Source organism: Thermobia domestica, unplaced genomic scaffold, assembly GCF_964235325.1.
Source record: "Thermobia domestica unplaced genomic scaffold, izTheDome1.hap1.1 HAP1_SCAFFOLD_1198, whole genome shotgun sequence".
In the NCBI taxonomy this organism is placed as follows: domain Eukaryota; kingdom Metazoa; phylum Arthropoda; class Insecta; order Zygentoma; family Lepismatidae; genus Thermobia; species Thermobia domestica.
In genome coordinates this window covers 1-53,057 of record NW_027656908.1, presented here as the reverse complement: position 1 = coordinate 53,057, position 53,057 = coordinate 1, and the positions used below count along the sequence as shown (strand labels likewise).

At 36.8% G+C, this 53,057-nt stretch overlaps 1 protein-coding gene across 1 annotated transcript; it reads right to left on the bottom strand.

Moving 5' to 3' along the window:
* Nucleotides 1–38,004: 38,004 nt before the first annotated feature.
* On the bottom strand, nucleotides 38,005–46,259 carry Adat1 (Adenosine deaminase, tRNA-specific 1). Its single transcript, XM_081748097.1, has one exon. The coding sequence runs from the start codon at nucleotides 46,100–46,102 to the stop codon at nucleotides 44,630–44,632; it is 1,473 nt and encodes a 490-aa protein (XP_081604223.1). The 5' UTR covers nucleotides 46,103–46,259; the 3' UTR covers nucleotides 38,005–44,629.
* Nucleotides 46,260–53,057: the final 6,798 nt, after the last annotated feature.

The following is a 53,057-nucleotide window of genomic DNA, read 5'->3' as shown; positions in this document are numbered from 1 at the left end:
CGATTATTTCTGTTGTAACTGTGTAAGTGTGTGTGTTGTTGTTGTTGTATAGGTGATAGGAATCACCCAGTATGAAGCCGGGCTAGGGAACTTCATACTATTCCGCTTAGAACAAGGATGAATAAGTAACCTTCCTCTAGACGGGTGTTGACTTTTCAGCGACAACTTGCTTTTCTCCTCTCTCCAGTAATTCAAGTACTAACTTGCATTCAAGCTTGGGTAGTTAGACTCCGTCATCGGCCCTAATGGTTCGGAGATAATGAGAAAATTGCAAGCAGTCTCACTTAGGCCTACCGCTCACTGGCGACAAAACAGTTGCGCAACTATCTCGTCGCTGTCGCCTGCAGTCAGCAACTTTACGGAGACAAAACAGTTTTGTTGCCATACCCTCGCTCACTGGCGACGGCAACAGAAAAGTTGCCGAGCATTTCATATCACAATTTACATAATCGGCAACCGGAACAGTTCATATAATCGCTGGTTTCGGGCATTTAAAAAAAACTATAGCCCATTCCAATGGTTAAATAAATAAATTTAAATAAATAAAATAAGATCTGCTTGGATAAATTTCAAAGTCCTCCTTTTCTACTAATTTCAAGACGCTCAATCCAATAGAACTATTTTCTTAACATGTCTCTCTCTCTGGGGTGTCGAGAAGAATAATCTCAAAATTGGGTGGATTGAGCGTCCTCAAATTAGTACGAAAGGTCTATTAGACATGTACCCTATCGTGGGCACCTTTACCATTTGCATGAGGTTTTTTTTTTTATTTTATTTATTTATTATTTTTTTTATCAATTCACACTCGGAATTAGCGTGCACAGGTTTTCGAGCGTGTTAAAGGTCTAAAAGTTTTAAAAAAAAGTCATGAGTGGAACTAACAATGCGGAACTAAATAATTTGAAAAGATTAACAATGAGGACGGGGGATAGACTCAGACGACATATATAACATTATTATAACAAGATCTTCTACAATGTTCTTGCAATTTTTAGAAGTAAGGGGCCATGGCTCCCCAGCAAATTATCCTAATTACACCAATGCTATCAAATTTTGGAAGGTACCATCAACAGGGGCGTTATTTCAAACTTCGCTTGAGGGGGGCAAGAGCACTATACCGACATTAGACTTTCACGTTTTGTACTAGTATATTAATAGACAATAGATTAGAATGTTTATATAGGCCCTTTATATTTTCAAACTCTTGGGGGCAATTGCCCACTCCTGCCCCCCTAAATGACGACCCTGAGCGTCAATGAGTGACAAAATAACAACATTATGTAAGCTAATATGAACGGGAACAATTATTCGAATCAAAAGATAACAATAATAACGAAAATATAAAACGACTGGAAGTAACTAACAGAGCGAAACTAACAAAAGCGGCAATCCGACAACACTGTACCGTAAGTGTACTCTCAGATGTTCTACGTATAGCCATAAAATAAAAATTGGCTTTCTTCGTTCTTCCTGGGTATTCTTCATGTTTTAAAATCGGCTACTTTATACTGTACAGTTTTTTTCTTTTTTATATTTGAAATGGAAAGAAAATTGATAATAGTAATTTTATCTCTATTTTTCTAGTTGTGGAAAATTAATGAAAGTAGTAGTGTGTAGTATGACAGCGATATGTCATTATCGATTAATGTACGCTCATGTCCAAAATGATTGTCGCATATCTATAACTGTCTTCTTATAAGAATATAATTTGATAATGATTTTGCGGGGTACTTTTAATACTGATACTATGTGTATAATCGGGAAATGTATATTTGTGGTAAATTTTATACGAAAAGAATTATAAATACGAAAATTAGAATGAGTAAAACAAAATGTTGCTAAATGGACAATAAAGTTTTATTTTCGTTTTATTGTTCTTACTCTTTAGACATGAAATTTTCCACATACATATCTTTGCTAATTATACACATACTAACATTATGAGAAATACCGGGCAAATTCGTTATCAAATTATATTCCTACAAAAAACATATTTATAGACATGCGACAATAATTTTGGACATGAGTGTACTTATTTGTGTTGTTTTTTCTTGGATGGAATGCTCATTCTAGTTTCTTACAACAGCAAAAACACACTTCCTTCAATAATTTCTTCTTTATATATATTTCTTCTTTAACGCTGGGCGTTTCTCTATTTCCTCAATTAATTTTTCATAATCTTTATCACTAATTAAAGACATGCTAGTCACTAATCAAAGAATGTGTTAGTTTCCATTGCGAACACTTCTTTTCACGCGCTACACACGGAACGAACTGTTACGTGAAAAAACTTGTAGAAAACATTTATTTTTTACATTTCTATTTGGAGGATACCTCGGCAACTTTTCTGTCGCCGTCGCCTCAGTGAGCGGACCCCCATAAGACTCAATGCATTTTTAGATGTTGCGCAACTGTTCCGTCGCCGAGCTGTTGCCCTGCTTGGCGACACCTCGACAACTTTTCTGTCGCTGTCGCCTCAGTGAGCGGACTCCCATAAGACTCAATGCATTTAGCCAGAGCAACAAGATAGTTGCCCGACAAAATGTTGCCAGTGAGCGGTAGGCCTTAGAGACGGTGGGCCTTATGCAGAGTCGTTTTGAAACGTGATTAGTGATATAGTAAAGAGTTCAACTAACATAAGTCTCCTGCAGTAGTCGGTTGTTTAGTATGACGCTAATCGTACGTCGAAACGACTCTGCATAAGGCGGGGTAAGCCTCAGAAGAGAACGAACACCAAGAAAAGTACCCAGATAACTTTGTACTACGTCCTTGAAATATTAGATAATCTAACCTAGAGCAGAGGATAGCATATTGTTTAAAGCAAAGAAACAAATTCTATTGGTTAGATTTATTACAATTTAAGAAAAATTATAAAACAAAGGAAAAGTATATAAATAAATTACAAGCTTTACATATTATGAATTCAAACTGCAATTCATAATTTCATATAAGATCAACCCCAACTTAACTGATCAAGAACAAATTCTGCTAGAACGCGAAGGCTAAGCCACATAATATCAATATTTAAGATACTCGAAAGTTTCTTTGTGTCAAACTCGAAGTTGAAAAGTGTAACCGAGAACTGAAAGAAAAATAACTATCTCCGAATGTAGACGGATAGCCTCTTTGCAGTAATCATGCTGTTAAGTCTCACGCGAACAACTCTCTCATGTCCAGCGCATCACAGAGTTAAGTTCAATTTTTAAAAGAACATACCTGACACTATGCTTGAAAGAGCAACCTCAGAGATAACGGCATATCCAACGTCGACACTCGCAGTGGCATCCAGCGAAGAACAACCAACCCGATCCTGAAGTTGACTCTTGTTTATATACTCAGCGTCGCCTATAGTCTCTGCCCACACTTTGACGTCTTCTCTCGTTCTTTCGTCAACTTCAACCTTGCCGCATGCTGAGAGGATAGCCATGCACGCGCTGTTGTGTCCCACAGAATTCTTCCTGTTGATTTGCTCAATCAATTCATTTTATTTTTTATTTTATTTATTTTAATCTGGCTCATGTTACATTGAGTAACGCCTGTTATTACACAGCATTGACCTGGCATGTGATTTGAGAAAATCAGAAAGCCAGGGCTAAGGCAACAACACGTGCCGATGACTCAGCGTCCCGAGGTGGCTGGTTGTTGGTTCAATTAGTACCCCGTGTGACTATATATATAATATGGGTTGGACAAAAAATCTAAAACGTTTGCAAAAGTGTGAAAATTATACCTAGTATGGTGTGGGGCCTCCTTTTGCGTCCAAAACAGCTTGGATCCGACGTGGAATGGACGTATACAGCTCCTAAATCGTGTTGTGTGGAATTTTGTACCATTGTTCCTCCAAAACATGCTCCAGTTCATTAAGGGATGCTGGTGGAGGGTAATGAGACCGAACACGCCTTTCTAACTCAGTCCACAATGGCTCAATGATGTTCAGATCTGTTGATTGTGGGACGCAGGGGAGGTGTGATAGCTCCTGGTCATGCTCATCAAACCATGATTTCACTGTTTTTGCAGCGTGACAGGGTGCCAAATCATCTTGGTAGATGCCATCACCATCAGGGAACAATATTTGGGTCTGGGTGGAACCTGGTCTCCCAAAATGGCCTGATACGCCTTAGCATTCATCATTCCATGCAGGGCTATGATGGGACCTGCAGAAAACCACGATATCATTGCCCATACTGTAACAGAACCACCCCCATGCTTTACAGTTGGGAGCAGACAGTCTGTATCATAGGCCTGCGACGGTGTTCTCCATACGTAAACACGACCGGTTGTTGGAAACAAGGTGAAGGTCGATTCATCGGGCCACATTACGTATTTCCACTGCTCATGAGTCCACGCCTTGTAGTGCTTGCACCACTGGATACGCCTCTTCGCATTTACTGCTGTGACCAGGGATTTGGCGATAGCGGCTCTGCCATGAATTTTCATTCTATGAAGTTCCCGTCTCACTGTTTTCGATGAAACCGGGTTCCGTACGCCGGAATTGAGTTCAGACGTAATTTTCATTGCAGTAGTCTTCTTTTTAGCTGCTACAATCCGTTTTAATGTCCTCCGGTCCCTATCTGACAGGATTGTCTCTGGACCACTATTGTGCTTTGCAGACGTCGTTTGCCCATGAATTGTGTATGCCCTCGTGACATTGGACACAGTGCCTTTCGATATCCCCACAATGTTCGCCACTGTTGCCACTGAAGCTCCAACCAGACGGGCACCAACGATCATGCCTCTTTGGAAGTCTATCAGGTCGCCCATTTTACCGCACCACTTTCAGACCACGACACTCTCAGGTGAACTGGTTACTGCTGACGGAAGAGGAAGGTCGACATGGCACATTGAAAACAAACAAACAAAAAAAAAAAAAGATCGGCAACCGCAACACGTTTTAGGATTGCGGTAATTCCTTTGTTTCAGGATTGCTATTACAGAACATATTATGAAAGGGATGGATATATTTTCCTCTCTTTCACAATATTTGTATCAAATGTGTTATGAAACACAGTGTCACTGCTCACAATCACTTCACACACTTTCAGCACAAACAATTAATAAATAAATTCATTTTCCTATTTCAATTATCCACTTCCACTTATCTGTGACAGCAATCCTGAAACAAAGGAATGAAAATAACATGTATCAATGTAGCCAATATAAATTTAGAAACATCCATACTGACTAACAAGAATAATGATTTGTATTGAATACTGTTCGGAAACGTAATACCTCTCTAAATAACTCTAAAGGTGGATAATTGTGTAAATTCAAATGAATACATCAAGAAACAAATGAAATTGAATATAAATTCCTTTAATGCTGCAGGTAAATGGTTATCGATCTGAACCAAGATATTCACATGGTCAATATCGTACAATACTTGGTTTATGTTCAATTTTGAATCCGATCCCATTGAGTGCCCAAAATAAAACTTTGTGGTGGTTTAGTACACATACGAGACTACAATCTGAACAATTTTGAACAAATTCAGAGGGACATTGCTATGCCAAATTCAAAATTCAAATCTTAATTTGAATATTTGAAGTTTATTTTTTATTTTACAGTTTTTTTTAATATAGTACAACTTGTAGAGCAATGTTTTAATATAGTACAACTTGTATATTGTTCAACAATACTTCCGAACAGTATCATATGCTGGGTAAGAGAAGCATTTAGCGTATAGGTCCCAATGTCTCCTTTGCCACAGAAGTAAACCATTTTTTCCCTAGTTCAAAGGTTTCGCGAGACTGGATCAGTAGCAGACAGGTTATGTTCAGGACGCCCCTCTGTTTTGGTGGCTGATGTTATGCAGCGTGTGGAACAAAGAATTGTGGCATCACCAAAAAATCAGTTAGGAAGCTCGCCTCAGAATGTGATTTACGCAAGTCTGCTCACAGGGATGTACGGAAATTGAAATTTTATCCATATAGAGTTCATGTTGTGCATGAATCGAAAGAAGTGGATTTTGCATCATGGTTGCGTTACTGTCGTTGGTTCCAATCTTTAATCAGACGAAGTGGTGTCAATGTTCTTAATGTATATTTTTAACCGACGAAGCGTGGTTTCAATTAGACGGCTATGTAAACAGCCATAATTCGAGATTCTGGGCCACAGAAAACCCACACCAGTTGTAAGAACAATTCTTGGACTCTGAAAAATTGGGATGTGGTGCTCAATATTGAGGCGTCGTATTGTCGGACCGTTATTCTTTGAGACAACAGTGGATACTGCTGTGTACGGGGATCTCAAATGCAATTCGTTACTCTCCTGGAGGAAGATGAAAGTGATACTTGTCTGCAACAAGGAGAGCAACTTGCTACACATCCAATGATTCACTTTGTACGCTGCGCGAATTTTTTGACGATCGTCTGATTTCCAAAGATTTATGACACAGTCCCTCTCCCGATGTAACGTCTGCTGACTATTTCCTGTGGGGTTACTTAAAAGGGAAAGTAACCAAAATAAACCCAGGACCTTGGAGGATCTTAAAAGAAACATTACACAGGAAATTGGGAATATCTGTGCAGTAACCAACAAAAAGGTGTCCGAAAATATCATAAAACGTACAAATTTATGTATCCAAGAAAATTGTGGACATTTTGGACACTTATTTTGAACATTTTGACTACATGTGATTTGTAGTCATTTGTCTATTTCAGGGTTGCAAGGTGTATGTACGTTATCAGATTTTCCCTTAAAAAATCAACTTTCTCCTTTTTCATTAAAAGTGCCTTAGTGTGCTAGCTAGAGGTCACCCATCTGTCAGTGACACTTGACAGCAGTACTGTTGCCAGCGTGGTTCGTATTATTGTAAAAACATGGATTTTGCGAATAGCTCAATAATACATATGTGCAATGTTTGTAAGACTTCATCAACGTACTTTTTCTGTGCAATTCAATATATGGGCGTCCAGATTGTTCGGTAGTATTGAGAAATGTTGAAAAAAATTACGGATATGGCTTCTGTGATTCAGTATAATCGATTTGCAAAAAAATATTTTTCCGACTCTGGCAACATTTTTAAGATTTATTATTAAATTATGCATGGCAAGAAACATATTTGTGTCTGAAAATTTTCTCAATATATAGGGCTTTCTGTTGTAAAGAGCGTTTCTTCTCATTCCATTTAGTTTTTTAGTTATATGGTCTTAAACATCGGGTTCGGTGACTTTGGGACACACTGTATAATACTCTGGTTCAGGATCGGCAGTCATTGTGTGCTCACATTAAACATAATGAACGCTGGACCCCAAGCTCATCCCTTGTATCATTAGAAAATTTGCTGTAATAAAAAATACACTTAGCATTGTTGTCATCATAAATGAATGTTTAATTGCCCAATGCCGATAGATATTTTTGTAATCGGAATACCATACGGAATACCATGCTTTTCTTGCGGGTATTCCATATTGCCCTCCACGCCACCTTGGAAACGAAAGAGCTGTTGAACGGATTCGAAGGCGTATAGAATAATGACGCTTATCAAACTACCACTCTGTATATTCAAAGTCATAGTAAACAAAGAATTGTTGTTCTATTACATTTCAATAGGAAAATACAGGTTGTAAAACACCTGTAAAAGTTTTCACGAACAAGAAATCAGATTTTCACGTCTACCAACACAAGGAGACTGACTGTAGAGGATCTTGGGGACGTGAGGTAGTGGCTTCTTTCCTCTCTGCTTGGAAGCAACACATCACAAGCGAGATAATGAGGTATTCCGGGTTATTTCTTGTCGCCCCATATATATATATATATATATATATATATATATATATATATATATATATATATATATATATATATATATATATATATATATATATGTGTGTGTGTGTGTGTGTGTGTGTGAAGTAATTACAATTAAAAATAATTAAGTCAAAATTAGAAAGAATAAATGCATCTATAAATATATATATACAATCGACACAGCCAAGGAATATACAGGGTGCGGCATAAGTAACACCCTTTCTAGCTTTCGTTGCTTACCGTTACATATTATTATCACTACTATATTTTAACTTTTTGTTTTACTTTTATATTTTGTTTGTTTAGGTCTACTATGTTTTACAGTATTTTTACAATAAATCTTAATTTTCATTGTAAGAGTTTGAGATAAGTATGGCCTTGCGATCAATAAAGAAGCAAGGAGTGAGAGCGGTTCAACACAAGAACACAAGCTACGAAAAAAAAAAAGGTGGTGGTAAAACCGCTCGATGGTCAGCTGCAGAATTCAATATTCGACAGGTGCTGAGTCGAAACATCACAAGTTTAATAAGGAAATTTGAAAGAACATGCATTGTAAATGATGCCCCACGATCCGGTAGCCTAATTTCAGCAACAGGTGTAGAAAAGTATGCAGAAGTAAGAGAATCGTTATTGAACGCTTCCCAAAAATCCAATAGACGTCTTTCTCAAGAGTTAGGTATTAGTGATAAAAGTGTTCGTAGGGTCTTAAAGAATCTTAAGATCACTCTTACATACCTCGTGTGCTACAAAGTTTGCATGATGGAGATGAAGACAGAAAGAAATGAAATGAAATCTTTAAGTTTAACGTCCCACGGTATAGAGAGAGATGAAGACAGGCGATTAGAGTTGTGTACAATTTCATGAACAAAGTTAATGCAGGTGAGACTTTTCTTGATAAGATATGGTGGTCAAATGAAGCAACCTTCAAGTTAAATTCACATATCAATCGCCATAATTATGTATACTGAAGCAATGCAAACCCCATGCCATTTTGCGGGAAAAGGTGTTAACTTACCGGGAGTTACAGTCCGGCTGCAATTTCTACAATGGAAATGATAGGGCCGATATTCTTTAATGGCACTGTTTATCAAGATAATTATTTACCGATGCTACAAACTGAATTCTGACCCCGAATTCAAAATCAGTATGATATTTACTTTCAACAGGATGGTGCACCGCCCCACCATGTGTTAAACGTTCAGGAGTGGTTAAATGTTCATTGTGAGGACAAGTGGATAGAACGACATGGATCAATTGGACATGACCATCAAGGTAATCAGATCTAACATCACCTGACTTTTTCTTATGGGGTGTTTTGAAAGATCTTGTTTACAACCTGAAACCAAACACAATTCCTAGTTAAAATAAGCAATTTCAGACAAATTTTCTGAAATTAACATGGAAATGTGACAAAAGGTTTGTAGAACGATTGCTACTAGATTCCAACATTGTGTTGAACAAAAAGATGGGCATTTTGAACATGTTATTTCATCTCAATGAGTGACGTTGTTTTGTTGGTTTCATGGAGCAATATTTAATTCCTTAGAAACTACTGTACTTGATTTTATACATTTAACTAGTTTAATAAATTTGAATAATTAAAAAAATGGGCGTTACTTATGACGCAGTCTATTTTAAAAATTTACATTACAAAGCTTAAATAATGCGATTTTTTTAATTAAAACTAAAATTTGTACTGTTATTTGAAACTGAATAAAAACAACATTAATTCGACAGTAAGTTTTAAAATTCATGAGTTCGAATTAGAACTCCGAATTTTCGGGTAAACATGTACATTCATGTCCAAAATGATTGTCGCATATCTATAACTGTCTTCTTGTAAGAATATAATTTGATAATGATGTTGCAGGGCACTTTTAATACTGATACTATGTGTATAATCGGATAATGTATATTTGTGATAAATTTCATAGGAAAAATATTTGGAAAACAGTAATAAAAGGTGCTCAAAATCAAGGAAAAGCTGGGTTTATTTTTTAAAATTTTCTTACGTTTTGCGCCAGACATGATGGCACTTCGAGGCTGGTCTGTCCCGTATCTACGGGGGCGCCGTTTTATACTCTCGCCCCGGGCGCTGATTTTCCACGGCACGGTACTGATTAGATGCGTGTGTGCAAACTTCCAATCACTTTCCCACTTTCCGTTTAGACTGTAATCTACTCCCAACAAAGCGAGTTTCGTTTCACAGTGTGTAACTGTGGTACGTTTTCAAACTATGCAATTTCTTTTTACACTGATTGCCATTAAGAATGCAACGCCAAGAAGGAGAAAAGAGAGCACAGCCAAATTCGCGTGTAAGGACCTACTGCTACAGGTAGCAAATGATAAAACATGCCACTCTGTGCGACGCGTGATAAAGAAGTACTGAGTTCGCAGGTGTGAAATGCAACATAGACCGAACGTGTTCAATTGGAAGAACGGCCAGGAACGAAGAGGAAAAGTGTGTCCAGCTTGGAAGTGTATGACAGTACGTGAAACGTGAGGAGGCGCATTATCCTACTGGAATGTAGTCTCAGGCAGGACATACACTAAAGCGACAACAATCGGATCCTACATCTCGAAATTCTACTGTTGGTTGGTCAAATGTCCCTCAATGAGTAAGGGCACGAACGGTCACGAAATTCAGGGACACTCCACGCCACAACATCCGGTGTCGGTCAACATGGCAATGCAAAATGCATACTTTACCCAGTGTAGTGCCACGATAGGAATGTGGCCATTATGATGGTGCAGACAAGCGGGATTCGTCTGAAAACGAGATGTCTTTCCATTCATCCCTCCAAGCGTGATATCACCATTGTAATCTCTCAGACCTACGGTATGCACTCAGCAGAAACAGCAGCAATAGACGCCATGCAAATATGCCTCACTCTACCAGACGACTCAGAACTGTGTGCGGGACACTGAGCGCTGTCCAGCAGCCTGCAGTGCTTGCGCCAGTGTGCAGGATATGGCTGTCCCATCCGCCAGAGAAATACCAAAAGGCCACCTTTTCTCACAGCCCGTGGGTATGGTGCATTCGTTGAGATTTACGTGTTTCTGCGTAGTGCCTGCGTGAAATCATCGAGTTCATATGCGCTGCACTGTGGATGCATTCCATCTAAATGGGCACTATTGTCGCGGAATTATAAGCCAGATTCGTAATATACCCCTATTCGTCCGCGATTAAAGGCTGGAACGCACTGCAAGGATCGCCGCATTGAACGACTAGGCATCTATCGACTGTATATGCACACACACACACGTCACATCCACCTTCTTCTATCCCTGAACTCTGCCCTCTGCTTAATGCTAATGAATTGTATTGATGCATATTTGAAATTCCTACAATATACCGCTGACTCTATACCAAAAAGTTTCTCTGTATCTCTTATAAAAGTAAAATGAAATTAGCTGTACTTGCGCTCTCTATACAACGCATCACATATGAGCATGAATCTCCTTGTCATTCCTCACAACATCTGTGCATGTCCCTTTACAGACACAAGTGAAAGACGTCTTGATAAAAATCGGCAAGGGATACCATAAAGACGTGATTTTCATGTATGATCAGTGTTTTCTTTCTTCTTGCATGCAGTATGTAATAAAGAAATACACACAATTAATTATAATGTCAGTGATATATGGTGTTCATTGGGGAAAACACTCCAAACAATTAAGATTCATCTTAGCCTGGAGAAATGGTTATCCTTCGTTTTTCATTATCATTTAGGCATGAAACAAACGCCTGAGAGGCATACTGTACAACCCCTGTATACAACTGTTTTGTTGGAATGTATAACTCATAGGGTATAATGCTTTGCTTTTTTAAATTTGAACACTTCCAGTGTACCCCTAAAAATGTAATAAAGAAACAATAGCCGTTCTTTTAGTATTCAATTAGAACTGGACAATCTGCACAAAATTGGAATCGACCAGCGAAAACGAAACGTTTCTAACACTTGTGGTTTTCGAGATCTCATTGTCGAAAGGACTGGAGACAAAGATATATTAATATTTAGATGAAATTTCTAGCTTGATGTGTTTGAATTACGCTTCAAGGGTAAGGGAAACGGTGATAATGGTGATAATTAAAGAAATGGTGGAGTAAAGGAAGTAAGAGAAAACGGGAAAACCTATTCACAGGATATTTGTTCACCACAAAGTTAACTTTGCAAGTGCTGCGATCGAGCAGAGAACCCACTCACTACGAGAACCGGAGGTGAGAACTGTAAAACTGAGTCAACCCGCCCCTCTATCTCTTACAGCTATTCATACATAGAACCACTATTATATTGTATTAGTTGTAAACTATTGGGTTCAGGCATAATTCCAACCAATTCTCTTTGTAATTCCGTTCATGTAATTATTATTGGTTACATGCCGTTACAAAATAGCGGATGTTCTGTGTTATAATTATTTCTAGTTATGTATTGAATGTTTATGTTCAGCTAGGGATCTAGAAGACTAGCTCGGGAGAGTAATACTATTGGAAACAGGAACTAAATATACGGTTCTGATTGGTGGGCGTTATCCGTTTCTTGTCAAATAGCATTCATATAGCAGAAATCCAACTCCTGCTGCTGTCGGTTCCCGTGACCAAGCGTGCTAGCACTACGGGCTAGTAACGGAATTCGCTTTTGGCGTGGGTTCAAACCCGGCTCAAGGATTTTTTTTAATTTTGATAACACTTTTTTTCATTAAAATAAGATGAAAATAACACTCTAAAATGGAATTTACTTACTTTTCTGCAGATAAGTAGTAATAGTAGTAGTAGTAGGAGGAGGAGGAGGAGGAGGAGGAGAAGGAGGAACGGGTTAGAAGTCCCGTAGGCATTTTCACCGATCCCAAGAGTTTCAGTATTCGCGCGCTACCCTGTATTTTTTTTTCGCGATCTACCTTAGCCAGTTTTCAGTTGGTCATGTAAAATGTATAGAAACATTTGACGTCTTCAATTTGTCCATTTGATGTCGAGAACAGAACCCAACCAACCCCTGTGGGACTTCTAACCCGTTCCTCCTCCTCCTCCTCCTCCTCCTACTACTACTACTATAAGTAGAAAAACTTTAAAAATTGAAAAACTTTCCTTGGGCCGGGTTTGAACCCACGCCAAAAGTGATTCTTATTATTAGCCCGCTCACTAGCACACTTGGTTACGAGAAGTCATAGCAGCTTGTGGTTGCTCTCTGCTACTTCATGTTCTATCTGTATCGGCCAATAAGATTAGAGGATACTTGAAACTCTTGGGATACGCGAATATACGCCCCGCAGGGTTCGTTTCGTTCCTCCTTGACCCCCATGATATAAATTGTGACCAACTTCAAACAGCTGGCTAGGGTAGCGCGTAAAACAGCCGGCTAGGGTAACGCGTGAAACAGTCGGCTAGGATAGCGCGTAAAACAGCCGGCTAGGGTAGCGCGCGAATAAAACGTACTTCCTGGAGTATCTCTCCTGAGTGGGTCGTGGATCTAAAGATATATCTTTATTTTCTTCTATCAAATTATTATAACTATATCTGCATTTTGCTAATTTTCTACTTTTCTAACTTTTATGCAGAGAAGAAAGGTTGTGCTGTATTTTGTTTTTAAAAAGTTGATAAGCGAACTCAAATATCGCCAGTAATTTCGTCATGATCATTCATTTAAGAATTTAATTTAGCAAGTCATCATTATTGGCAGGTCCTTACTGCAACTGAGAAGCTTCCATGCTACACGGTCTTCCGCTAGCCTCTTCGTCTTCACGTATGATTTCTTTGTTGTGATATCGTCCATTAATTGTTCTCTCTTTCGCCCTCTCCCTCTCTTTCCTGCCATCATGCCCTCTAGCACATCCCTCATGATACAGTTCGTTTTTAGACAATGTCCCAACCAGTTTCTCTTCCACTTCTTAACAATATCTAAAATTGTTCTTTTCTCCCCCACCATTTCTAACGTCCTCTCATTCGTTTTCCACTCAACTCAGCTAATTCTTTCCATTCTTCTCCATACCCACATTTTGAAAGCGTCTAGTCATTTTTTAAATCATTTTTGGTAATGTCATGTTTCTGACCCATACAGCACAATACTCCTCGCGAAGCATTTAATAAGTCTTTTTCTCAGCTCTTTATTCAAGGTCCCACAAAATAGTCATTTCTTTCTCCTTAAGCCTTCTTTCGCCATTCCTATCCTTGCTTTTATTTCATGTTTACACTTCATGTCATTACTAATAATATTACCCAGGTATCGAAAACTAGTCACCTGTCCTATTTTCTCTCCTTCTACTTCTATATTTGACACAGACCTCTTCTTTCAATCACCGTGGCTTTTGTCTTTCTAACATTTATTTTCATCCCTTATTTTTCACAGCCCTTCCTTGCGTATCCTAACATCTTATTGATTTTTTCTTCAGATTCCGCAACAAGCGCTGTATCATCTGCAAACCGTATACACCTAATCATTCTACCTCCTGAAATGCCGTCTTCATTTTGAAGCCTCTTTTTCATTATTTTTTCTAGACAGATATTAAATAATGTAGGCGAGAGACAGCATCCCTGTCGAACTCCCCTTCTAATTGCATTCCCCCTTTCATTCCATCCCCTAGTCTAAAACTTACTTATTGGTTCATACATAAGTTTCTCATAATGTCTTCGATCTGTAAATTCTAACCCAACTTTCGTTAGAACTTCCAACAACAATTCACAAGGCGGTCAAAAGCCTTTTCTAGATCAGTAAATACCGCATACACCTCTTTCCCTTTTTCTATAATCCTTTCACCGATCACGCCTAATAATCCAATTGCATCTCTTCTGCCCTTGCCTCTCTTTAATCCGAACTGTTCCTCCTCAATTTCTTCATTTGCTCTTCCATACAACCTTCTGTTCAAAATTCGAAGCAAAATTTTTGCTGCATGAGATAGGAGACTAATAGCTCTATAATCCTGACATATCTTTGGGTTCGATTTCTTAGCCATCGTTATCATGTTGTCTTCAGGAAGTTTTTAGGCCATTCTCCTGTTTCATATACTTTATTGCACAGTCGGAATAATTCTTTCTTAAACTTGTTCCCCATATTCTCAATTAAATCGACTGGTATATTATCTATCCCGATTGCCTTTCCTTTCCTAATCTCGAATGAAGCTTTTCCAAACTCATCCTGAAGAATACTAAACCTTTTATCACCCTCGCCTACTTCATTTTCTACTTCAACATCTAGGCTACATGGTCTATTCCAACTCTCATGTAAGTCCTCAATATATTCTTTCCATCTTCCTAAGACTTCACTTCTCTCGCTGACTACCTTAACATTCTTATTTTCTACTGCCATTTTAATACCCCCTTTTTCCTCCGAAGTTTTACAGATTTCACGTCCCTGTACATTTCCTCATATTTCCCTTATGAGGATTCTTCTTTCTAATTCTTCAATGTTCTCGCATTTTCTTCTGTAAAACTCTTTCCTTGCTCTGTGTTTCCCTTCGCAACTTGTTTAACTTCATCTGTCTTCCCTTTTCTGTATCAATCTGTTTCCACGTCTTCCTCTCCCTCATTTTCTATAACATCTGTTCTGTAACCCAAATTTCTTAGCAATTTTGTGTTCGCGGTAACCTACTACTTCTGCAGCCTGCTGTATACAAAGTTTAATATGTTCCCACCGTCTGTTACTACCTGCACTTATCCTTCCCTCGTTCGAGTATTTTTCTTCGGATTTCTCAACGAAAAGATTTCGTACTTCCTCGGTCTTCAACTTTTCAGTATTCAGCATCTTGTTGCCTACTTTTCTTCTGCCAACATTTTTCAGGTGAATATTCACTACGGCTAGCACAAGGTTATGATCAGAGAAAATGTCAGCCCCGGAAAGCGTTTTCGCGTTATTCAAGCTATTCCGATATCTATCTTAAATCATAACATAGTATATGTGATATATTCCATCTCTATTGAGAATTTCCATGTATATATCCGTCTCTTGTCCTGATTGAACCACGTGTTCCCAATTACTAGTGAATTCTGTCTACAGAAATTGACCACTCATTTTTTCCCTTTGATTTCTTTCGCCTAAACCATACTGTATTTTCCTACGACACTGCCTTCCTGTTTTTCTCCCACAAGTGCATTGAAAGCAGGTGGGCTGATAAGGGCTATTTTTCGCCCATCAGGCCCGAGATGTGAAATGCATGGTTTTCAATAGTATACCTCATAAAAATAAGAAAAATATATTTTGATGGAAAGCGCTATAAGTGAGAGGTTAAAAAAATAAACAAAGACGTAAGTTGTGTGTTAATGAAGGAACGTAAACACTAATGTCATGAGTTGGAATCCGAGAAAGCAATAGTAAATAGAACACTAACGGCAAGAATAAGAATAATGAAGTCTACTACGACTATGAGATCAATATATTACATCGGAAATAATCAAGCATAGATAATAATCAGACAGCTGGAGACACTTGTAGCTAGTTTGCAGATTAGGCATCGTACTTGCTGTCGTCATCCGAATCGCCACTGGACCATCGTGCAGCGGCGGCATCTTGCATTGTATGAGTATATTCTAGACTTAATTTCTTAATTGCGGTGGAATTGTGGCGCCAGTAAGCCAGAAACCATAGTACGGAAGCAACATGCGCACAACATCCGACGACTCGTGCGCCTACTTTACATTGACAGTACCACTGTATGTGTGCGATGTTGCATTGCTCTGTTTTGATCCAAATATTAAAGGTTTTGGATCTTATGTGTCGTGATCCTAAATGAACTCGGAGAACAGAAGCATTGTCATGATGTATGATGTAACGGGTGAACGACACATTTATAACTTTTAAATAGCCCCCACTACCCACAGTCCTGCGAGAACGGACGTCACCCCACCTCCCCCTTTAGAATATAAAATTTTAAAAGGAGAGATTAAAGGAGAATTCCACTCCCCCACGGCTGAGAATAATGACGACGTGGAGTGAGAGGTTCAATACTGGAAAAGGCTTATATTGTATGCAAAATATCACTATTAAGATTATCAGGAGAATTTCTACAACTACTTGTAAATGTAAAAAGTTTTCTAACAAATGGAAAATTTTATTATAACAAATCCGAAAAGCGATATATAAATGTAAATATAGAAAACATTTAACGATTTTAACAAGCAATAATAGCATTAAATAGAAATCTCCGTTAGAAACCATTTTTTTTCAAAAAGGATTTTTTTTCAAGTAACAAACTGTTTCTGAAGTAAATATTATAACCAATAGTAAATCCAAATATAGAACTTAGGAACCTATACAATAATTTCATCAAAATGTATGGAACTCAAAGTTACTGCCAAGTGGCTTTCATAGGAAATGAAAATGTGGGAGGAAAAGATTCTTAAATGGGTCAATATGCATGAATTACGAGCAATAGCTCAACTGTAATTCCATAGATTCCTTTTTTTCTTTTCAACGGATCCAAGACATATATCATTCATTTAATGTCTCCACTAGCCTGAAAATTTTCCGTAATAACAAGATATTCAACTTCCTGACTAGCGACTTTATACTAATTTTTGCAAGGAAAACCAGAATCAACAAGTTTTAACCTAAGGCATAAATCTGCCTACACAAAACCATTTACATTAACAGTTTGGTTAACTATTTTTACTTTTCTTTCTTTTTTCTTCCGCAATATTTTTAGAAAATAATGCTTCTATATATACTAAGTAATAATGATAACTTCTGAATAATAACCATAGTCAGGATCAGTTATAGTTTTCTAAAGAAGTTAACCAAAAAATGCAATTATACGGAAAGAATATATTTTAAAGACCCATTCTAATTCTCAAAGGACCTATCCCACTCACCTCATTTTATACACTGCGAAGAGCTCTAGTCTTAGAGCGAGAACCTCGGTTGCAACGTGCGTCATCCCGAATGACACGACTCGCGCAAACTACCGAAGGTTATGCAGTGCTTCCAACTCCGAGAGAAATAACCAACTTAACAGTAAGCCGGAGTTTCATCTCACAAATTTTCCTTTACAAAATTTTCCTTTACAAAATTTTTATATTTATTATGAAACTTGGCTAAGTTACAAATTATCCGAGGGTCGGTCAAAAAAAATTCCTATCCATAACAATCCCAAGTTGAATAATAAAATTATTTCAATACATTACCAATATCTTCCATAAATAATGTAATGCTAACGCCTTCTTTACAAACTTCTACATTAATTTTCCAATTCCTTACAACAAAGATACAGAAAGGATGAAGATGAGGTATTTACAGAATGAAAAGGGTTGACCTCTCAATTTCTCGGACGAGGCATTCCTGCAGGAATAAAAAATATATACAACACAAAATTTTGTTCGAACAAACAAACAATATATATATATATATATATATATATATATATATATATATATATATATATATATATATATATATATATATATATAAGTACAATATTGATAATTTACTTAACCTCAATTCTCACATCAAATCAGTTTTTTTTCGTGTTACCTTATGGGTTACTTTGATTAACTTGTCTCGGTGGAAAATACTTCTTACAAAAACGAACATGGCGTTTTATATGTACATATGGTCTTTCAATATTTTCCAGCCAAACAGTATTTGGTGTAGGTTTAGAAATAAGGCGGTACGGGCCTTCCCATTGAGGGGCGATCTTCGGATTGAAGTGTTTTTCTGCTGACATTTTCATGAACCTTTTAACCAATACCAAATCATCAATGTTTAAATTAACAGGACTATGTTTTTGAGTATAAACCTTCGCACTATGTTTCCAAGCGCGTTCAATGTTATTATTTATATTGACTAATTTTTGCTCTTTATCCTGGTCATCGTCTAGAAGATCTAAATCCATCAACCATTTGACATCTAATGGATGGTAAAATTTTCGTCCCATATAAAGTTCACACGAACTAGTCCCAGTAGTTTCATTCATACTTATGTTAATAGTAAAAGCAATTTTAGATAGTAATTGGGCCCAATTCTGTTGAGACGTATCAACATAAATAGGAATTAAATTTTTAACCGATCTCACTGTACGTTCGGCTCTGTTCGATTGAGAGTTATATGGGGAGAATTTTACACTCTGTATACCATAGCTATACAAAAATTTCAAGAAGTAATCACACAAAATAAGAAGCTCCGCCATTTAGGACTTTACCAGGAAAGCCGTATCGAAGAAATAATTCTTGTAACTTATTACAGATGATTTTTGAGGTTAGTCGTCTTACAGGTTCTAAAAAGACAAAACGACTGTAGGCATCAGTGAGAATTATAATATATTCAAATCCAGAACTACTAGGCAATTTCCCCGCAATATCAATAAACCAGGTATAATTTGGGTGCATTACCTTTTTTGTAAAATATTGACCCATAGGTTTTCGATTAGAATCTTTGCAGATTTGGCACAAATGACATGATTGTATAAAATTCTTAATATCAGAATATAAAGTAGGCCAGGTATATTTTTCCGCGACTTTAGCAATGGTTTTACGATATCCCATATGCCCACCATGAATTATTGGACAATGAGAATACTCAATAATCGACTGAACTAAAGAATTAGGTATAACTATTCTAAATCCATTGTTTCCTTTCCTTTTAGTCTTTTTAAACAAGGTCTTATTTCGTAATACATACGGAGGAACTTCTTCCTTTCTCTCTAACTTATTGATAATCTCTCTTAACTCAGGATCCTTCCTCTGGTGTTCTGTAGGAGGCACATTAAACACAGGATTTTGCCAAAAATTAATGAAAGACAAATTTACTGTTTTATTATGATCTTTTATGACTTCAATTGTATTATCGTCTTTTGTATAGAATTCTAGATGGTTTCCAACCCTTGAAAGGAAATCGGCTATACTATTTATTTTTGATCTTACATGTACTATACGAAATTTAAACCTAGAGATTTTCTCTAACATTGTTCCATATCTCCTTTGTCTTTTATGGTTATTAAGTAACCAAGTTAAACTCTTACTGTCAGTATATACTACTTTCTCTAACATTGTTCCATATCTCCTTTGTCTTTTATGGTTATTAAGTAACCAAGTTAAACTCTTACTGTCAGTATATACTACAAAGGGATTTGCCAAATAATACTCAAATTTTTCCAAAGATAAATCAAGAGCCTTAAGTTCTAATTCGTATATGTTTTTACTCCAATCAGATTGTGGAATTGCCCGACTAAACATATATACAGGTCTAAGATTCCCTTCCGAATCATAGTGGCTGAGAACCCCAGAAAAATGACGCAAGGAGCTATCACAATGAATAACGAAGTTGGAATTCATATCTGGGACTTTCAAAATGACCTGACTACAAAAGGCATCTTTTAATTTTTGTAGGGCTTCATCATGACCTTTAGTCCATTTAAAAGGCTTCTTTACAGATCTTAATTCTTGAAGGGGGGCAATTAACTCTGAATACCCATAAATAAATTTTGAATAGAACGAGAAAAATGAACATATTCTGTTCACCCCTTTTCTGTTCTTGGGTTTTGGTATCTTGAAAGAAAAAAAATAAATAGTAGTAAACGAAGAAAAGAGCAATGTAGAGGAGAGGAGTCGCTAAAATTAATTCTCTTTGAACGAGGGCGATTACTAAACAACACCTACTAATTGAAATCTTGATTATTTTCCAATAAAGTAAATTTCAATAAACTTTCTTGTTATTGTTCGTCCCTCAATGCATACTCATCTCATTGTTAATTATCCCATATCGGACTCCCGAAGAAGACTCATCGAAACAACTTACTAACCGTGTCAATAGCGACTACTCTCAGTCATGACTCCGTTTTCTTTCATTCAGAAATAGGAAAGAAAGAGAAGAAAGTAGAAGGGTAAAAGAAGGAGGTAGGAAAAGAAGAAAGAAAAAGAAATAGGGTATTTTAATAAGAAACAGATTACTGGGCACGCTATGTGATTGTATACCTCCATGTAAGGAGGGAGCACTCACGCTAGTGACCGTAGTCGTCACAACACTCGACTGATTCGGCACACTATTGGAATTAAACCATGACTTTAGTTCTGACCGATGCATGGGGTAGTGCGTCGCAATATCCCGTGCATCAACTGACATTAAATTTTCTTTTCCTGCGCTACAGGTAGTTGTTATAGCAGGTAATATTTCTGAGGAATCGCTACCGGGGAAAGGATAGGTTACCTCTGATTTTTCGCGACTAGGTTTCGTTATTTCTTTTTGAATATTTACTATTTCGTTCTGAATTTTCGAAATTTTTTGGTCAGTTACTTCCAGTTTGGTTTCCAGTGATAAATCTGACAAGGTTGACTTTAAACTATCAATTTCGGCCTGCTGTGTTTCTAGTTTATTGTTGATCTTATGCAATTTGGTATCTATTTGTTCAAATTCAGAATTTACATGATCAAATTTACCCTCAGTCTCCTGCTGAAGTTGCTTTAGGGATTGCTGAGCCTCGCATCTGACCAAATCAATTTCAGTAGACATTTGCTCTCTCAATGTGGTTATTGAGGAAGCAAAGTCCGAACATATGTTGTCGATTTTCTGGGTTAGTACCTCGAATCGAGATTCGGTTTCTCGTTTCGAGGTGTCAAATTTCTCATTTATTTCGCGTCTCATTTCCCGGCTATTCTCATCTATTTTTTCATTTATTTCGCGTCTCATTTCCAGGCTATTTTCATTTATTTCGCGCCTCATCTCCAGGCTATTATTATCTACTAGCAGCGTTCACCCCGCTTCGCTGCGGTCACCCCGGAACGCAATAAACTTTGTTACTTAGATAATTTTTACTTTTTCGCTTTCAAATTGCAGTAAATGTTAACATTATAGCGCCTGTTATTTATGTTAACCCGCCGAGTGACACGGTCATGCGGGTTGCATATAAATACGTTTATTTTTACCTATGATGAACTAACAAAGGATTTGTACGTTATGGACACTTGAATGGTCAATTATCTCAAGACACTGGTAATTAAAAATTAAAGTGATAAAAACCATCTAGGGTCCAAATCCTAATAACCCCCCAAAAATAAAAGAAATTGGTTCAGCCGTATTAGCGTGATGAGGGAACAAAGGATTTGTACGTTCTCTTTTATAATATAGATTTTCTCATCTATTTTTTGTAGCATTTGTTGCAATGAGAGGAGGAGAGCGTCATTATTAGATGACACAGTCTTCCTTTGCTCTTCTTTGGTTTTATCACCAATTGAATCCCCATTTCTTTCATCATCATCGAGGTCAGATATCTCCACTGGAGATATTTGGCCTCGGTTCTTCGGGGTACTATACCCTCGCTCACCGTCTGAATCGGGATGTTCATTTTCTTTCTCAGAGGATAAACTCATGGGTTCACGCGACTGGTGGAGCTTCCCCTCACATTCTTTACAGTATTCAACTATCTCACCAGCCCGGACCTTTTCTGCATTTTCAGCAGTATCCTCTAAATTGATACAACTGAACCGTGAACTGTGTCCCACATTACTTTGTAAATTCACGTTAAAACTTTGATCTTGAAATGGTCTACTTTGACCACCTTGCAAAGGTTCGTGAGGATTCACTTGAATATGGGCAGAAGGTCTTGAATTATCAAACATAGGATTACAAAATTCATAAGAATATCCAAGAAATTCATCCCCACTAGAACTTGAAGAATCCGAAAATCCATACTTTACATGCGTCTCCTTTGATAGTGCCATCCTTACAAGCACACCGCAAAATATTGAGCTCAAGGAAACCAAAAGGATAATTATTATTAATTTTACAACCTTATCAATAATTATTTGCTTATTACACAATGACCTACTAAACCATAAATTTTGTATCCGACCCCGGCAACACTGTATTAAGTATTTTATATCATCATTCATATACAACATTTATAGTAACTTAACAAGAAAGGCCTGGAATAAAGCAGGTATGTTATCAAATTTTAGAGGTTAATTCGACCAAATAAATACACATTTAGAATATAAAGGGAAACACTTTGGCTGGACCTCCCCGAACCGGACCCCGAAGCCAGCATAAATTGCCTTTCCAGGGCAGTGTATAAAATTTATATTTAAAATTATATATGTAACGGGTGAACGACACATATATAACTTTTAAATAGCCCTCACTACCCACAGTCCTGCGAGAACGGACGTCACCCCACCTCCCCCTTTAGAATATAAAATTTTAAAAGGAGAGAGAAAAGGAGAATTCCACTCCCCCACGGCTGAGAATAATGACGACGTGGAGTGAGAGGTTCAATACTGGAAAAGGCTTATATTGTATGCAAAATATCACTATTAAGATTATCAGGAGAATTTCTACAACTACTTGTAAATGTAAAAAGTTTTCTAACAAATGGAAAATTTTATTATAACAAATCCAAAAAGCGATATATAAATGTAAATATAGAAAACATTTAACGATTTTAACAAGCAATAATAGCATTAAATAGAAATCTCCGTTAGAAACCATTTTTTTTCGAAAAGGATTTTTTTTCAAGTAACAAACTGTTTCTGAAGTAAATATTATAACCAATAGTAAATCCAAATATAGAACTTAGGAACCTATACAATAATTTCATCAAAATGTATGGAACTCAAAGTTACTGCCAAGTGGCTTTCATAGGAAATGAAAATGTGGGAGGAAAAGATTCTTAAATGGGTCAATATGCATGAATTACGAGCAATAGCTCAACTGTAATTCTATAGATTCCTTTTTTTTTCTTTTCAACGGATCATTCATTTAATGTCTCCACTAGCCTGAAAATTTTCCGTAATAACAAGATATTCAACTTCCTGACTAGCGACTTTATACTAATTTTTGCAAGGAAAACAAGAATCAACATGTTTTAACCTAAGACATAAATCTGCCTACACAAAACCATTTACATTAACAGTTTGGTTAACTATTTTTACTTTTCTTTCTTTTTTCTTCCGCAATATTTTTAGAAAATAATGCTTCTATATATACTAAGTAATAATGATAACTTCTGAATAATAACCATAGTCAGGATCAGTTATAGTTTTCTAAAGAAGTTAACCAAAAAATGCAATTATACGGAAAGAATATATTTTAAAGACCCATTCTAATTCTCAAAGGACCTATCCCACTCACCTCATTTTATACACTGCGAAGAGCTCTAGTCTTAGAGCGAGAACCTCGGTTGCAACGCACTAGCGGATCCAGAAGAATCATTTGGAGGGGGCGGTTCGCTTCCTGGAAGATGAGCATAGCCTCAAAGTGACCAGAATTTCAATTTGGAAAAATGGGACACACATGAATCCGGGGCTGGAGGAGGGGGGTGTAAACTTGATTCCCACATTACATTTTATGACCCGAATTTGTATTTTTTTTTAAAAAATGAAATTATATTCTTTCTCTAGATTTAAATTAAATACTCACTTCCGTTTCGGAGGCGTGGCGGTATCATGATTTACTTCACACTTAGTCACCGCGATTTATCAGATGCGCTGTATTGGACAGTACTTACACAAAAGAAAGTGCTATATTGACGATGGTATTTATCCTGTCATCTGTTATCTGCCACGAAGCCTGTCTCATTTCTCCTCTGTGTATATAAATATAGCTTCCCTTTGTTTCACTAAAGTGATCGCAAGAAAACATGAAGCTTGACATAAATCTGTCAATTTCATTATCCAATAGAATGCGAGGATATGTTCCGGTCGTCGATCCGTATCCATGACATTTTTTCAGTGCCTCTTTGAGAGGGACATTATCTTTGATCTCTGGCGCTATGCGAATAACATTTCCTGAGGGCAAGATGCTGAATTTCAGTTACGTTTCGTTTTTCACCATGATTTCAGTTTGTCAACATTGTTGGCATTTTCTTAAGAGCGCGTTAAGATTGCGGGTATATAAATCGTACCAAAATCTTCTGATGTATAAAAGGTGAAAAAAACTGGTATAGAACCCATGATTCACGAGGAGTTGGGGAGTCACTGACTGATAAACTTTGACACCCATGGAATTGTTCATTTCTCAAGAAAAGCTCCCAACTGTACTCAATTGATGTATTTAAAGATAAATGTGTAAGGAATTCAATTTCTGGTACATCCAGGAATTTTCCAATTAAACAGGAGAGAGCAAGAAGACAAAGATAGGACATTATTACAAAAGTATAGACCTCTGTACATAGTGTATTTTGATTTGTTGCTTGAGTTTAACGTTCCACAGTAATGACATGACGGCTAAAGAAGACGTGCACTTACTGATTATAGTGGAATACGAACCACCTTTTTCGTTAAAATGTAGGCCTACCCTTACCGGGACTCGAACCCGGGGCCATGAGCACCGTATAGGGTATTTTTGTCCGAATGTTCCGCTTTTGCAGTGATATAATTGAGTATGTAAAGGAAAAAACGCATTAGACCAGATTAGGAACAGGGGGTTGGAAATTGGCTCTATTAGGTAATTTCTTAAAAGCAGCATTTAGAAACATGTATAATTATAGTCATGCTTACAACAACAATAAAAGTATATTATAGTAGCCTTCGCTTAGGTGGGATTTCGCTCCCAGACCTCCAATTTGTTCGGAATACGGCTTCGCACAATATAGTAAATGCTTCTACGTGGTACTGTGACACAATATTTCGCGTTCTCCCTTATGTGTCTTTCATATAGAATTGGATTGAGCTAAAACGCTGTCACGAAATTCAAACACCTCACAAACATTTTAGTGAACCCTCACCTCTGTTTTTGCCCTTCTACGTTAAGTGGCAAAAAATGCTCAAATCCATGTTTCATTATTTTAAATGAATAATCAAACTAGCAACTTTCATATATCTAGCCGTAAGTGATCCCGAGATATAGGCATCTTATAATAATAATAATAATAATAAGAAGAAGAAGAATACAAAAACGCTGAAATATGTATTGAATTGTTTTAAGTGAGAAGTCCATATACCAAATTCCATGTCTCTAACCTTTAAAGATTCTTAGATATCTTATTATAATAATTGCAGTCCCAGTCCCCTTTTCTTTCCACCTCTTTTCCCCATTTTACTCAAGTATCAAAAAATGTTAGAACGCGTGTCAAATTACTTTAAATGAGAAATCCAAATCCAAATTTCAAGTCTCTAACCTTAAGGGATTTGGAAAGATGACCATCTTATTAAAATAATTTCCACCCCTTTCCCCCTTCCTTTCTTTGAATTTCCCAAAAATCCTTCCTTAGTGGTATCCTAGATCACAAATCCTATCTACTATCCGAATTTCAAGTTTTTAGCTTAAGTGGTTTGGCCTGTGCGAAGATCAGGACCACAACAGCTTGTAGCTTGTATTATTTCCCAATAAGAGATGAAATGCCATTAAAAGTCACAATGAATGTTTCCGTGTTGAACCTCAAAAATCACAATTCTTTGTTGATGTAGTATCTAGCGAGAGTATCTTTGATCTTTGATGCATGAGGTTCTGTGGTTTGATACCCGGTGAGTGAACATCGAACGCACTACAGTGGTTCAGATCCAACTTTAAACTCTGGTTCTCGTTCTGTAAAGTATCACTTTTGACGAACGACGTAAATACATATCAATCAATCCACCAACCTAAAAGTCTTTTCTCAGATTTAGAAAGCTTTACAGTAAGGAGCGCTGAATATTCTATATTTCTCTTTATTCAAGGTAAAGGTAATAAAGTTTCAGGTTTTGAATTTCATTCCCACATTTTTTTTCTAGGACAATTTTAAAATACAATTTTTAGTTCACAGAGTGAGCCGTCTTTCCTTCTTCCTACAGCTGTTCGTTCAACGTATCAATCATTTTCTCTAGTTTGCGGCTTATGGCAACCGTCCCAAGGAACTAGGGACAGAAGTATTCACAATTCAAATATGTCTGTATTAAGTACCATTAAGTACCACACATTTTCATTAGACTACTAGGCTTGTTACACAGATTGGATCGGCCGGGAAAAGACCATATTTGTATTTCCGAACGATACATGCTGGAAGTAGAAGACCTTTGGGGGGGGCGGTCGCCCCCTCCGCCCCCCACGTGGATCCGCCAGTGTTGCAACGTGACGTCATCCCGAACGACACGACTCGCGCAAACTACCGAAGGTTATGCAGTGCTTCCAACTCCGAGAGAAATAATCAACTTTACAGTAAGCCGGAGTTTCATCTCACAAATTTTCCTTTACAATTTTTTTTATTTTTATTATGAAACTTGGGTAGGTTACAATGTACACAGAGTACATACCTTCGTCACTTAAGTGCTCGTGAGTGCAAGTTTGGCTTTGTTTAAGTTGATATATGCCACGAAATAATTACCGTAGCTTATCCCAAGTTAGCCGTGGAAAATCTTTAAGATCTGTATCGGTTAACTTAGCCCAAATTGCCTTTTTTCGCGCCCAGCCTTGTTCGTCGACCATCTGTTTTAAGTAATTAGATTTTTTTAACTAAAGCCAGCATCCGCTGAGCGATTATTTCGTCATCTTCGGTGTTGTGAATCTTTGTAGGATAGAAAGCGTTGAGAAGAGCACATATAATTCGCACATAGTCACCAATATAAGGTATTTGCGTATTGCGTACCACTTTATCCAATGTGCGCCAGTTTTTCAACTGTCTATTAATGGCTTCGACGACCCATCGAACTTTCGTCACAAGACGCGCCTCGTTAGCATCCGCTGTTGTAAACTGTGGCTGCTTATTGAGGAATCTAGGCATTTCAGATACGAGACCCATTTCTTCCAGAAGTGCCAAACAATCACGGAAGCCTCTATCAACAACCAGAACATCCTTTGGCTGCAGCCACTCTCTGATATTGTGTGCATCATTTTTTAAGATATGAGAATATGTTAGCGTCATTGTTCTTTGAATCTGCGAAGTAAGGTCCAAAGACATCCAAAATGTAACCTGTCGTCGTGACCAACATCATAGGCTGCACCAAAGGTCTTCCTTTGTGTAACGAGAATGATCGTCGCTGAAAGGAATAGTGGGAACTCTTCTGGATATAAATGTACGTGCCATCAGCAACAAGTATTACAGTATCATTGTCGTCGTCGGGAATGAATAATCGTCGTGCTAAAGGCCTCGTATGGTTTTCAGTAACCTGTGTTCCGTTCCAAGATATAGTGGAACAAAGTTCTGCATCGAAGTCTCACGTGCAGAGTGCACAGAAGATGATATTCTTCGTTTTCTGACATTGAATAATGTGGACAGAACACCATTCGAGAGACCCGTTCGAAGCTTTACAAGTAACACTGCCAAACAAGTACGAGAGGATCTCCGTGTGAGGAACGCATTTTGGACTTTACTATGTCATAAATATAGTTAAAATTAGACATTGATATACCCATAAGAGTATAATAATCGAAGTCGGAAAGTCGTCCCGGTGAGTCGAAATCGATACCTTTCTTCCATGCTACCTTTTTGATATCGTTTATCAGACTTTCAATATATTTCGCAGACATTGTTGTCTTCTCACTTACAGGGCGTACAGCTTGCAGAGCCTCCTCACGGAATACCGACTCCGTAAGATGCGTTTTACAGAAGCGTTTTCCCGACGAAATATAGATTCCCGTTTCTGTAAAGGCCTGCGTTCGAGCTGCTTTTGGTACAGCCACTAAGTATTTCTTACTCTTACATATTATACAAGAGCTATTAGAGTTGTGACAATGAGGTATTGCTAACTCTATTTTAGGACTCTTACAAGTGGTATCGACGGCAGTACACGTAGACGCACGATTCTTTGTACAACAGACGAAGGCATAAGAGTGCTTCGAGAACGAAGCACACGACATACATATGATCTGCATTTCGAGCACAACTTCGCACTACTCTGTATATCGCAGTTTTTAGAACTTCTCAGGAGCGATATAATTTTTTTGTTAGAACAGGTAGGAAAAGCTGTAGATTTTCTTTGCCAGGTATTACAACAATCACACTGGCCGTTCGGCATTATGTCTTATTCAGTTCGTCAATATATGTTCGCACAAACAGTTGTAAACTCACGATTGATATCTGCACTTCTTAACTATGGTTTGATTGCGGCACAACACGTCTGAACACTCCGATCGCACCGCAGCAAATAGGGCAATGGAAACGTGCAATTCCAACAGTTGCCGCCCGTGGCGCTTATCTAGGTACACAGGACGCAGACTCCACACTTCTACACCTTGACACACACAAACACACACGAGCTCGCGTATATCTGTCTTTGTTGTCTCTCTCTCTCTCTGCAGAATTTCATGCCATTCTGCGACTGGTTTTCCTGCTAGCACTTTTACGCATACCACTTTCAGAAATGACACGCCTTCTCAATACTCCATAACGTGCTGTTTCTATTTTTGCTGCCCTACACACACATCCGCGCAAACAATACATTTTCTTTATACATTTTTTTGACATGCTAAGCATGTATTTTCAGTCACAATCGGTAAATAACATCAGAGCTGGAGTCTCCAGTTGAACTCGTACATTACAGCGTGTAAACGGTTATCATCGCTCTATACTCTCGCGCAATACATTTTGTTCTCTAATAGATAGAATGACACACTGAACCAAAATCAATTAGTACTCATATCAAAGGTTACACAGCGTTATATTATGACGAGTCAGATTTATTTTGGTTCATCGACTCCTTCCTATAAGCTTCCATCAAAGACAGCAAACATTACCAAAATGTCGCAAAACGCTGAAACGAACTCTTTTTGGGCACTCATTTCTATGACTTACTATTTTCTTTATCACGTATCTATTATCTTTACATATGCAACATATCTTCTAGTATACAAATACATTGCAAACTTGTCGGAATCATACACTTCATTTTTCTGTTGTCTGACGGCGAAAAATGGCCCTTACCCGCCCACCTCCTTTTCCATTACGATTATATATGCACACCTCTTCTCCCTTTCTATAGTTTCTTATATTTTCTCATAATTTACATGTGATTACCTGTAAATATAATCTTTATCTGCTATTTGTGCAAATTGTTTTGTTCGATGAATATTCAGTTTCGGATATCGCAAAGTAAATAAATTATTCGGCGGATATTGAATCCGCCGCAATGAACACATTTTAAAATGCACAACTTAGTCCGAAAATGAAAAGCTGTACTGAAAAGATTTCCATTGTTCAGATATTTTGTAATGATAATTTGTATACAAAATATGTGTTACCTTATTGGAGCATAGCATTAGGCCTACTTTCAAAAAGAAAATTGTCTGGTTATGCAATGTAATATCATACGCTGTTGAATCTATAACCAACATCATCCAAGCAATTGAAGCGCTGTACACATTAATTTACATCCATATAGATGTTTAATGATATAAAGATGTAATGCATAAATGTTCTCTAATAATAGGACTGTAGCCAAAGTTTTATTGATAAGAATTTGCGATTTATTAATGTACAATGGTTGTACACTCAATCACAAAAGTATATTCCCCCTAAGTGCTCTAATTCCATTACTTGGGGTCCAGGTAATTTGCAGTTGTGAGAACGCCTAGACAGATGCAATCCTACTTACACGTAACTTTTCTCTGCACTGACTGCAGTTGGTAGCCCTGATCCAGGTGTTTATCCAGCTAAACTTGTAAAGTAGGTGACTAACGAAACAGTTCTCCATTCTAAGATGAATCTCTATGGTTCGGATCGTGTTTTCCAAAGAACACCATATATTTATCTTAATATTGACGTGTATGTAATGTATTATTTCTTTATATACTGTATGTTTACAGAAATAAAAATACTGACCAAGCATGAATCAGAAAATGCTTCAAAGTTGCTGAAAATATCAAATCTGGAACAACTGCTGGAAACAAGTTAGTAAACGATTGCCTTCATTGAGAGACCTTCTCCAATTCTCCTCATTCCAACATCTTTTTCTTTCTGGAGGAAAGATCTTTCTTGTCACACTGAGTATGTATTGAAATTGAAACATTTGAAAAAGTTTCAACCTGGCCGAGATTCGATCGCGGACAGAAGTTCAATACGCTAACCACTTACCTACCGCGTCACTTAACCTTTTATCTAAACTTTTAGCTAGTTAAAGTCGTTTCATGTAAGACTACACAAACTACTAGTGCTCGCATGAGAAGACGTTCCTTATGAGTGTCACAATGATTTAATCGAGATTTCCTTCTTTAACTCAAAAGCAAGTTATATTGACCTTCGTCAATGTGGAAAATATCACGAAACGTTCTTCAAGTTGAGGCTACCTCATCGTTTTTAACTGCTCCCGATTTACATTACTACTATTCTTCCTCATCGTAACTTCTAATTTCCAAAGAAGAAGAGCCGGCAGCATTTACGCTGATCCCAAGAGTTTCAGTATTCGCGCGTTATCCTAGCCAGCTGTTTGAAGTTGGTCATGTAAAATGTACAGAAAAATTTGAGCAAGAGAACAGAGCCTAACCAACCCCTGCGGGGCTTCTAACCGTTCCTATTACTACTAATACTACTACTACTACTATTATTATTATTATTATTATTATTATTATTATTATTATTACTTTTACTATAGATCCGTATAGTAAAACTGCAAACTTATTTTAATGAAAAAAAGTGTTATGAAAATTTTAAAAAATCCTTGGGCAAGGTTTGAATCCACGCCAAAAACTATTTTCGTTGCCCTAGAACACTCGGCCACGAGGGCCGACAGCAGTTGAACTTAATTTCCGCTATATGTAGGTCATAACTCTTGATGTCCTGTCTGTATCGGCCAATAAGATCAAAGGATATCTGAAATTCTTGGAATCTCCCGCACACCAAGGTCTGCGGGGTCGTTAGTTACGCCTCTGTGCACGTTCTATACACAAATTATATAAGGGGACCATACTGACAAATCTGACAATAATATACGAATATATATTATTTCTAGTGCCCCTAATAGTAGAGATTTTTTTTTTTACTAAAATGGGCCCAGGACTCATTATTGTTTTATTCACCTTTAGTGTGCTGTTCTGTTTATGTAATTAGTGAACCTGTTTGATGCTTCACTTATAATTTCATTTTCGTATCGTATATGGAGTAAGACAATTTTGTCTTAAAATGGGAACCCCTCGAACGACGGGGAGCTTCCCTGGGGGCAGTGGTCCCCTGCCCCCACAAGTTACGGCCCTGCATCGTGGCAATCATTTTTTCTTAATTGGAAGGTATTATTTACGTAATCGATTTTGTAATTCTGTTATTCCTTTATTATTATTATTATTATTATTATTATTATTATTATTATTATTATTATTATTATTGCAAAGTCGAGACTTGGCTACATATTTTATATTTTATGAATTTTCTAATTGGATTTCAAGTCTTTTTCTTAAATAATCAACACACTCCAGTTTAGAGGGTTTGAAGAAGGAAAATATTATTCTGTTGCTTTTCATTTGTTTACTTGCACGCCACACCAAGCCTGGATACTACATTTCACCTTTCTATATCTACGGGAAGTACCCTAAAGGTTGTGATGATCATAAGAGAAAAAGTGAATAAGTGATGAAATTAATGAACTTTGTGTATTAACAACATTTAAAGTATCAAGTTGCCAGAAAAGTCATGACGTATTTCGGTATAATATGACAAATGATTTGTGGATATACTGGAGTTATTCCGATGATGCAATAGTTTGTCGTGAATAGCTAAGATGTTGAGCGTTTTGTGCAGTAATATTGCTCTTTGCTTGGTTTGGTTTTACAGATTTGATCAGAGATGGCGTGGGTCAATGAAAACTTGACCCACCGCGACCCACTCTGACCCATGATCCACCACCCACCTTTGCCCACTCTGACCCACTACCCACCATAAACCACTGACGCACCAAAACACATCGTCATCAACTGTGACATATGATCCACGTCCTCTTTTCTACCGACTAAAGAATTTATACTTGTAATAAAACCAGATTGTCAAATTCTAACTAATCGGAGTTTGAATTTCTATGATCAATCCCTCAAGCACAGCTCTGTTACTATAATGATGGATCTGACCTTTATGGTATAAAATGATAAAGTGTTTGTCATGGGCAAAATTACGATGAATTTCAATTAAATTATCATGGTCTAATTATTTCCTTGTGAAATTATCGATACTTTTCAGAGGAAAAACGGATGAAATTTGGAAGTTCCAAATCAAGATACGTAGATCAACATATAGAAGCTTACGTTACAAATTTTATGTCTATTTTTCTCACAACTTTATGGGTTGATTGTCCTGTGCTCTAAGTGTTCCATATAATAAACAAGCTTCAGCAATTATTATAAAGCGCATGGTAAGCATATATGGATATATGATGCGAAGCACTGTATTTTTTGTTGAGTTGATTTTGAGTTTAACGTCCCTTTTAGCGGCGAGGCTATACGAAACATGGACCTACCGCATGCCGTAAACGTCGCCAACACCTAGTGGCCCACCTGCGGGTAAACGTCGATCGTCAATATAGAGACAAATCGAAGGATTGCCGCTAGTATTCCACTGCTGGCAGGGTTTCGTCGAGTCGAAACAGATATCTCGTGTCGGGGTGTTGAAGTTACCACCGCGTAGCAGCGAGGACTTTGTTTTGGTCCACGCTCCTTCTATTCGTCGCGAAGAATCGTGACGGGACCAACACGAACTATCGCCAGTCATGTGCATGCGGTTATTATTATATAATATTTTTTTCCTGACGAATTGTTCCTAAAGTGAGCTCCGGGGGTCAAGAATAACCTCTGCCACAACATCATGAAGTGAAAAATCTTGAGTGCGATAATTGTATAAATTTAGATGGCAACTTTCCTCGATCGTTAGAAAGTGGGTATGGGAGAACTATGAAACAAATTAAATAGACACACGTCATTTTGTTATAAAATTACATGGCAAACGCATTTTATCTTATCCCAAACAGTTATCGTCTCATATATACGGTTAAAAGAGCACTCTGATTGACCAAATTAAAAAGATCTCAACGATTCATCTCTTTACAAGCGACGTCTTCTTCACCGCCTCCGTGTTGAAGCCGGAAGAACACCCGCCCAGTAATCATAAAGTTGGTAATTCGAGACTCCTCCGGGGTACTTTTTAGTGTTTTTTAGACTCACCTTAATGTAAATAAATCACACATATATGCGATTTAACATATTTTTGGGGAGTAATTTTGTGGTTCATTGGCGTTTTGTCGCGTCAGAAGATGCTGTCTACAATGCAGCGAGCAGAGAAGGTCGGTGGGTCAGAGTGCGTCATAGTGAGTGGTGAGTCACTTTGGGAGGTGCGTCGCAGTGGGTCACGGTGGATGATAGGTCGCAATGGGCCACATGCTGTTGACCCTCGACCCACAGAAAAATCGATCAATTTGACCCACTGACCCACTCCAACTCTGAATTTGACACGACATAGAAAATGGAAGACCAAAAATTGCATGTTCACCATATTTTATTGTTTTATTTCAGGCAAGGGAAGAACGCGGGAATAGTGTTTGTGATTTTTACTGTCCTCCACGTTTCTGTGTTTTTGTCCCTGTTCTTAAAGAGTTAGTAGGAAAACTGTAAAAGTGAGTAAAACGCGTCAAAATAGGAAACAAGCTACTGAGGAAGGTTCGTTAAAGTAACTTTAAAAAAATAATCCAGTGCCCTGAAACACCAAATTTCAATCAATATAAGTATCTGTCCAATACCGTGCCGTGAAAAATCAGGGCCCGAGGCGACAGCATACGGCAGCGCCTCCGTACATATGAGTTGTCAATTTAAAGTTGACTTCTCTGGACTATTCTTTCTACATAACACTTTACTATTTTATCATGACTGAAATCAGAAAGTTTCAGCATGATTACACTGGAATTGTAAAAGTGTGTAATTACTGAATTCACTGCAGCTCCATTTTTCCTTCTCCCAGAACAGTGATGTCTTAGAGTAGTGGCTTAAGCGTTAGTTTCATAATTTTGGGGACACGAATTCGATTCCGGCTGTGGCAATTCAGTATTTTTTTATAATCTACAAACTAATACTTCTGATGTATACTAACATGAAAAATATCCAATTTCTCTGGGTCTAACAAGGAGAAGGCAGACTTTGGTAAGTGAATTTCGGGGCCTTTTTTTGCGAGGTGGTGGTGCACATTTAAAGAGTTAATGTTACAAACTGGGAGAGTGCAATGGCCAAAAATAACCGGGAAAACCGTCTTAAAGTTTTCTAGTCGCCGCATATATCGTAAGACGCGCAAACTTATCAAGTGACAGCGTGGCACATTGAAAAGAACCTAAGACTCAAATGCAAAGGGTCCCGGGTTCGATTCCCATTCGAGTCAAACTTTTATTTTCGTATTTTGCTTCAAGCAATAAAGTAGCCATTTGTAACTATAAGTAACTATTGATTCACCATATGTTTATAATGTATTAAAACAATAGAAATTTTCAATCACTTGTAAAATCTTTCAATGTCCCATGTTAACTAGCAAGAAAATTTAATCTATTCCGCAAATATACTCATATCACGAGTTATATTATGGTTACGACAGTCGTTGTGTAATAAATGTTCTTGACGCTTTGTGTCTACATCTGTTGACAGTGTGCGAATTACAAAGGAGTTGAGGGGGAAATCCTCTCTGCTAATACTGGATTTTACTATAACCAAAGGAGATTTCCCCCTCATTCCCTTTGTAATTCGTACATTGTCAACAGATGTAGACACGAAGCTTCAAGAACATTTTTTCACAACGACTGCGGTAACATATTTACGGATTTACAAACTTATTTCCAGCAGTTGTTCTAGATTTGATATTTTCGTCTACTCTCAAGCATTTTCTGATTCATGTGTGATCAGAGTTTTTATTTCTTTGAATAACAGTATATAATGAAATAATACATTACATACATAGCAATATTGAGATTAACATATGATGTTCATTGGACAAGATACTCTGAACTAGAGAGATTGATCTCAGAATGGAGAAATGTTTCGTGCGTCATCTACTCACAATTTTACTTGCATAAAGACTTGATTCAGTGCTACTAACTGCTGTCAATGCCGAGAAAAGTTACGTGTAAGTTGGGTTGCATCTTTCTAGGCGTTCTTTTAACTGCAAATGACCTGGACCCAAAGTAATGGAATTAGAGCGCTTAGGGGGAAGATACTTTTGTAAGTGGCTGTACCTACGTCTAGGTGTGTACGTCGCTGAATTCTCAAATGCAATATGTATTTTCTTCTTCAGTATTCTATTTTACTTGCGTCGTGGCTTCTGTATGTATGACCACATCATTGTATACATTTTATATCCTTGAAGAACGAAAAGTGAATATCAATCTTGCACATAAACATTTCAGTTTTACAGTAGATAACCGAGCTTCTGGTGTAGCTCGTTATAACAACTTTTAAGATGATCTTGTCGAACTCTCATCTGGACCTGGACCTGCTGTGACGAAATCCTGTATTTACTAAATTGAGACGCTCCTACACTACCTTAATCACGTGTGAAGAAGCTAAGGATTTTGGAAATGTCTCAAAGAATGGCTCGATTGGTATCGGATAGCTTTTTGTCTCAAGTTCCCATTTAGTGCGCGGAGATAGCTGTCTTTATTGTTAAAACTATATATTCATCTCCTGGCTTGAGATTTAAGACGTGCTTGTGGAATGTCCAGAATACCCAGATCAAAGAAAACGTTTAATATTAGTCAGATCTTGGAGCGGTAACTCTATTTTTAGTGATACTTTTCGTATTTAAATTAGACCAGTTAATGTTTTCTGAGGATATATTTTTTACTCTTTGCTGCTGTATTTTACTAATCCTATTTTTTAGTTCTTGTTATATTTTTTTCTGTTTTATTAGGATCGCACAAGTGGGATTTATACTGTAATGTTAGTACTCCATTAGTCCACACGATAACTACTTTTTTTTTCAATATATAGGATTAGCCTAAATGATTCATCAGGTTTCAAAACATTGTTTCTTTACAAGTATACGACGTACAAAGACGACTTAGACATGAATGTATGTATACATTCTACAAATGTTCAATGTGCGCGCCCTTGGTCACCCGGCACACATTCAAACGGTAACCACTTCCAGTTTCGTTCCGATCCCTAGCATGTTTCCGTCAATGTCCGTCACAGCAACAGTGATGCGTTCCTGCAATTTTTGCAGCGTTCTTGGCATTCGGGGCACATGAATTTTGTCCTTACCACAACCCCATAGGAAGAAATCAGATGACGTGAAATCTGGGGGGCCCTTGATTGCAACCCAATGGATCATTTAGGCTAACCCTGTATAGCTCGAGCTATTACCATGACTGAGTTTATTAATGGAGTCAATCCGTTAAATCTTCACACCGGTAACGGTGATTCTAACGGTTGGTATCCATATTCTATTTTCTACTATTCAAGTAAATGTAGAAGTTACACATCTCACTGTTAGATGACAGCGAACATCCTCCTTTCGGTGGTTTATAACTTTAAAAGAAGGCGCTTTCTGACCCATGCTTATTACGACTTTTTTCTTTCATTTCATGCAAGGAATTACTTTCTAAATTTATGACATGGAGCTTATAGCATCCTGTACACACATATGGACCGTCCAGAAAGTAAAGAACGATTGCGCATCGCACCCGGTGCCGATTCTCCATCATTGCAATCGCGTGCACTGCAGCTAGCTCCTTCCTTGACCTCAGGGTGACATTGTGAGCCGAGTCTCGATGCTGTGCGGTCACGCTACTTTTTTTTTTTTTTTATTCAAAGCGGCGGCGCCATTCGAAAATCCCGCCAAATGTGAAGTACGGAGTGTCATTCGTTTTCTGAACGCGCAAAAAGACCATTGAAATGTATAGGCAAACAAAGAATGCTTACGGTGATAATGCAATGAACAAGTCATCATCAGTGAGGAAATGGTGCATTGTTTAATCAAGGAAGGACGAGTGGGAAGCCATCACTTGTTACAGAAGAACTGCTATTCAGAAAAAAATCAGGAAAACCGACTTGGCAATAAGTGATTTTCACTTATTCCCCAAGCTTAAGGAATTTCTAGATGGAAAATCGTTCGCAAACGATTACGAACTCAAGCAAGCAGTGACAGCTTGGCTCAAATCTTTGGCAGCAGGTAAGTATAACATTGGCATTGGAAAATTGGTCCCACGTTATAACAAGTGTCTTGACAACTATAGCGATTACATCGAAAAGTAGAATATTGCCCTATGGTTTTGTACATAAAGTTGTGTGCTGATATCTTTTGTTTTAACCATGCCATGCAAGACGTTCTTTACTTTCTGGACGACCCTCATAATATATATATATAAGGAAATCTCGGATTTATAGCAGGCACTTTGCAGCAGAAGTGCGAACTCTTTCTGCAACGACTATTCACAAAGTTACGTGAGGAATAAAAATATTATGAATAAAAACACGTTAGTTAAATAAATATATTTATTTATTTTAGAAACCAATTACTAATAACAAAATTACTAAATAAATGTTCATATTTATTTTTATTGATATTTAATTATTCTCTATTCAGAAACCAGTATAAATCAATAGCCATCATCAAAAACTAAAAATCTGTATAGAGATAAATACGAATAAATCGTATGGGGTCCACGCTTGAAAGAAACAAAACCTAACATGGCGTACCGCTACTGCAATTTGATATTTAACTTCGCTTGTTACCTCAGATAGATCATCCAATAGTACAAACAGAAAATAATTTTTGAGAGGACAATCTTTATTATTTTGCATATGACTGAAATAAGTTAGCTAGTATAAACTGTTGTAGCAAAAATATAAATGAAATCATCACGGAGTAGTTAATTAAAATAATAATAGGAACATAAGCTTATAATATTTGCATTGGAAACTTATGATTTGACAAGTTGATTTCTTTTTGAGTCTATTACTTATATCTGAGTTCGTATAAAAATTTACAGTACTGAAAGAAATGATCACCAAGAAATTATATGAAAGGTTAAGTTTCATGTCTACGCAACTACCTCTTTTAAGCTAAATAAAGCATCATAGTAGGAATGAATGATGATAGTGAAAGAAGTTATGAACTCCCTCTTGGCCATATGGTTGGCGTACGCGCCTTTGGCGCAGAAGACTCAGGTAAAATTCCTGGTGGGAGTTCATACAGTTCGGATCCCACGTTAAGCTAGAAGTCTATGTCTCATATAGCTACGGTGCTAAAAGGGACACTTAAGTCTAATTCAACCAACCGACTAACGAAAGAAATGATGGAATGGAGATAGTACAAGAAAACAGAGGAAACAACCGAGCACCCACAAGTATACCTTTTACCACCATCAGTATACCTTTTACCTCACTGCAGACCTTTCGCAACAAAATTTCACGAAGAAATATTGATTAGAAGTATCAATGTATCTATTACAATTGGATCTGTTCTCCCAAAACCTTCGGATTACATCTTCTTCATAATATATTTATTATTCAAAGTAATCTGAAAGTAATACCTTACCTCCTACTTGATAATTCTTGTGGCTTTTGGCTTTTTCTTGGTTTATATGACTGATTGGAGTTAAAAGTTCATTTTTCAGAACAGAGAGATCGGATTTAAATCACTACTCCGGTTTCTCCTCACCAGAAATTGAACCCGCGTGTTATTAGCCACTTGGTCACGATAGAGCTCTCCTACTTACACGAAATCCTCCATGAATATATTATCCACACTTTTTTCTGCAAAATATTCGACATAAACCGCTAGCGTGTCCCGATAGATGTATACCGAATATAAAGCACTAGTTTATACTCTCTATTTTCGCCATAATATAATGTTGTTGGTATTCCTATTCTCACATACAATTTTTGATCCTGCCCGTTCGTTGGCTGTGTAACTAAGTAGAGGTCGGAAACGTTTGATATTTTATCAACTCTTTTTGGGTAAGGGAGTTAGCTTCAGTCAGCAAATCTGCTTGTCGTGTTGTCCATGTACTAAGCTCACGCACTTAAGTAAATTTAATGTTCATTGCTTTTTCAGAGAGACAGTTTAAAGGTAATTAAGCATACATTATTGATCTCGACACTAATGAGATCTAGTAGAATGCGAAAAGTGTTAGATTATCAATACATTTCAAAGTGACTCGAAGTATCAAAGGGTTCTCGCTGAAAAATCCAGCCCTTCGCTGAGAAATTCAGTCTGTATTGTTGGCCTTGTACGATGTTCCACACAGAATAGGAAGCGTGGAATAGCCATGAATTTTGTGACATTAGTAACTTTTACAAAGCCAGTGCGTCACGTAGGTGTTATTTATGGTTGTCCACAATAACTATAATAATACTTTCGGGCAAATCATGATTAATTTTCAACTGAATGAGCGAAGAAGATTGCATGTTTTAAAACAATGCAGAGGTTGATTCAAATCGAGACCTAATGAAGGATATATGGTGTTTTTTTTTTTAACTAAGAACTTAAACAAAAGCTGCCCCCACTTCCCAAATACAACAATAAATTCTGATCTTTACAGTACGAAAGTGTTTCTAGGAATATCCTATATGATTCAGAATAATATTATTGAATGTGTTGGTGACGTGATTCTGGATAAAATTAAATAAAATAATGCATTTTTACAGCAATAATGTTGGACGAATCTACACACACTGAAAGGCTCTCAACATTCAACCGTCATTCGGCACGTGACAGACGGCAATATTCATGAAAGATTCGTTGTTTTACAGATTTCAGTCATAATCGCACTGATTGCTCTGAGAATGTTTTTCAAATAGTCTCTTTACAATTGTGACCGAAAGATTGTAGCACAAGCTTATGATGGAGTTGCATTTCCTGAAGCATATAACCTATGTTGTTTGGTGTCACCATTACCAGTCAGCACCTCCAGCCTACAGCGCAAATTCTCTTGTTTGAAAAGTATACAGATGTCTGTTCGTATTACTTAATACGAGAATAGGCTGACGTGTCTCTTTTAACTGGAAATCCGACTTGCTTTCTAAACTGTTGGTATATTATGGCTATCCCGTCTCATTTATGCGAAACGTTGTTCTGATTTCTTGATGACGCTTCGCCTCATCTTCAGGTTTTGAGTCGCCTCACTTAAGGTAATGACTTCAAACAATTACAGATCGTTGTAAGTTTGGGTTTCCCCGGTAGACGACTCTTTCTGAATTATTGAAGTATTCGAAATGGGACGAGTTATGGTCTCTGAAACTGTCATAGACCGTATGATAAATATACGAATGATGAACTAAAATTTTAGCATTGATGATATATTGTTACTTGATAATTACCGTTACACCTAAATAACAACATAAAACGAAAAGATTGTTACTTCATTTATATCTCCTTTCTGTTACAAATATCTAAGACAGTAGACAGTTTCCAAAACACAGACGTGAATACTCAGAATGTGCTCCAAAAGTGATTCCTCAAAAGCTATCTTCATTAAAAGGTAACTGGTTCAATTTTGTTTAAATGTAAGAAGTGATAGGCTTGACTGCAGCGTAGACAATCTTTGTAGAATTAGTAGTAGTATAGATTTTTATGATTGATAGTAGTATAAAAAACTTTATAGTTAGTATTTTGATGTAGTCTGCTTTGTAGATAGCGCATAGTGTAGATAGTAGATAGTGCATATTCTAGAATAGATTTAGAACGCTTGCTTTCAGTTGTTGCAATAGTAGTTAGAAGTAAGAAGATTGTTGTAACAGTAGTAGTAGGATAATGGTAGCAGTAGTAATAGTAATTCTATTTGTAGCAGTATTGGAATAGTCCTAGTAGAGGTCTGGAAATTGATAGATGTCAAGTATACTAATACTGCAAGAATACACGATACCATTTAATATAAATACTTATATGTACGATTCAGTCTTGCTAGAAACTGCAGAGCTCAGTTTTCAGATGATGAGCGCTTCCTGAAGTAGAAAGTTCTGAGTTGCTTTTGCTTAGAATTATTATCATTATTATGTTATAAAATGTAAACACATTTCGCTACTTATTTATAATAAATACTTTATTACTTATCCATAATCAATAATATACTGTACTTAATTACTTCTTTATAAATTCATTAAAATTACTCGTCGTCGCCACCCTCCTTTTTAAGTTATGTCGTATATTTTTATTCGATAGGGTAGTATCTTCAGTATTCGATTGAACAGTTTCTACTAATAAAGCTTTTTACTTCATTTTTTTTTCAAGCCTGGAAGCATTGTACAACACGTCACGTATGGTTGAGCGTCTTTCAGCGTCGAGACATAGCGGGTGATGACGTCATAACTAAAAAATAATTTTTTGTTAGGCCTGTTTTCATTATTTTTTGACCGGCTTACTTTTCCACCTAGAAGACTGAAATTTTGCAAACGCATTCAGTGCACCCCTTAGTATTTTTCAGATTTGTTTCAGATCTCAGTGTTAACACAGGAAAGGTCCAGAGGAACAAAAAAAGGAATATTTTTTTTTAACAAAAATCCCTTTTTCGCGGTTTTCCCGCCTCAGATACATGATGGAGACATGCGAATGACACCGTTTGAAAGGCTGTTCTATTCTGAAGAGAATGAGATACGAACCATGACCCTAGAATAAATAGGGATGACGCTGTAGCTGCTTGACTGAAAGTCTATAATTTACTTTCTTAAAAAGCCAAAATTTAAAAGGATTTTTTAATATTGCACCACAACAAACTAACTTCTCGAAGACGTTCCCAAATCCAAGTTTCAACAGTACTAAACGACATATCTTACCGAATCTTAAGAAACACGATAAACGCTGTCAAGACTTTTACGACACCCAAGGCTATGATATATATATATCATTATTAGTTGACCACACTTCTTAAAATCAACACCAGGCCTCTACTGTTAACAAATTCACACACCACCATACTAGTCCAAGTATTTGATTAAGGCATGAATTTTACTAACTGATGAGCGCGAATAATTTAAACGCTTGCTTGAAGGGACCTTTGATTCAACGTTACATCATTACATTGTTTACATCGTAACAAATCGGGTTAGTGTTGGTACAGGAAGGAAATCTTTCCCCAGTTCTATTTATTTACGCCTGCATATTTTGTGTAAATATGCTTTCCCATCAAGACAATGGTAAAAATTTACTTGGTAAGGGAAGAATCTTGATTATCAACAAACTTAACTATTATATGTAATGGCTGTTATTTCTCAGTTGTTATATCAAAAACTGCTGAATAATAAATTAACTGAATCTGCTTTTCCCTTTAGAATCATTAATATGATTTTGTACTAGCCAAAATATTAATATTTCTATGTTAATATTTCTTGTATGTAAAACTTAAGAAGTTTTACTTAATATGCAATTACTATCCGCTGCGATATTCAAGCAATTATCAACAGTTTCAAAATATAATGTAACTAACTGTCCAACTAAAAAATAAATTTAAACACTGAAAATAAAGTTTTAAATCGGACTTGGTTAATAATTACTGAAAATTTAACAAAAAATAAATAATTACCTTGAAATCATTGCCTGTGGTTTTCGCGTCCGAGTGCGTAGTGGCGCACCACAAAGCTTTCTACACTTTCCCTGCTGTCAATTAAAAAAAGTTCGCTAGATGAACTGCAAAGTCAAATATCAAACCAAGCAGTTATAAAGAAGTTCCTTCAGGAAGGTAACAGGAAAATTTCACTAATAGACAGAAGTAAGTTTACGATAATTGTATATTTTATTTATATTTGATTGCTTTTTTTATTTGATTAATTTATTAACATAATTCTTTATGTTGGTAAGTTATATACAGGCTTGTGCTTATTTGATTTCTAAAAATTTTCACCCCTGAAAAAGGTGTTTTCGAGTATAGTCCCTTGTGAGAAAAATCACCACACGCCACTGGCATAAATAGAGGGAAATAATTTAGTTTCACAGGAAAGAATGATAAATTGCCCCATAAATACAGCAACTCCAAGCAATGTATGGAGATGCTAATATCGACTTCAGTAGGTCAGTAGGTAAAAGAAACGTTTCGAAATAATGGTAATTAGTTGTGGATAAAGAACGTATTAATAGACCAGCAACAGCAGAACGAGACTTGAACAATGGAAAGAGTGAACAATATGAATATTCAATTTGAATATTATGTGATCACCCATGAGCTGTGTGAATAAATTCATTTTCATCATAGTGCTACGGCAACACTAAGCAATGATCTGGGTTATCGAACGATTAATGATTAATTAGTCTATGAACAATAACAAAGAATGAATTGAACAAGAACGTTTCTCCTGTCTTATGAAGTGACGGGCAATGGACTATGGATGTTCCTTTATAACCCAAAAGCAAAATGGCACTGGACTTCCTCAACTATACACAAGATGATTTTAAAAAAGTGCATGTTCTCCCATCAAACTAAAGGTGACTTTTTCCCCTACAAGAAACGATCTACCATCCTTAATTCTTGAATTGAATGCAAAGACTAACATTGTTTGCTATATCTGAACTTTGAAAAATATCTTACGAGCATTGGAAGAAAAAATTAACATTCCATTTGATTGTACTGTATTCTATCATTACAATACATATGCTTTATAAGAAAGAAAAAAATCTAAAACTAGGGAGACAAAAAACATTATTAGATGGACTTGAAAATGACTATCATATATATCAAATTTCGGACAGAAGGACGTCCCAGACCTTTCATATATCTCATTCGATATACTCTTGTCATAGTCTGTTATAAATGTTACGTTGAGTTAGCACTTTTAGAACTTCTACTGTTCGCCTCCTCTGGACAACATCTGGAACACTTCGGTGATTTGGAAGCAGTTAAAGTGCTGTAAAATCGTAAATGACGCGAAAAATCTACAGAATTTTACCAATAGGATTCAGGTCATACTATAAATAAGTTTATTTATTCACAAAACTTCGATGTATGTTTACACCATAAAAGGAACCTTCTCCGAAGGAATCACTAAATAGAAGGCAGGTTACCCCTTGCATAATATGTATGTACAGAGGTGTGTGTATGTGTATTATAAAAGTTGCGATTAACCGTTTTATTAGCTGCCCATTAGCTTTTGTAGACAACTGCACATCTCTGTCTCTACACATGATCTTCAGCTATAAACTGTAACAAACTTTCTGGTTTTCTTATCCACGAAGGAAACGAAACTTCTTGTACTACCTTCCAAGCCCGTTGATAATTCTCCGCTAGCATTTTCAGTTGATGATAAGGCTTATTGGTCATATCATTCACTTGAGAAAGAATGTTAGCAGCGTACTGTGGATTAATGTTCTTTACTAACTGGACAAAATGTATTAGTAACTCTTTCTTGCAAATGCTCAGTCGGCCTGAGCGTGTTTTTAGAGCTTTCTTCGTTACACCCTGTTTTCTACCTTCTACAGCTACTTCAAGAGATCTATCAGGGACCAATATCCATACAATACTCGAGGGACATGGATATTTTGAATTGCCACTATCAGATACGCCTTTATCACCGTCTACGAAAGCTATTGATGCCTGCATTAAAAGTGGTTTATTAATTTTGTACGGTTCAGGCAACACATCTACGGAAAGTTTATTAGAGCAACGTTCAATAATAGCCCTTCTCATTACGTCTTCCGAATACGCGCATTGGCCAACAATGAATGATTGCATATATATAGGTTCATCTAGAAATAACGATAACAGAGCACCCTGAATTCCAAGCACATTCCATTTCGCCATTTTATCACTGCAAGAATGGGACAGCGTTCTGTCCCCACGACCTGGCTTGGTTCTAAGTACACTTACACAATGATAATTTGGTCCAGGTAATTTGGGATCCTGCTCCGCACCGGGAACGCATTTTGCACCTGTTCTGTGTATGTCATTTTCTGCTTGCCTTGTGTCATGTCTATCTTCTTCATCCTTTACATTTGCATAAGCACCACTTACTGTAGTATCCGAACCAATTGGAATATTATCCCCAGGTTTGTTAAGCTTTGGAGAGTCACCAATGGAATTTCCAGTGACTACCTTTTGCTTCTTATTTGACACATTAACTTGTGCACTATCATCAGCTTTCCGTTTCCCATCTGAATCGTTAGCATCCATCTTTGGAATAATTGAAGCATCCCCACATGGTGTGTGGCTTGTAAAGAAATGAAAAGATACCTCTGCCTTTAGAACACATTTTCCTGATAGCTTATTTAATTCAAAAATATCTGACGATTCCGTCTCATATGTAAGTTTCACCTGATTATACAAATACCTTAAGAAACCCCTTCTTGCCATAATTTCAGCATGACTATCGTTCAAAATATCGCCGTCCGGACTCATTTTGCCTTGTCCGATACACTTAGAACCAGTTCCCAAAGAAACTACTTGTACAGATGACAGTTTATAATTCATCATTTTTACAACACCAGCCAACAGAGTCCATTCGCGACTTGTATTTGGTTTTCCTGTCTTCGGAAGCTTGGCATATTGCTTATAACAAACATCAGCGATTGCATTTGCTAAGTTTTTAGGCACATCCATATTTAGAATGTTCACATCCACCACAAACACTATACAACGTTTGTTGGATCCCATGCATATTTCTCCCTCTTTGATAAAGAGCTTAATTTATCCATATTCTTTGCGGATAAGGTGAAATTTAGATCAATATTTTCTGCTATATGTTTCAGATTGGTTGATTTTGGAATAACACCTATAAAAAGAAAGAAAAAAAGTATAAGCATCATGATATAGTATTTAAATCAATATTTATATGGGTTCACAAATATAAAATCTCATTAGAACAAATAAAGAGAAAAATAGAAAAATAAAAAGGAATGAAAATAGAATGTTTTATTTTGACTTCTCAATACAGTCGCAGTGACACAGTGTAACACTGCTTCACAAATGAACTAGATTTATCCTTTTCAAAAAAATTAATGACGAAAGATAAAGCAGTTTCCAACCGCCACTTCATAATTCAGCACAAACTACTGAACTGGTCTGGCTTGAAACTTGATTTTAATTTATTTTCTACAATCAATCACGTAATAAAAGGTGTGTTCAAAAAGTGTCGAACCTTTCGTTGGCAAAAGTACATTTACTGATTTGGAAATCCGAAACACTAGTCTCCTTGGTAATGCACACACTTCTCCCAGAGCTCCCGCCATTGTTGGAAATACTTATGGAACGTAGTTTTTAGAATGGTGAGCAACCGTGGCGTCGCATTCCGCATGATGTCTTCTCTTGATTCAAATCGGGTCCCTTTTAGTGGCATTTTCAGCTTGGGAAATAACCAAAAGTCACGTGGAGCCATGTCAGGTGAGTAGAGAGCCTGAAGATACACAAGAATGTTGTGCTTGGCAATAAAAGCCTGAATCAAATTACGCGGACACTCTCCTCATGCCAAAATTTTCGTTCAAAATTGAATGTACCGATCCGATTGAATGGTTTACGCATGTGTATCGCAAAGTTTTCGGAAAAATTTGATGCAATACCGCTGCTCAAGCTTTTCTGTCATTTTACAAAAGAACTGAAATCCGACGATCACTTACACGTCTTCATTCTTTGGCCGACTGCCAGCGACTAACGCTTTCGGTGGGCAGAAAAAATTCACAACTGCGCATGAGTGTTTCCTTTACATCTACAGTTAAGAAAGTCTTCCGCGCTTCATCAGTTTACGCGGGAAAAAAATAAGCTTCGATACATTTTGAACACACCTCGTATATTATAACGCCAGAAGGAAAAGCCAATTGGGCTTGAAGAACAAATACGGAGTAATAAGTGAGGAGAGACTTATATCTATATATAATCATAAGAACGTAGCAGGTCACATGCATGCCAAGCATAGAAGTTAGGTAACCAAATGTTATGCAACCAACGTGACGTTTGTGTACAGTTGAGTTATATACTACAATTTTGTTTTGTTTTGTTTGTTTTGTTCTGCAACTCATCCCTCGTCCTGGTCCTTGTCCTTGTCTCCGCTCCCAAAAAAAAAATAAATAAATAAAATAAAATAAAATAAAAAATAAAGAAGGAAGAGAAGATTGCATTGATAATAGCCCGTTTCGGTTCAAATCTTCAGGTGCCGAAACCGAAGAGGCGCGTCTGAGCAATCAAATAATAATAATAATAATAATAATAATAATAATAATAAATAAATAAAATTTTAAAAAACCGTACAAAATGGCAATTTTTACATATAATACATTGGGAACCGATTTTAGATTGTCCATATCTTAGAATTAACTTGATGGATCACCTCCATCAACGAATTTGAGGTTTTGTATCTCTTGGACGGACAGACAGAGCAAATGTATAAAGGAGTTTTGATAAACCAACCTCCTTAAAAATATAAATTAATTAAAAATAATTATGAAAGGCAATTTTGAAAAATAATGACCGCAAAGGTCGATATTACTGAGTGAAAAGTATAAAAGAAAATTATTATAATAGTAAAAAATGAAACTGACGAAAATAAGAACAGGTGTATCGGAAATGGTTTGAGTGTAGCGAGCAGGGGCGCCGGCACCGGGAGGGGCAAGGGGGCAACTGCACCCCCCCTGAAATTTTAGTGGAGGGCGAGATACTAGTTTTGCCCCTCCACTTTCAGACTGTAAAACATGACACTACAGTGATTATATGAACTTTTTTATGGTAATGTGAAAAAAATTCTCTATTCCAGATTCATCTTTCTCCTTGAGACATGAAATTGGACGCTTTTTCTGACCGCATGTTACTCAGAAAGATTTAGGAAAAAGAATTGAAAATTTACTTTATTTCAATTCGTGTACATTCTCAAAACACTGTAAATTCTTTAAGAATTGTTGTTTAAGTAATCGTAAGTCTGCAATATGAAACGAGTCGTTGAGCGAGATTTAAAGTTTAACCCTTATCCGGGCAACCGGGGCCTCCCAGGCCCAGTAGCTTCATATTTTTCTTCGAATTTCTTAATAACCATAAATATTTCGATGCCATAAAATTCTCAATTCTTCTATCTTTAGTCGAAGTTAAAGTTATGAACATATCGAGTTGGTAAAGCTAGTAGAGTTGGTAAGGCCCCGGTTGCAGTCTACGTTACAAAAATAGCTTGCCCGGATAAGGGTTAAAAAAGACAATAGTTTAAATGCGTAACAGAACATTTAAATATATTTTCTATAAATTTACAAATAATATGCAGAGTGCAGTAAGTTTAATAGTGAGGGCAAATGTATCCCTTGTGAGTACTAACGAATGACAGTATTTATAGGACGTTCTTGCTTGAAGAGGGGACAGGGTGGAGACACGTTCACAAACGTCAGCAAGGACACTTCTGACAGGGATGTATGCGGGGGTGAGTCCTGGGGGTCCGGACCTCCCCCGAAATCCCGACTTTTCTATATATTTAAATAATATAATAAATCATCGTGTTGGATTTTGACCCTCGAAAAGATTTGGACCCCTTCCGAAATTAATACCTGTGTACATGCCTAACTTTCGAAGAGAATTTACAGCGAAAAAGCTTGATTTCGGGGCTGGCGGGTTTTGAACAATGAAAGAGTAAAATAAAAATACAAAACTGGATGTAATTATTTTCAGAAAAATGAGTAACCTATATTCATTCTTAGGAAAGTATCAACAGTCTATCGTAGCGTTTGTGCAAAGGACTGTATTTAACCAGTAATTGTTATTTCTATGACATAATTATGTACGAGAAGTATTTAAAAATATCAGAATCAATATTTTTCATTATCATTGGGTAACGCTAATGGAATAATTACAATAATCATACCAGAGTTCGAGAGTACTTTTTTAAGTGAAACTCTATAGCATCCTTAGGCCCTTTTTAGACGTTATGATAAATCATCAAGGGTAGAGATTTTTTTATCATATGCAGGTGAGATATTTTCTATTTACACACAGCGATATTTTCCGTAGATATCTCTAGCACATGGTCTATAGGGTCTGACATCTTTCGGAGATTATGCGAACTACTTCAGAAACTTTGAGTGTCTCCTAGACAAACAAAAGATGACCACGCTGTTTGTGAGTGTGTGTGTGTGTGTGTGTGTGAGCACCGTGTCAGTCAGAAAAGGACAATTCCTGTTTCTCGCTAATTTGTTCCCGCCGTAGTGAGATAAAGACCTTGGAATGGAAGACAGGGATGCTGCAACTTTTAGCTTGTCTGTGGCAATGGTATCATTGTATTTATGTTTAAAAAAGAAAAGAAATCGAAAAGTCTGGGTAAAAGATTGGATTAGAAGACGATACGGACATGGGATTCATGCTAACCTCGTACAGGTAATCAGGACTGAAGACAGTATAATATACACGAACCATTTTAGAATGCCGGATAAATTATCTGAAGAATTACTTGAAATGATAAAGCCAAAAATTGAAAAGAGAAACACGGTTATAAGAACCATGTGTCCGTAGTATACGATTTCCTGACGTGCTTACAAGTGCAGTATACGAGTAAGCTACTGCGTGGAAAGCGGGATCATACAGTTATTGTGGAAGAAGTAGGGAAAATATATGCTTTTTTTTTATGAATACAGAAAACATTATTGAAACTTAAAGGTCATCTATTACACTTTTAACTTTTAAAATATTACTTCTCATTAAGATTTTTTCGTTCGTGATACCCGCGGCATTTTCCATTGTCATTTTGTGTTCGAGTTGGTTTGCTTAAGTGGGCAGAAAATATACAGGTAACTTGTATGTGTGATTTTATGCTATAAAAAGAGTCCAATTTGTTTTATAAAAACGCAAAAATCTTTGATTATATTCCGGTGATGACAAAACAACAAAGTTATATCCTCAATCTGGTACACTGACAGACGATATTCATTTCCACTAGATTCAAGATTTAAAAAAAAAATCAAAACATTCTTCTACAATAATGACAAATTCCACATTAATTGTAAAGCATATTTACCTTCTTCCCGTACGTCCCTGCGAAGAATATCTATCGTAAATTACATGAATTTTGAAAGGGTGGCTATAGCCCAATATCAGTCACTGGTACATGCAGAAAGCATCGGAATATTAATTTTGTATCATTTGTGATTAATCTATCGCTTCCTGAAATTTCCAAAATAAAATTTGAAATTTTTATAAAGATCCACCAAATTATGCTTCGCCCCCTCTGCCCCCCTAAGATGGTGCGTTACCAAAATATCATTCCAGATTTGAAAACCGCATACTCTTTTGCTACAGTGACGCCAAATTTCACATCAATTAACAAAAAATACCTTCTTGTCGTATGTCCCTACTAAGGATATTTATGGAGGTTTTTTTTATATTTTTGAGAGGGGGCTATAGCCCCATATAAGTCCCTAGCACATGCAAGGAGCATTGGAGCATTAATTATGTGTCATTCGTGATTAACCTGACGCTTACTGGCACACCGAAAATAAATTTTGGGATTTTGGTAACACATCACCCACCACCTTTTTACGCCCCTTGCCCCCAAAAGGGGGGCCTTCCCAAAATAATGTTTGAGACAGCTTTATTAGCTTTGTTAATGAGTGTTTTTGCATTTTGTAACAAATACAATTCATTTGCCCCAAAATCTTTACGAATAATTATTGGAGAAAACTGCTTCCAAAATTTAACATTGAATCTCCCATAAGGAAAATGAACTTTTGTGTTTACACCCCCAAAAGGGGGGCTAAACAGAAATTTTCTCTTATTTCCTTTAGAAATTCAAAAAATTAAGATATTTCTCAATAAGAGTGCCAAATTTTACATTAATAGTGTGAAAACTTCATATTCTCCCAGTGCTGTAGAAAATTGCATGAATTATGGAACAGTATATTATATATATATATATATATATATATATATATATATATTGCAAATTTTTTTCCCGACCTTAATTTTCAAGATACAGGATTGAAATATTGCACACGTATTGTCTACATAACTACATTTAAAAAAAAAAGAAAAAAAAAACATATCCCTACCTGAACCCAAGCCCGGGCCAGAAGGACGCAATAATTTCGAAAAAATCGAAAAATCTCCCGGTTTTCCTCGATTTTTTACAGTTTCTGGTGTATAATACGGACAAATGAGTGATACTGTTGAAAATGATGCTCTATCAGTGGCGGATCCAGGATATGATAAAGAAAGGGACTAAATCGTAGTTTGTAGCTTTATCCAGTGTAAATCAGAATTGAACCCCATTTTATCCAGTGTATACCTGAGCGTCAAGGCTGGGCTAGAGCCCCTATAGCCCCTCCTTCCAGTGTGTGAATTAAATAATCTATATTCGGGGGAGATAAAATTAGGCCAAAGGACATAGTCTGAAGGTTCAAATTTCAAAATGAGAAATATGTCTGTGTGTGTGTGTGTGTGTGTGAGTGAGTGACATCTGTAATAAATAAGAGATTTATTAATTTAATAAATCTACCGACAATAACTATGCACATATATATTGTCTGACATACACACACCCCACTAAACCTTTCTGAACGTGTTTTAATGTTGTACTCACTCTTGTCCCCGTAGCTCCCTAAGGTTTATTTAGTTAATAATTCGGCTCGAGCGATAGCCATGATCACAAGCATATGTTAATTTTTCCACTCATATTGAAAGCTTCCACTTTGCATTAATACATACAGGTTGCGAAAAGAAATCTACTTCAGTCTTGTGAAAACCACTAAAATTATCAGTTAAACCAGTTTTTTTTTTTTTTTTTTTTTTTTTTTTTTTTTTTTTTAAGAAAATCTAGATATTAGCCTATCAAATAAATGGATTGTTGCTGGTCCCGATTTCTCACATCAAGGTCAAATCGAAGGCCAAATATTTAAAATCTCTCAATTCAAATTTCGAGCTTGTGCTTCTACTTCCAGCTAAAGCTGTGCTCATCACGACTTTTTTTTCTCCAAATATCGATTCCGTGATGGGCACAGAAAGTCAACACTTAAAAATTACTTTACTGTTAGGTTGAAGATGAGTTGATTCACTATGGGCTACGTTACTCAAATAAAGTAAAACATTGAAGTTTTTCAGATAACATTATTAGCGTGGACAGCAAAATGTACAGCGAAAAGATGGAAAAATGAAGGGTTAACTTTAAAAAAAAAAAACCGCTCCAGTTGAAATGCTTATACAGACACGGACAATGAGACGGAGAACCAGTCGTATTAACAAATGCTGAAACAAATCTTGAATTATTCGCTTATTCACCTAAAAATCACCTTCATTAACATGTCTGCTCACTACGAGCGTATCCCCCAGCGTGTACGTTAACATATACTTACGAGAGAATACTTATATATCAGATTTTGAGTACAGTTTCAAAAGTTCATTTCCGTAAACTGTAAAAGCAGTGATTATTATGCTAATTATCACAAATTAAATGCAACTTTTGAGTTGCATACACACAACCTACTAGGGAATGAAGACCATGTGCTAACAAAGAGTACACTGGAAAATGAAATAACATGTTATAACAAAAATTAAAATAAGATGATAATCGATACAAATATAGAGGATGAATATGACATATCCGAACTTCGCCAAGTATGGTAGAAGAAGCTATTTGTTTACTTCTTCTTGGCCAACC

Bases quoted from the DNA above. Each gene is read 5' to 3' on its own strand.
- Adat1 (XM_081748097.1), bottom strand. From the start codon at position 46,102: ATGGGATCCAACAAACGTTGTATAGTGTTTGTGGTGGATGTGAACATT.